Raw genomic sequence first — 72,089 nt, 5'->3', positions numbered from 1 at the left:
CTGGTACCCGGATAGCTAGGGTCCGCCAAATGTATTAGACAGCGCCTAGCCGGGCAGGAAATACTTTTGTAGCGTTTTTACATGTGCCTAAGCCAAGGCTGAAGTTGTGTTCTGTTTTGCAAGTGTGAATAAAACACTTAAGTTGGACTTAAACCTGCGTGTGTCACTGCTTCCTGCACTGCTACCAGTCAACTACCAGAGCCATTCCCCACAACATATATATGTTTAGTCCATCAAGGAAGTCAAGGGAAGTGCCTAAGAAAAAAGAAAAATAAACAAACATAAAAAATGAATCAAATGCTGTTAATATCACTGCCCTAGAAGGTGGTATGGCTAGTGATGAGTGGACCTGACCAGCACTCTTTGTGGTACTGGAGGAATCTAGAATGACAGTGAGGGTCAGCTAGACATGTAAAATAATTGGCTTTTTCAAGGCAGTATGAATTACTGCTTTACTATTCCAAGAATGGAGGGTCCAGATGAAGTTAAGACAATGGTGAATTACATTAAGCCTGTATTCACAATCTTGCAGCTGTACATACGTCCCCCATAAACGGCAATGGGCGCACAGAGCGATAAGGTGCAGAACATGTGTGGCAATGTACCACTCCGTGTACGGGAAAAGATAGGACATTTCCCATCTTTCCCCGTGTTATAGCGCCTTGCGCCATGCATCGCAGTGGTGGGGAGAGTGGTCACCACTCCTACTCTCCATTCATGCAAATGCAGCCTAAGAGTGCCTCAAGCTGTCTTTAACCTCTCTACCTATTTTGTGCAAAGCATTTCACCTTAACCCCATTCGAAACAGCAAGGACATCTCAGCCACAGGCCATGGAGCAGTCACTAAAGCTCTATGATAATTCTCCTAGCTGGAATTTTTTTGGTCATCCACATAACACTGCCCCAGTTGCAGACATTGGGTTTCCAGATGCCCAATAATGTGTGATGGAGGATGAAGATGTAGACAGCAGATCATCTCAGGACATCTACCATGATGATGATGAAACCAAAGTGGAGACTGACAAGTAGGGCTGCAGTGAGGCCTTGGAAAGAGAAGATCTGATGACAAGGTCCTAGACCCAACATGACTCAAAGACAATGATAATTTGAAAGGTAACCAGCAGAAGGGGAACGGCATATTGGGCAGACCTGCATGATGAGCACACAAAGGTTAGAATAGAGGATCTCCCTGGAGGGTCAACTTTGGAGTGGCAAGTAATGTGCAAAAGACAAAACTTGTGATAAACGTGTGATTTCCACCAGTGTGGAACAATGTGCAAATAACAAAACGTGTGATTTCCACGCTGTTCCACCAGTCCCTAAAGGAGCAACATTCTGAGCACAATGTGTATGACAGGGACACATACGTACAGAAGTCCAAGGAAAAGAATGAACCTGCCAAAATCTATTGGTAGGTTTGTACTGCCATAAAGAATCAGTGTAAAATCCTGCAGAGAAGAACCCAGATGAAGAGAACTATGTTGGAACACTTATAGGTAAAGTATTATTTTATTTTATTAAGGGTTCTGGGATGTAGAAAAGGTAAGCACTGTATATAAATGTATCATATAAGCTGTATATAAATTCATTTGATGGCATTGTTTATAAAATGTATAATTTATTTTTTAATTGTATTACTTGTCAAATGTATAAAAATAATTGGGTAGGTAAGCTTTATGAATTCATCATGGACAGAGTTGTATGTAAATTTATTACAGGGTACTGTATACAAATTTATTAAACCCCACTGTATATAAACTTATCATGAAGGGAGCTGTATATGAAGTCATTAGGGAGGAGCTTTGTACAAATTTATTAGGGGGGAATTAATATGTACAATAATATACAGAGAGTTATCTGGTGTCTGAAATCTATGCCTCATTGATAAGTTTGAAAAGCAGCTCCCTCTACATCTATGCCTGAAATACAATGTCCTTTTATAAATAGGTACAAACTATCAATTGTTAGACAGTGTTGTTGATTTATTTGAGTATCATTAGCACAGTAGCAAGTATCATTGGTTCGACTAGGTAAAGGTAAGGGGGGCACTGATAAATTACATCATGAAATTCTCTGCAGAAGGAACATAATTGTCACTACATATCAAGGTAACCATATTTTCCAAATAAAAAGTGAAAAATGAAGGCCAGATGTCAACACATATAATTATAATGTAATCACTTGTAAGATCTGCAGAAAATATGACTAAAATTGGTGTTTTTTATTTGTATTAACTAGTTGATTGATTATTATTCAGTATTATTCAGTCACTATATAGTGGCAATGGCAGTCTGTATATAGTGGTAATGATTGTGGTCATGGTATAGTAGTCATTTTCAGTTTTATTATGGTAGACATAACAAGACATTTTGTTAATGTGATGTTGATCCACTGAATTTATTCTCACTGCCATATTTGGGGTGTTGAAGGAATATTCCCCTGGCATAAGCTAATTGTCGTCTGCCATATATGATTTTTACCCTTCTTCTGGGTCAGCACAGTATTATTATATATTGGATAGAATTAATGGGGTTTGCCCTTGAAAGAAAACTCTAGAATTGCAATCCCCTAGTGATGTTTACACAACAGGGATCATTTTTAACCCCTTACTTTACAATTTTACTGTCACTGGTGCTCCTGCGACCCATCTCCCGGGTCGCAGGCGCACCCATGTGCCTCTCTGTGCACCCTCTCCCCAGCAGAAGCCCTGCTTACCTCTCCTTGTTCCGACTCCTAGGGCATGTGTGTGCTGGTGTTCTGAGATTTAAAGGGCAAGGGGGCCGATAATTGGAGCTGACCAGCCAGCTTTCCTGTAAAATTCCCAGCCCTTTCCTGTGTCCTCTGTCGGATATTTGAACCTTGTGCCTGAGAAAAAACTTGTTCCCTATGTCCTTTGCTTTTATTGTGATTTCCCTTTGTGACCTCGATTCCGTTCCTGACTTTGCTCCTGTGCCTTCTGTCCTGACCTTCCACTACATCCTCGACTCTGATCCTGTGCTGCCTGTTATGACCTCCTGCCTGTCTCCGACTATGTCTCTGCCTCATGAATCTGCACCTCGCCTTGGCCCCCACTGCATACAAAGTCGTGCCTGTGGAGCAACCTGTTGGTACCATGCCGCAGCAAGTCAAACCCGCTTTATGGGGGGCTCTGGTGAAAACCGGGTACCACTGAGACTGTGCTCCCAGGTGTCGGCTTATGTCATTGTCCGCGGTGGTTCAGTGGGTCCCCTGAATCCTGACCTTTACTTAATTACTGTTTTGGCTCTTATCCCTCCTTAGGCTGGTCAGTTTAAAATTCCAGAATCTGAGTGGGGACTCTCTAAGGCTAAGCAGACACATTTATATACACTTTCATTTAGCTTCTGAGCATTAACTAGTATCTGACACACAGAAAAAGAGAGGAGAGAGATGATGAGATCCATGATATGCATACAACACATGACATTCTAAGCTCTGCTATCACAGCCATAACATACACTGTCAGCTCTGCTGTGCCTCCCTCCTACTGCAGAGAGAAGCTCAGTGCAGCGTCAGACAGGATGCACTGAAAGTACATTGTCCGTCTATAGTGCTGCGTGCGCCTGAAATCTTGAATGTGTCGCTACCCCACTCAGGTCTAACAGAGTTCACCATCTTTTTTGTTCTGCATCTTTAACATAGGGCGTGCAACACAATTTGAAAGTTAAATACGGCGGAATCAGTCAGACCGACCGATAGTACACCCCTAATTTATGTTGCATGGAAGCCAGCACAGCTGGGCCACAAAAGGGTCAAGTGCACCACAATCGCAGCACAAACACTTCTTAAATACCTGTGCAAGCCGTTTAATCCATGAAGAACAGTCTGACTAAAGTGTGTCGCAAAGACATTAGTAAATGTGCCCCAATGTGTCCTGCCCAACCCTAGACTTCTTATGTATGGTTGAATCCAGGGCAAACGAAATTGTGTACACCAGGACTGATAGAGACAGGTTGGAATTATATCTGTGAAATACTGTATTTTTGTTAATAAAAGTGAATTTGAGAATGTGTTCTTAATTTATCATGAGTATATTTAAGAATCTTGTCTTTGTGGAAATACCCCTTTACCAGAGTTGTACTTTTTCTACAATATAGGAAATTAAAAAAAAATACAAATTATATAAAAATTTATAATAGGCAAGTTTATATGCAATTGCATAGCCGCAAATAACAATTCAACCTTGAGTTAGCTTGTAATATAATATACCATATTTTTCAGACTTATATATGAACTGTACTTACAGACAACAGCTGCCTTGAACTGTGCACATGTCTGCCACCTGCTGGTCATTCATCCTTATAATCTGGTGCGCCTTATATATGAACCTGGACATTTTAGCAGGCATTTATGATGGTGCGCCATGATTAAGGACAGGGATTCTGTCTGAAACGCGTAGGCGATTATCGTCTTTCTGAGTGGATTTGTCATTGCCATATATGCTTCAATAAAGAAAAACTTTTAAGACCGTGGACCTTGGCTGGACCGTCAATTGTTTGCCATACATTCTCTTACCCCAGCAGAGGGTGGCCCGTGCCGGGTCCGGTCGATTTGTGGAGGTGAGCTGGCATTTTTCTCCTTTCTACACGATGGTGCGCCTTATAGTCTGAAAAATACTGTACAACTGAAGAGAGGGGATTTGCCTCATTACATTACTGTTAACATTTGCGTTTACAAAACGCAATATAAACACAACATTAATGTATATGTAAACATATGTGAAAAGTCACAAAAAAGTCGCAGATATGACAAAAGTCGCAAAAATGACACAATTTGACAAGCATTTCTGAGAAAATCAAAGGATTTTTTGTGTGCCTTATAGTCTGAAAAATACGGTAATAGGTTTCAAAATGCAATTAAAGTGCAATTAAAACACTACGGGTCACCTCACCCTTAGAAGTAACCAATACATTTAAAAAAAAAATGTAAATGCAAAAAATTTCTGAATTTTCAAAAACAGGTTACTGTGAAAAATTTGAAACATTTAAAGCATGTGAAATATTTCCAATTAACATGTTAAAATACGGTCCATGAAAAAAATCCTTCCTTTGCACCTGCAGATTTGTGCCTAAAATGTCACAACAATAAGCAAAAAAAGTGATACATAACTGAAAAGTTGCATGGAACATCTGGGAAACAAAGATACATAAGGCACACTATACAAGGTGCAGACCAAGGCGTACTTGAAAAACGAGTGGTAAAAAGTCACAAAAAAGTCGCAGATATGACAAAAAATGAGACAATTTGACAAGCAGAAATAATAATACATGTCCCCCATTGAGGGCTAGAGAGAATTCTAAAAACACTAAAATAATGTATGTTAAAAGTGCAAGGAGTTGAGGTTGGTCAAGCTAGTGAGAGGTTCTCTTTAAACCAAAGTCATCTTATTATGCTCTAAACTGTTAAAATTTAACAAGTGATAGATGTAAATATGTGAGCCATTTATGCGTTCCACATACACATCCAGTTGAATATTTACCTTATAACAATAAAGTTTCTTGATCTTAGGTCCACTAAAAGACCAACTATGATAATAAAATGTATAAATTATGTGAGAACCAACCTTGCTACACACAAAGGGGGATATTTATCAGGACCTCTGCGCACCGCCAGTGGCGCAGAGGCCCTGAAATAATCGCAAATGCTAGCTTATTGCTAGCTTTTGCGATTATTTTTCACAATCCGCCACCTTCACGCCAGTGGGGCGTGAAGGGGCGTGAAGGGGGGGCGCGGCCGGCCGAGCGGGGGGCGCGGCCGGACTGGAGTGGGCCGGCGCGGGGCGTTACTGCTGCCGGCGACTTTTCATACGTGAAAAGTCGCCGGTTGCACTTTTTTCTACGCCAGGCCCTGCCTGGCGTAGGAAAAACGCTGCGCAACTGGCAGCCCGATACATCAAGAGGCAGAAGCCTCTTCATGTATCGGGCTGCGAATTTGCAGCGGCGGGGCTATCATACGCTGACGCCCCCCAAACTTATTATGGGACACATTTACTAAGCCTTTGCAACAAACACTTTTTTCAGACTGTGTCCTATCTTTAATGGGAAAATGGCTTGCATGGGTATTTAAGTAGCAGGTGCGTTGCGATTGTGTCACATGCAACCCCTTTTTTGGTTCAGTTGGCTTCCATGCGACACAAATTAGGGGGCGTGCCGTTGGACAATCTGACTGATTCGGACGGAGTGCAGGATTTAACTTTCAAATTCAGTCTCAAGCCCAAGCACTTAGATGTACCACTAAGAAGATAAACTCTGTCAAACACATTCATGATATCGGGCGCAAAATCTCAGTGAATCGCGGCACAGTGCATTCAAGTCGTACAATGTACTTTCTTTGAACTCCGGTGACAGGGTGACTAAATGTGCCCCAATGTATATCCATGTCAAGCCCACTGCTTTTGTGCAACTGGAGTAGACAACATGTAGAAATGAAAGACATTTACAAGACATCCCCTACAGAGGATTGGTATGTAAGTGGTGACCCCAGACCATTTCTATTTCTCATCCTGTTTGGTTGTTTTATGGTCACTTCTGCATTTTGTCATTATTTTCATGTAAAAGTAGCATGAGGCAGTGTCTACAGCCTTAAAAATATAGAATGGCACATAAATGCAAGCTGTACCAAAAAGGATAGCTTCATCTGTCAGCATGATGTCCAGAGCATGTAGCAGATACCAGGAGACAGGCCAGTAAACCAGGAGATGTAGAGGGTGCCAACAACCCAGCAGAAGGACCACTGAATCTTGCTTTTAGCAAGGAGGAGGAGCAGTTTCAGAGCACTGCATGGCCTCCAGCAGGCCACTGGTATCCATGTGTCTACTCAAACTGTCAGAAACTTGATGAGGATGGTATGAGGGCCCAACAACCGCAATTCAGTGTTGGGAAGTAAGCAGGGAAATTGACATTAGCCAGAGATCACCAAGATGGTAGAATCAACATTGGCACCCTTTGCTCTTCAACGTATGCAGGTGCAGTGTGTCCTGGGTACCTTTTAATGCATGACAATGTTAGGCCTCATGTTGCTGTAGTATGTTATTGAATGATGAGAATATTGATGCTGTAGACTGCTATGCCTGCCCATTCACCAGACCTCAATCCAATTAAGTACATCTGGAACATTACGTCTCGTTCCATCGACCAACTATTCCATGCACTAGAGACTATACAGCAGTTCATAGTGTCATAGTATGATAGTATATAAGGCCGGAAAAAGATGCAAGTTCATCAAGTCCAACCTTTAAGAATTATATAAATGTTTTTTCCCCCATAACCCATGATATTTTTTCTCTCCAGAAAGGCATCCAGGCCCTCTTGAACATAGAGTCTGACATAACAACCTCCTGCAGCAGAGAGTTCAGTCGTTTCACTGCTCTTACAGTAAAGAACCTTTGTCTATGTTCTCAAGGCATAGAGGATGCCCCAGATATAAAAAGATCTTTGGAGAGATCCTTGTACTGCCCATTCAGGAATGTGTACATTGTAATGAGGTCTCCCCTTAGTTGTCTTTTTTTCTAAACTGAATAATCCCAAATTTTGTAATCTGTCACTGTGTTCTAGTCCCCCCCCTTCCCCGTTCCCCTAATAATCTTGGTTGCTCTCCTCTGCACCCATTCCAGTTCTAATATGTCCTTTTTAAACACTGGTGCCCAAAACTGTAAACAATATTCCATGTGTGGTCTGACCAGGGATTTGTATGTCTTTATCATGAGAATCTATTTCTCTCTTGATAAATCCCATAATTGTCCACAAACAAGAGATTATTCACTCTAGCCAGAGCTCCCAATTCTTATGCTGTTGCGATTTCTCCAGTATATGAAATGAAATAAGCAGATCCTTCTGATAAAAATATGTCTCTGTTCAGACCACACTATCTTGCTTTGAAAGTCCAGCTATACAACACCCACAGTGTCCCCCAGATCTAGTCTGGAACTTACTTCCACGTGGAAACCAATCAGATTAGTCTGACAGGACCAATCTCTCATAAACCCATGCTGATACTGGGTTATAAGATTATGTACAGTGAGATACTCCAGGATAGCATCTCTAACAAACCCCTTAAATATTTTCTCCACCACGGAAGATAGACTCACAGGTCTGTAGTTTCAAGGATCACTTTTTGATCCTTTTTTATATATTGGAACCACATTTGCTATGCGCCAGTTCCGTGGAACATAACCAGTCCCCAAGGAATCTTCAAATATTAAAAATAACGGTTTGTTATCATGGTACATAGCTCATGTAGAACCCGGGGGTGTATCCAGCTGACCCTGGTGATTTATCTATCTTAGTGGTTGTGAGGCAGCAACGTACCTCTTTCTGGGTTAAATTGTTGACATTCCAAGGAGAATTTACATCCTTCTTCATCGTTTTTCCACCAGGGTATTTTCCTGGGTAAAGACAGTTGAGAAGGCGACATTCAGTAGATGGGCCCTTTCCTTGTCTCCTTCCACCATGACCCCCATGTTACTCCTCAGAGGGCCCACACTCTCCGTTTATAGTTTCTTAATATTTATAAACTTGAAAAATAATTTGGGATTATTTTTCTCTCCCTGGCAATATTAATCTCAGTCTCTATTTTTGCGGCCTTTATCTGCTTTTTACTGGATTTATTTTTCTCTCTATAATTCTGTAATATCTCATCACTACCTTCATGTTTTAGCACCTTAAAGCCTTATCTTTATATCTTATTGCTCTCCTTACAAGACGAGTTAGCCACATTGGCTTTTTCTTGTTCCTTTTATGCTTTTTTCGATATGGTATGTGTTTCTCACAAGTCTTTTTTAGACCACATTTTCATTTGCGTAATCCAATGTCACCTCGCAGGACAGGCTTGAGGAAAGATTTGACATATAAACAAACCCCCCTCCCTTCTTGATTTATAGAATAATTTCTAAAAACGATCTATAGTAACAGCCCAGTCATAGCTACCGTCCAGCTATGTCTGGCTGATATTCACTATATCCTACTTACGCTCCAACATTAACAGTTCCTCCATTTTGTTTATCAGGCTTCTGGCATTTGTGCACATGCACTTCATATAATTTTCCCTATCACTATTCCCTTTGTTCTTATTCCCCAATCTCATTCCAGCCCCCCTTCCTCCCCCATGGACTATGACTCTTCCCAGCTCTCTATCTAAACTGTCTTTTTGACCTGCACAAGTGTAGTTGCCCTCCACCTAAGTCTCTAGCTTAAACACTCCTCCAACCTTCTAGCCATTTTTTCCCCCAAAACAGCTGCACCCTCCCCATTGAGGTGCAGCCCATCCCTACTGTAGAGCCTGTAGCCGAGAGCAAAGTCAGCCCAGTTCTCCATGAACCCAAAGCCCTACTTCCTATACAAACTTTTGAGCCACTTATTTACCTCCCTGATCTCCCACTGCCTTTCTGGTGTGGCACATAGTATAGGTAGTATTTCAGAGAACACTACCTTTGAGGTCCATGCCCTGAGCTTTTGGCAAAAATCCCAGAAATAATTTTTAAGGACCTTCCACCTACCTCTTACTTTGTCATTAGTGCCAATGGGAACCATAACCGCTGTTTCCTCACCAGCCCCTCCCAGTAATCTGTCAATCCGATCCACAACATGTCGAACCCAAGCACCCGGCAAACAACACACTGTTCGGTATGCACGGTCTTTGTGGCAGATTGCCCTGTCTGTTCCCCTAAGAATCTCCCACTACCAGCACCTGTCTGACCTTGCCTGTGTTCCCATTACCCTTCTTACTGGAGCAGACAGTCCCCTGGTTGCTAGAGGCCATATCTTGCTTCAGCATTGCTACCCCAGAACTGATATCCCCCTCATCCGCCAGCCTGGCAAACTTATTGGGGTGCAGCTGATCAGGACTAGACTCCCTGCAACTCTTCCCTCTACCCTGCCTTCTACATGTTACCCAACTAGTGCCCCCTCACTCTGCACCTCCATAATTCCATCCCCACACCCATCTTCCCCAGAAAGTTTGTGGTCCAGGAGCAGCAAACTTCGCTCCATATTGTCAATTTTCCACAGCTTTGAAACTTGCTAATTCAGATCCGGAATCTGGGCTTCAAGATGAGCAATTTTCACACATCCCACACAGCAGTATTCCCCCTCAAATGGTTGTTCAAGGAAAGAATACATGGCACAGGATGTACACTGTGTAGCATTGACACTTATGAAGTACATGGGGATTACAAGAGAAATGCATAACAAAAGAAGATTCTCAGTAAAAGTAACACAAAATACAGAAGTTACCTGCTAAAGTCCCTAAATCTCACTTTGGACACCGCACACACTTATGATCAATGCACACTCGTCACAAAGCTCACACACTCGCTTTTCTGAATGGCCTTAAAAAGGTTATTTGCCGCACTACGCAGCTGTGTGCACTGCAATATCTGGCTGCAAACCACCAAACACACTGACCACAGAAGTATATAAAGGCTGCTAATTAGATAGCCACACCCCACTATTAATTAGGAAGCACCTGTGACTATACTGTCTAGATAAGCAAGGTGAACCTTAACCAGCGCTATACTCTCCACACAATAGACAGATTATGCAAATGAAATACCTTCAGATCTACTTGGTTGCAATAAAAACCACAGAAAAGAATATCAGAAAAAATACAAATGCACTTGGATCCAAAATAAGTACTCCTTCCCTTAATCCTAAATCCCACTTTGCACACTGCACACAAATAGGATCAACGTACACACGCTTTTCTGAATGCTCTTAAAAAGGTTATTTGCCATTATAACGCTGCTGTTTTCACTGCAACAAGATCTGGCTGCAAACCAAGTTGGCAGATGCTTTAATCCAAGTCTTGAACGAGATCTCTCAGAAAAAAATCTGCATGGTGCATGGTACATAGCCAGATGTCGTAGGGAGGTCATACAGGCGAATGGAGGCCGCACACAAGTGAGCCTCATTTCCTTGTCTACAGAAATTTCCACTGATTTAGTTGTCATGGGGCATATTTACTAAAAACAGTGTGGCTGTGTAGTACCAGATTCCTGAATGTAGTCACTCATTCTGGCGCTCCCTGCACTGCCCCGACAGAGTGCACCAACTTTTTTTAGGTGCATCTTTAACCCCATAGCGCAATAAGACATACCCTAACGTCTTGTTGCGCATGGGGGAGTATGAAGAGGGCAAAGTTTTTTCATCATTTTCACTGCATTCAGAATGTTTTTCCTGCTTCCTAGTACATGGCATAGAATATTAGATATCATCAATAGGAAATGTAATTTATTATGCAGAAAACAAGCCCATACACAGCTTTGTACATGGAAAAATAAAAAAGTTATAGATTTTTAAAGGTGGAGAGTGAAAAATAAAGATGCAAAAACGAAAAAGGGCCTGCGGCTGCGCGGCCGCTGCTCCGGGGCCGGAACTACTGCGCATGCGCAGTAGACGGGGGACTCGGACGAGGGCTTATCTGGTAGGCGGAGTAACGTGGCTACTGGGGCGTGGAGTAGCCGCGACTAGTAGCCTCATGTCCGGCTACTCCACGCCCCAGTAGCCGCATAAAAAAATTAGCATATAGTTACAATAAAGTTTTCTAAAAGACACCCGGGATGTGAGGATTAGCCCAAAAAAGGGCTACCCTCACGTCCCATCCATCCACCTCCCACCCCTTCTACCTTTATAGGTAGAATCGGGGTGGTAGGTTCCCTTTAAGGTGTGAGTAGTGCCTGGACTAGCAGGGGAATTATTGAACATATTTTGTATATATTATACATAATAGGGTAGGAATTATGTTTTCTATGTTATGTTTTATGATTATTGTTATGTTTTCTACTTTACATTTTAATAAAAGATCTACAGTCTAGTGGTCTAGTAGGATTATTTGCTAGTTTTCACTACTGTAATCTAACAAAGATCCACTTGCTTATAAAAAGGACTGCTAGGTATTCCTTGAAGAGTGATGTTTGGAGAGTGAAAAATAAAGATGCAAAAACGAAAAAGGGCCTGGTCCTTAAGGGGTCAACATAGGGTGTGCTCTAGCCCCGGCACCCCTGAGGACGCCACTAATGTGGCGAAACATGTCGGGGGGGCGTTAGTGTGGATAATTTTTAATTAGCAGATAAAGTGTGTGTGTGGATTCCTAATGTATGAATATTAGTGAGGAAGCATCTAGCAATGAGCGCAGAAATGAGATTAGTCTGGGATCTCTAATACCTTTATAGAGGAGTAGTTTAACTGGTAGTGAACACTAACTGCCAGCGATACGCTCACTAGCTCCAAACGACACAGTGAATTTAGTATGCAGAGGCGCCTGTAGAAAGCAATTTGAGAGTCACTGTATGTGTGTGATGGCTCCATCCAATTGATAATTGATGTGTGTCCAAGACTATATATGAGAGTAAAACGACACTGTATCCATTATAGAACTAGGAACTTGCAACATTGTAGCTCTCATCAATTATACACACAATAATAAAAGTCTATTGAGCCAACAACACGATAGTGACATCTAGTGGTGTCTCTGGGTATACAGTGAGATCCCAAAGAATCTCCAAGACGAACCTCCTCCTTCCATAGAATACCACACATCAAAGTCTCTACGATGATCTGCGAAATTTTATAATTTAGTTAGGATTTGTTCATATAAAACTCATCAAGTATATAAATATTTTTAAACAGTATTTCAATAAAAGTAAAGTTTTATGACTAATGAGTCCTAGTGAGGCCTATTGGCCTTTTTTGTATATAACATAGGGTGTGCAACACAATTCTGTCGGACTTTGCATGATAAATGTGGCGAACAGTCCAATTGTGTACTGGTTTGGCCATTTTATTGACAAAATTTGTGCCCCATGAAGAATAGTGCAGCCGCGACACAAAAGGATTGTGTGGGACACATATGTTGCACAGACACTTCTCAAATACATATACAAGCAATTTGCACAATTTGCCCCAGTAGCCACGTTACTCTGCCTACCAGATAATCTTCGGCGCAGAACGCAGACCTTCGTCTGCGTGGCCGCGGCTCCGGGGCCGGAACTACTGCGCATGCGCAGTAGACGGGGGACTCGGACGAGGGCTCCTGGTAGCTGCGCGCCGAAGATTATCTGGTAGGCGGAGTAACGTGGCTACTGGGGCGTGGAGTAGTAACGTGGAGTTTTTTATGTTATGTTTTATGATTATTGTTATGTTTTCTACTTTACATTTTAATAAAAGATCTACAGTCTAGTGGTCTAGTACAGTGTTGGCGAACCTATGGCACGGGTGCCAGAGTTGGCACTTGGAGCCCTCTATGTGGGCACTTCCCTCCTGCAGGATGTGCGCCATTTTAAAGCAGGCGGAGTTTGGAGGTGTGGATAGAGCTGGATTATCATTAGAGCTCCCGCTCCAGACCCCATTATTCTTCATGTTCAGGGGACCATGGATGGATACTACAATAACAATCCCTCTTTCTACTGTATACTGTAACAGAGCAATAAGTTACTACTTAAATTGCCATGTTGGCACTTTGTGATGTATAAGTTGGTTTTGGTTGTTGTTTGGGCACTCAGTCTCTAAAAGGTTGTCCATCACTGGTCTAGTAGGATTATTTGCTAGTTTTAACTACTGTAATCTAACAAAGATCCACTTACTTATAAAAAGGACTGCTAGGTATTCCTTGAAGAGTGATGTTTGGGTATGATTCTTTCAAATCTTATTAAAACTATTATGAAATTGACATATTTGAGTCTATGTTTTACAGTTCCTTTGATTAATTATGTAATACTCATGCATCCATAAATATGTATAAGTGGTGTCATTTTCAAACTGAAGTTACTTCAGGGGTATAACAATGTTCTGCCAGCCCAAATTTGCATCTCTGAAAAGGCATCTATGAATAAATGAATCAAGTTTATGTTGTTATGTCTATAAATTGGTGAACATTGTTCACTGTAAATGCCCCCTAAAAGTGTCATTAGTAAACAGTAGAAATCACACCTATTTGCCATCATGTTATTATTAGTTTGCCTTTACAATGGCTTAATGGCTTAACCTAGTCTTCATAACCTAGAGTTCAAAGCCATTAACCCTACATAAAACATATCATTGCAAGATAAAATACATTCCTGTCACAGAACTTATTTTACCTCATTACCCCTCCTCCCTAAGTAATAAATTCATTATTATCTACATTACAAAGTTCATCAGGCACTCTGTTATTTTACACATTCTTAGTAATAAATACTATTTCACTAAACTAGTAAGTAACACTTGTAAAGAATGAAGTCTGTTGCCTGCATCATCTGTTTACTTGGATCCCTTTTACATGAAGGGTTCGGGCTGAAGGTGCAATATAATGGGTGAGTAAAGACAGAGATTTTATCTTAGTACAAGGGATATGTTATTGCTATTATTGAAATTTTATCTGTAGGATTTAAAATAAAACAATTTTGGAGTAAAATGTTCTGTATGGCTGGATTTTTACAGTCTATACACCACCAAGCTAATTCAACGCAAAAACAATGGCCCAGACAAAAGTAGCGCAGTCTGCCTCACGAAGGTGCATGGTGCGCCAGATTATTGAATACTGGTGCATGGTCTTCAATTCAATCGCACTCTGCACTGCTCGGGAAGTGTGCACCATTTTTTGTTGCTCCTTTAATATTCAGTGCGCCACACAATTCCGTTGAGTCGCTGTATTAAATGTGTTGCAAATGTTCTTTTTAGCACAAACTAAGTCAGAAAACTGGCACAGCCACACTAATAGGTCTGGCCCATTATGTTTACTGTTGACCTAGTAAAATAATACTTGTATGAGTAAAAATAGGCAGCATGTGATCGTTTTCAGAATTGTATAAAAAATAAGCATGTTAAAATCTCTAAGGATTGACCACCCAAAACAGACCACTATGGGAACTGCAGTAACCTAGCCTGGATCCTACAATGCAAATGCTACTGCCTCCATTCTATGTTTTTGATATTGTACCAAATTCAGCTGCTAACAGATCATTAACAGAGCAACAGGTGTCAGGCCTCCCAAAGATTTGAAATAAATGACCAAACAGGTGATTAAAATAAATACCCAAAAAGTCTAGCCCTTTAAGGACACTTTTATGTTTATAAATTGCTGTGTAATAGCCATATCTTTAATACAAAATTATGTCGGTTTTATTTGTATATGTCCCCTATGATTTGTAAAGTGCTACAGAATATGATGGCGCTCTATAAATATCAAAAAGGTAATAAAAATAAATATGCTGGGAAATAATAGCTTGTTCATTATTCAGATCAAGACCAAAAGAAAATTGAGAACATTTATTTATTTTTATTAAAGGGGTATTCCAGATATCAGCATAATTCATATACAAATGGGTTCTTAAAATATAAGCTAATATGTAATTAGTTGTTATTTAAAATTGTACTCCCCTTAGCAGAAAATGCTGGTGACATAGACTGTAATGAAGAATTAAAAAACTAATGGCCCTATAATCAGTCCGTTAATTTCCTCTGCATGGTCCGTTGCCAAACAGACACAGGAAAGAAGATGGCTGCTGGTCACATGTCCACATCACATGTCCTGTACCTGCCTCGGCAAGTCATGTGATCACCACTATGTTTGGCCGTAGTCGGTTGCTTGTGGTGCATCCAGTATGGCCAGTGTTGTGGTGATGGCAGTTACACATCATTACTATGGTAACAGAGCAAGAAAACCTGTTACATCATCACTGGGAGCAGAGCATAAGAGGGAGGAGGAATTACTGAAAACTAAAGGATCTTGGGACTAGTAGTTTCCAGTGGCAGCCATCTTGGTGATAACTCCACCTACTTTAGAGAGGCCATACAATTTTGTCAATCATAAAATCAAACTATTTAAGCTCCATTTTGTGACTAATGACATTGAGTTTTGTTGCATTCATTTATTTATATCATCATGCGTTTTTGTATCAGACATTCATATTCCCGGAATATCCCTTTCAATATTTTATTAATCCCAGGAGGCGTTTAGAGGACACAATACCCTGATTGTATGTTTTATACAATGTATTGCAGTGTTTATGTTTGTTAGCACAGTGCTGACAGCCAGTCGATTAGGGTTAACCGAAAACCATGAAAATGCTTCAATATCCCCCAAATGGACAATGCCAGCAGTATTGTCGTAATCTATGTCAACACTAAACAAGGCCATTACAGCAAGTACCCGGAACTAAGCTTCCAGCTTGTGCAGAATTACATATCATGACATACAATAGCTGGATGTAGTGCATTCAGTACCAAATGGATTTGTTTTTCCTGTGGAAATCCTCTGTATTCCCATTTCAGTATTTGCATTGCAGAGGTTAAATTTACTAACTAACTAAACTAACTAAATTGTTATCAATAGTAAAAATGAATAATACAAGAAACAATAATATATGATAGAGCATATTGTGTATATGTCTACTTTCATTGGTTCTTGTCATCATCCCTCCCTCTTAATCATCTTTTCACTTTTTTTGTAATTCTTGCTACCAACAATATAAAAGCTGAGGTATAAGATTTTATTTTGCCTCTATGGAAGTCTCCATCCAACAGCTGAAAGTGTGCAGAAATTTAAAGGCTGAACTGAAACACTGTTATTCCCCATGTACACACACTGGACTATTTTAAGTTTACTTTGTTCCATTTTTTAGTTTAAAAAAATGCTTTCAAATTCATGTATTTTTGCAAGGTTTAGGTAAGTGGAAGAAATAAACTATTACAAATGTACAGCATTTCCCTATTAACTAATATTTAAAGGGGTATTACCATCTGGGCATTTACATTTAATTGAATTCATTTGCCATATATAAACATTTCTTCAATTAGATGTTATTAAAAAAATTTCTTGTGCGAAGAGAATTTTCTCTAAATGTAGCCATGTTGTCCCTTCGAAACGAGATGGCTTTCTCGGATACGACCACCTCCCATTTTGACAGCTATGGCCAGACATGCGCTATCGAGTCCTGCCTGACCCCCTGGATTCAGCGTTTATTACCACAGGACATCTGTAGGACCTGCAGTAACTCCCGGACATTTAATATTCAGAAACCTTTTGTTTCTTTGTGTAATCCCTCCAGCAGAGGTGGCAATAACCAAGGAGTCAGTCTTGTTTCTAAGCCATATGACTACATTTATGAGAAATTATCTTCACACAGGAACATTTTTTAATAACTTCTAATTGAAGATATGTATATAGATCACATATTAAAAAAATTGAATGTGAATGCCGAGGTGAGAATACCCCTTTAACATCTGCATGCAGCATTTTTGCAGCAAAATGGCACACCATGCAGCAAAAAGATAAGATTTGAGCCTGCATCAAATATGGATGTACCCTACAGTAGGTACAAACAGACTAGAACTCACCTTTCCATGTGTATCTTATATGCATGTCTAGTAAATATATGCACAAAGCATTTCTAATACTAAATTGTCTTTACTATAGAGATGAAGTCCTGAAAATTGTGCCACAGAATGCCCAACATGCTCAATACCTACAAGACATAACTACTGAGTTGCTGGTAAGGAAAATGTTTTATGGAATATTTAAAACTAAGTGTTTATGGTCAAATGATGACCCTTTTCTATAGAAAGAATGTAAAAAAGTTTAAAAAAAGAGTTTAAAAAGATGCAATCTACAACAAAATATGCCTAGAACAAATTTCTTTTTGAAAACATTTAGGTGATGTATCTTTTTTGGTCTATTAGTGCCGCTGTTTTGAAGGAGTTGTGGTGCAAATGCTGTTTTGTGACTTTCCATTGTGCCAAATAAACACAAGACACAAAGTCACTTTGATATAAACCCTGTTTGAATCAAATACATTATTTGCTTGCATAATGTTGTGATGATTGATACAAGTTCAAAACAGATCGGAATGCCTTCCTCTAAAGAAAGAAATAGTATGTTATACTGGAATATTACAATGGGACACTGGATAACTGATTTAATCTGACTATTTTGAATCAGAAAGGACTATAACATGAAGGATAGTGGACATATAGAAAATAGCGGTTAATATCATTTTTCATTTTAACTTTTATATTAAACAAAATAAGATTAAGTATAAAAAAGAATGCAACAGAAAGACAATTCTGGATGTTTAATATTATCTTTCTTTGCATTTTTTCTGTTCAGTGAACATTTTTAGACCGATGTTTGTGTTTTCGCTATATAATTTTTCAGAAATGTAAGCAATTGATCTAACAGGGTTTGAATGTGATTGATCTTCACTGAGCAATCGCTTGATAAGTTTCAGAGCTGCAACCTCATTTGAGTCATCAGTAAATCAACATTAAACTGCAGATAACCAAGAAGTATATGTAACATTAAATTAAATGATGTTATTATCCTTATTAAAGAGGATCTGTTGCTACTACAATTCCATTTCTCTCACCAAGTCCATGCTCAGGGACCGCCATGAAAAGACCCAAAGGTTGTGAAAACCCTATCCAAAATCCTGAAACCTTTCTTTGAGCCTTACCTGGTGCCTCATCATGGTTGCTGCCACTGCCTTCCCTTGATTGAATCTAATAATAATGTATGCTCTCCCCTGCTCCAACCAGCACCTCCTCTATGACCTATTAGAATGGTCAGATACTGGTAATGATATCCATGGGGACTATAAAGAAAATAACAAATCCTCAAAAATCTGTGAAGCAGCACCTACAGGACAAAATTATGATAATGAGGAATGTTACTAAATGCTTTTTGCTTTCAGCTGGAAAAAAAAGATTGTTTAGGAAAGAAAATTCTTGACAAGCAGTTCACACGTGGATTTGGTGGTCGGAGACCTCCAAATAGTGCTTACTCTAGTTCAACTGGCTAAAAGCTACCAGCTACCATAGATGTACCAGGTTATAGTCAGACATAAGTATATAAATGAGATACTGTTTGAACAGCTTGGCTGTAGCTTTCATTTGTTAAGTTTTTACTTCTGTGTTTGTGTTGCTGCATGTGCACACAAATGATGAACATCTATCTTTTTCAGCTTGACCTGTGGAAGCCACCTACCCCTGAAGCTATCCATGCTGGTGGAGAAGTCCATTTGAGAATTCCTTCTTCCCATGTAAACCAAATTAAGGATTCCCTTCTTCAGTACAACATTCCACACAAGTATGTCATTGTAGTTTATATTTTAGGGGAGTAGGAATAATAAATCTATACAATTACAGGAGTATCAATGTTATTTTGCTGTTAGAAGATATTTATGTTGCTTTAAAGGATCTACTCTTACTGCTTCCAACTCTTGCTGCTAAAGATATAAAAACCATTTCGCCTCTGAAAATGAAACCTTTTCAGAAGCTTTAGGGATCTTTTATCTTTTTATCCCTTCCTTCTGCTCATTTTGCTCTTCTAGTACATATTTTTTGCCCTTCATTTGTTCATTGTATGAGCTAGCAAAGGGCAGGGCTGACATGTCTCTTGCTCCAGTACAGTCTGTGATGACTGCAGCCATGTAATAGAGTGCAAAAAGGAGATGACGCTTTGCCCTCCTCCAACCCACCTAGCTTCTCTATGTCATTTTGGATGTACCCATCTGTTCTTAGTAAGGACTCTGGTTATCATTCTGACATCACAGGAAGTTCCAAAATCAGAATTAGAAAAGGTCACACAATTAAAACGAGCAAATTGCAGGACATGCCTCCTGAAGAAGCACAGACAAAACATGCTTAAGTGGGGGGGTGTCTGGAAACTTGTATCAGTATGTTATTTAGTTTATGTGGTCAACTCTGTTAATTATTTATGTTTACAGATCTTTTTTCTCCATAACAAATTGTACTTCCTATTGTCAGCATTTAATATTCCAGGCAATGTAATGCGAAGCTGGAAAAAAATCCAATTTTGCTGAAATTGATGAAAGTGAAAGCTATGTTTTTTAGCTTTCATTTCAAAATATACATTCGCCTTATTCTTCGTGTCAGTATTGTCAGGGAAATATCCCCATATATGTGATGTTGGTCCAAATTAATGTATAGTACGAGCTGCTCGGTGAATCACTCAGACCTTCACAAGTGTTTGAGAGGATTCCAATTTATTTAGGTTGCAGACAGTTTTTATAGGTTCTTGAGACAAAGGAGCCTATTGACCATACCCACATTCCATTAGCCTCTGAAAGATGATCAGTGTCCTTGGGGGGATGGTGCTATTCATAGAGATCTTTTCTATCAATAGAGCCAAAAATCTTTGTATAGATACATGATAGAAGAACAGATTCAAAAATGGATTAGATTCCCTCACAATTCCTCCCTTTTTGAGAATAATTTCAGGTACTGCTCAGGTGGTACATTGACATGTGCTAGTCACACATCCAGGACTTATCTAACCTCTTCACCTGCTTCCCTCCTGAGCATCCTGAACATTATATCACAACACAATTAATTCGGTCCTAATATTAATGGTAGGTTCTCTACACTCTCTTGGCCAAATTGTACATAGGTATAACCACTCCCTCTGTAGAATTAGGTGTATACCTAGGTTGATATCGCACAATCCTTGGTTTCCTTCGCCACAGTTTTACAACAAGCCAGATTACTACTCTTATGCAGATATAAACAAATACACATAACAAAATGATTTGAAATATTGCTTGCAAAACTCCCATGAGCCACCAAAAAATACCCTTAAACCAATTGGCGGGGTTTAAGGATGCGAATGTGTCAGACCACCAGCTGTCCTTATTACTATCATGCTCCTTGAGCCATCTATCTCTAAGATCAGCAATTTTTGCTAAATTTGTCTTAATTTGCATGTTGCCTTGAGGATCGATGTAATGACAACATGTTGGCCCTATGACTTGACACATGCCACCCTGGGACGCAGTGATGTAATCTAAAACTAATGTATGTTGGTTGGTTACCACAATTAACTGTCTCTGGATGACATTTGTCTTATTCACAGCCCCCAAAATCTGAAAAAATTTGTTGATCTAGATAATCTGTGGCTTCTACCAATTTATCCCACATCTGCATTATCATAGGATAAATAAAAAGTGTGCTGAAGATTGTGTTAGCTGTTCCCATCTCCACCACATGTGGGCGTCCGTCTGGTCTAGGAAGATTATCTGCTTTTCTCTTGTGTAATGTGTGCTTGGGAATAAGATTTACATTTACATTGGTATGGGGGACAATAAAAGTGGCAGGAGTAAGGCGAGCCAGTGTACAAACTCCTGTAAAATTGCTAGGAAGCCATTTATAAGCCTGATGGCCACATACAACATATATGTTTTTCGGTACTCCAACGACAGTGCCATTAAAAAGCTCTGCTACCCATCTGACTAGCATGTTCACCTTCAGGATTTCACTCACTTCCTGTTGGAAAAAGGTGTCATTTGAAAGGAAACCTGCAACAAGGTTTTGCAAGGACATGCTAACACAGGGGAGTGTAGAATTAATAGTGGCATCGACTCCTACACATTGAGTGATGTCAGATTTGTTACCATCACACTCTGTATAGTTGGAGTTAGAGAAAAACATTCCTTTTGATCTAATTTGTATACAACTGCAAGGTGTAAAATTGGGATAACAGGCAAGATTAACATTATTTAGAGCCCAAGGAATGACAGTCTGCTCTAACGGTGGACCGCTCCTATTAAATATCATCCACGGCTCTTCCACCCACGCAGCTACAGGTAATGGTACAGTCATCTCCTTATGTTCACTTTCCAGCACAGCTATTACTGTATTGTTACAGATAGAAAATATTTCCTCTAAAGCCACTGGGATAGCTAGATAAGGCATACTGCTAGAGCTGACAGGACTGTGGGTACAAATCCAACAATCTTTGGGTAATACATCATGTCTCATATCTTTTAAAAGGACTTGGTGATGCTTAATGAGCAAATTATCCCAATCCCCTCTCAACATCTCGTTGAAAGTTCTTCCAAGGGGTAATATCAATAGTATCTTAAGTAATATTAACATTTGGAGATACAGATTCATCTTCATGAGCAGCTGGATTCAATACTCTTTTGCAATGGCTGGCGTGAATCCAATTAGGCTTCCCTTGTAACTTCACGGAAGTAGATGTGGTCAGAAGGACTTGAAATGGTCCTTCAAAACGTGGCTCAAGGCTTTTTCTCACGTGTCGCTTCAAGACCACCCAATCTCCAGGTTGTAGATTATGTGATCCTCCTACTGCATCATGGTCTGGAATAGAAGCAAAAACTTGTTTATGCACCATAGCTAGATGTTTTTGCAGGGCTTGGACGTATCCTGTCAATTCTCCATGGTACATATGTAAAACTTGTGGAAAATATAAGACCATTCTAGGAGCAGATCCAAAGAGAATCTCAAAAGGTGAGAGGCCTGTTTTCCTGTTGGGAGTGTACCTTATAGAAAATAAGGCCAAAGGAAGACAATCAACCCAGTTCTTCCCTGTCTCTTCCATGGCTTTCTGAATTTTTAACTTAAGAGTCCCATTTAACCTCTCCACCTTCCCACTACTCTGTGGATGATAGGGGGTATGGAAGGCCTGTTCAATCCCAAGTGCTCCCATTACCTCCCTCATCACCTCCCCTGTAAAGTGGGAACCTCTATCACTCTCTATTGTCTCTGGAATCCCAAATCTTCAGACTAGCTCCCTCATTAACTTCTGTGCTGTGTTTTTTTTTTTTGCTGTGGCTTTTGTCACAGGATAGGCTTCAGGCCACCCAGAAAAGAGGTCCACACACACAAGTACATGTTCATAGCTACTTACCTTTGGTAGCTGTACTTAGCCAATCTGCAACCTCTGGAAGGGGTAAAGTGGCTTCGGAGTGTATATATGAGGGTTTTCACTACTCTCCCTACATTGTACTAAGCATATATAAACATACTTGTGTAAATGGACAGTAGCAAAAGTGAATCTAAGTGATACTCCATACTTATCCACCACGGAGCATATAGAGTCTTAGCCTGGTGAACCATCATAGGGTAAAGGGCCCTTGGCAGACATTGCTTGTCACCTTTTTGCCATAGTCCACCCTCCGCCTCTTGGGCCCTTATTTTGCTCCAATCTTGTTTCTCACCTTCTGGAGCCTGTTTTTGTAAAGTCTGAAGTATAGACAAATCTACTGGGCCAGCGAGGGTCACGGACTGTACTGATCCAGGCTCCTTTCCCCTAGGCTTTCCTAGTAACCAGTATGGTCACTTCATGTGTTAGAGCTTTATAGGTTTTACCTTCTAGGATGGACCTTTATGTAACACTAAGGCCTCTATCAGCTATTTCAAAGTCTCATAGTTGTTGATATACTTACTATATGAAGTTAGGAACCATAAGGAATCCCAAAAGACTCACATTCTTCCCCTCTGCCACTTTGCACCCCTCCATCAGTGCCTTCACCTCCGCCTCCTGTACAGACAGGTAGGTCAGGAGTGGTTCTGCTGCTGTTACCTCATGTTGTGTGACCGCTGCACATCTGATGTAGAATTAACCTCATTCCTGGTTTCTAAAGCCATCTACAAAAAAACTCAAAATGCAGATTAATGATATATTAAAAGGTAACTGGTTCATTAATCATTAAGTTAATAGAAAATTTTAAATACAACCCGTCTACCTCATGTCTCCCCCCTTTGAATCTAGCGAAAATAGTGGAGCTGGATTCAATGTAATACATCATAAAGAGGGCACATTATAACCAAGGTTTCTAGTCATGAAGAGGTGAGATACTATCAGGATAGTCCAAAACTACTACAGAAGCTTTTTATACGTAGGCAGCAGTAGGATACAAAACCAAGAAGGATCCAGGTTGTCATGTGACACACGATCCGCAGCTTCCGGCCTGTGTCCTCTCCTCTGAGGTGCTTGGCTTAAACTTAAATGAGAACAATAGAAAATGAGCAATATACTCCAGAAAAACACAGTATTGGGACCAATGGCGATGTATCAATGCTGTATAATAGGAGACACACAGCATACAAATTCCTTAGATCTTATTATAACCTATACAGTCATACTGGGGGCACATACTTGGGACATATACTGGTGGCACATACTGGGGACACATACTGGGGGACAGTGTTACTGAGTAGAAGCAGCATCACTAGAGACAGTGACGTAGGAGGCTTCTAGGGATGTTATAACTTCTGCCTAAAAAGCTCCTAATAATAATCACCGTCATAGCTGCTAAATAGGACTAATATTGTAGGGATCATAGGGAGCTTTTACTCCTGGTTAAAACAATAAAATTACAGATGTTGCACCGAATCAAACCCAAATCTGCTAAGGACCATGAGGGTTATCAGTAATGAACACACATTCTCATTGTTCCTTTCTTCTCTTAACATTCCAACATGTGCTCCCCCTCCCCCCCCTCCTGTGTTCACTGAGACAAGGGGGGAGGCAGCCCCCTCCTTCTCCCTGTGGTGTCTGTAGTACTACGTGTCCCAGCATACCAAGAGAACAAAGAAAGAATCCAACACACCATTGTAACATCTAAGATCACTCCATCATCCTACACAAATTGCAAAAACTTTTGACCACACCCTTCAGACTTTAGGTGTATTATAAAGTTTTACCCTACATGTCTGATGTTTTTAAACATAAATCACAGGATTTCTCAGGTCCAAGCCTGCAATGAACAATGTCCATAATTGTGTGCTGTGCTTTCCTCACATCTGGTAACTGATGAAATACCACTAGCACTACACGTCATATAGGCAAAACACATAATGCCATAATCTGCAGGACTGTATAAAGGAATAAACTCATAGAATATCTACAGTATCTGGCAAGGGTCAGCTCAGGGAATCCAATTGGGACTGCACAACCGTCCAGGAGCTCTCCCCACAGAAGACCAAAATCCGTAACAAATATGTTACTACCCGGGTTTTTGGACCTTGTAGTTCTGAGAGGTGACTCTTAGATAAGCAGGCACAGTCTCCTACATTTATTCCCTGGGTACTATATCTTAGTTGTCTTCTAAAGTTACAACAATACAGCTAAATACAGCTGAGCGGACTGTGAGATGCAAATCCAAAGATCTTTAGGCAATGCATCATTACCCATACCACTGGTCTACTAAAATATATCAAAGTGAAAAACATCTGCCCCCTACAGGAGAAACATCTGAACGCTACTTCTTTGTCCTGTTGGAGCCCGCACTTTTTCAAATCTAGTCTTGACCGGATATATTCCAGTGTGGGGGTTGGGTCTAGGTGCCACATTGCATGCACATGTCTCCGCCAGTCTGTTTCTTTGTTTCCATACATAAATTCATCCACCATTTTAGGGTGGAGGCAGAAATTTTGTCTTTTGTCTGTCCAACGTTTTTGTCCGTCATCGTCATAACACTCATACAACACACAATTTCTTATGGCTGTTTCTTTATAACCTCCTCTGGTCACTTCCTCTGTAACTTTCTTCTATCCACTTGCAATTTCCATCATATCATTATCATTTAAGAACCTTTCCATTTACCAACATACAAACAACCATCTTTTGATATCCTTGTCCTTTTCCAACATTTTCAGACATCGTTTTACAGCTTCTTTTTTTATCATTCAAGATCCGTACGTCTGGTTTTCCCTCTGAATTGCCTCTCATCCTACCTAGCAATTTTTTCCATCATTTTCCTATATAATATCTCTAGTGCCGGCACACACTCGCAGTCCCCCACTCTTCCTTAGGGCAGTTTTAACCACTAATTCTAAAAAAATTTTTTTTCTTTTTTTTTTTTAACCATTTGCCCGTCAAGAGATGACTGCAGTCCCCTTCCATGAAGCAGCTCTGGAACCTACCACACAAAATAAATTTATAAAGTCCGACTGTCCAAACTCAGTCTACTTTGTCTCAAGCGAATTACGTTCCAAAAAGCAGCTAGTCTAGGGAACTCTTTAGGTAGGGGCGATTCCTGGATGTAACGTTCTTAAAACCAGTACAGTACAGTATCACAATAGCGCTATCAAACACACATGTACAAACTCACACAATACCCATATACACTACCACACATCACATGGAGTTTTCAAATAAACTAACAAGATTCTTTGGACTGGGCAATATAGGCATGCAACTCACCGGATGTGGGAAATCCAAACAAGGAGCGACAGAGCAATTTGTAAGAAAAAAGCTTCTTACCTTTTTGTGCAGCTGCATGATCTGTCTGTCCTGAAAGGATGATCCCTAAATTCTCCGGTAGGCGTCATGCAAACCCAGGTCGCTGTTCGAGCGCCATGTTTTGTCAGGGAAATATCTAGTATATATAGTACGAGCTACTCGGTGAATCACTCAGACCTTCACAAGTGTTTGAGAGGATTCCAATTTATTTAGGTTGCAGACAGTTTTTATAGGTTCTTGAGACAAAGGAGCCTATTGACCATACCCACATTCCATTAGCCTCTGAAAGATGATCAGTGTCCTTGGGGGGATGGTGCTATTCATAGAGATCTTTTCTATCAATAGAGCCAAAAATCTTTGTATAGATACATGATAGAAGAACAGATTCAAAAATGGATTAGATTCCCTCACAGTATGACCACAGAGATATCAATTTTCTATAGGTTTTATTATGTTTTAATACATTTAAATATTTTCATCTTTTGAAGAAAAAATTACTTCATTTCGCCATATTCTGAGGCCAATAACTTTTAATACTTTGATCTATGGAGCCTTTAGACTACTGGCTGTCATAGCAATAAATCAACACCAATGGACTGATGATCCAAGCCAATTTGGTGGCTTTGTACTTGGTTGTTATCCTGAATTCAATCACATGTGTTAGTGGTGGATGCTTTCTGCATTATGCAGCTCAGCCCAAGCGCCCCCTTCATAAATCCTTAACAGCATTGAGACATATAGATCCGTCATGTATAATTTAGTGGTATAACATGTATGTTATATTTTAATATAGATGGTTTCTAGCCAGCTATATATAAGGTATTCATTGTGAGATGACTGAATGTCTGATTAGGTTTCAAGTGACATATACTCTGCAAATATAGATAACTTGTTTCATAAACATACTTTATGAGCTTCAGATATTGTCATAATGAGGGCTGTTACAAATGCAAATCTAGGATAGTAGGCAATAAAGCAATAAATCTACTTTTAAGTAAATCATTAAGGAGTCATAAAAAATGGTAAGCTAAGTGCAAACTATATAAACTTCTTAATGCAACAGCTTTTTTTACTCCTCTCCTCACAAAAGCCAAAACATTTTTTTTATCCATTTAGGGTAGTTTTACATTGGTGTTGTACATCCGTTGTGTTTTGTCTACATTGTGTCTCTATGATGCTTTGGTGTTGTCTCTGTATCCGCAATAAAAATGTAGGTTTAACATTGCTTTGAAAACATAACATCTGGTTTATCAGCCTCATCAATGCCTCATCAGATTTTTGTGGACCATTAGACTTCTATTGGCATCCAAGATCTTCATCTGTGAATAAAATAGGACGTGTTTCATCATTTCAAACATGGATCAGTGAAAAAATAAGCTAATATGAAAACATCAATTGAAAACAATGGCTTTGTGAGGCATCCATGGAAATCACAGACCCACGGATGTGAAAAACAATGCCAATGTGAAACCTCTGGAGTACAAATTCTAAGTGGTGCCATTGAACATTCCATGCAATGTACTGGGAAGTGAAAAAGAATCTAAATTGTGTAAAATTGATAAAAATGCAGTTTCACCATTTACTGGCTATGTTTATTGGCTTTAAGGCTTTTAACCCCTTAGCGCTCTGCGCCGTAGCTGTACTGCACTGAGTCCCACGAATAGCGCTCAGCACAGTATAGCTACTGCGCAGAGACAATGCCGGTTCAGCGCTGCATAGCAGCCGAACCGGCATCGTTAGCCGCGGGATTTCAACGGGCTCCGATCGCGGGTGTTTAACCCGTTAAATGCGGTTTAACATGCCTTCTGGGGGTCTTTACCCCACTATCGCCCCCCCCCCCCCCGCACCGTTTTCGGGGGGGCAATCGCTGTTTTGGCACCTCTGGCGTCCGATCGGGACCCCAGAGAAGCCTGGAGGGATTACCTTTAAGATGGCGTCTGTGACATAGGCTGGCACTGCTAATACCCTGCAATACATTAGTATTGCAGAGTATTATCAAGAACAAGCAATCAGATGATTGCTTGTTCATATCCCATGGTGGATCATGTAAAAAAATGTAAAAAAAAATGTTTTTCAATATAAATCACTAAAAATGCCCATAAGCCCCAAAACATATAAAGAGACATATAACGCTCAAAAAAGTCTAAATCATAACACAAACCCCACATATATAGTATCACCGCGTCCATAACATTCCATAGAATAAAACTAAATAACTATTGAACCCATATGATGAACGCCGTAAAAAAAAAACGTTAAAAACCCACAAAAAATTATGATTTTTACCTATTATATCCCACTAAAAATGCAATAAAAAGTGATCAACAAAACATATGTACTCCAGAATAATACCGTTGCAAAGAACAACATGTCCCGCAAAAAACAAGCCATCAACCAGCTCTGTAGCCAAAAACGTAACAATGTTATGCCACTTGGAAGACGGCGATGCAAAAATTATACATTTTTCCCCACATTAGGGTTTTATTTGGCAAATTTAGTAAAACATAAGAAAAAATATTCATGTCTGGTATCCCCGTAATCGTATCGACCCATAGAATAAAGATAACATGATTATTAGGCTATAAAAAAAAGTAAAAAAAAAGTAAAAAAATCCAGTACAGAATTGATGCTGTAGAATAGGTGATACCAACCCCAAAATGGCAACACTGGAAAAAGCATCTCGTCCCGCAAAAAAAATGCAGTCACATGGCCCAAATAACGGAAAAGCGGAAATTTTATAGCCTTCAAAAGGGGACAACGAGAAAACTAAAATCCTGGCAGCTGCAGGGTGCTCCTTCCCTTCTGCGCCTCGCTGTGCCCCCATAACACAAGTAACGGCCACGTGTTCTCTTTTTATCTTTTGGAAATGTGTAAATTTTAGGGCTAAATGAACGTATAACCGACAAAATTTGACCATTCTAAATTTCACCGCCATTTTGATTCAATTACTATGAAGATCTCAAGGGGTTAACAATCTTTGTAAATGCTGTTTCTGATAGTTTGAGGGGTGCAGATTTGAAAATGGGTTGGTTATATAGGGGGTTTTTGTTGCTAAATAAGTCAAATTTGATTTCAAACAGTATTTATCCCCATAATAGTCAATTCTGAAAATACGGAAAATCGCTATTCGATTTGTAGGCCGCGTGACGTCAAAATAAATTATCCAAACATTTCAAAAATTATGAAAATGTAAAGTAGACAAATGGGAAATGTTATTCTGCAAGTTATTTAGGTGGTAAATCGATCTGCCTGAAAACGCGGTGATTTTGAATTTCGCAAATTTTTCTAAAAATTCATCATTTTTTTCTTTTTTTTGTAAATAAACGCAAAACTTATCAGCCAAAATTTACCACTAAAATGAAGTATAACATGTGGGGAAAAAACAATCTCAGAATCACTTTGATAAGTAAAAGTGTTCAAAAGTTATAACCATATAAAGAGACGCAGGTCAGAATCTAAAAAATGGGACTGAGCCTTAAGCTGTAAAATGGCTGCGTCCTTAAGGGGCTAATGTTTAGGGGCTTTGTGAGTATAAGCAAAGGCCAATAATACATCCTTAACACACTCTGTATAGAGGGGGCTCAGCTAAGTTCCAGATAATCCTCATTAGAGAATCGATTCTAATGAAGTGGAATTTGTTTTGAATTTGACTAATCTGAAGTTTACGGTGATTCATGGGAACAAACCCCCCCCCTTTATTAGAAAAATGGCCACAAGCACAACGTGTTAAATCATGCCATTTCACACTGCATGTGATGTCTCTAGCTTTAGCTGCCTGTAGTCAGTAGCTGATGGAGTGATTTTTGCTCAAAGTCCAGGGTGTCCATTTTGGGGGATCTGTATACCCTAAATTTAAATTCTTTTTTGTTGATAAAGTAGATATCAAGAAATCCGTGTCAAATCAACATAGTTGCTGAAGTGATTTTTTCTCAAAGTCCAGGGTGTCAGTTTTTGGGGTTCTGTTTTTCCCAAATTCAACATTGATCAACCAATATGTCAGACAGAGAGGTGGCAGGTGAAGAAGGACCAGGTCGCGGCACAGGTCGTAGCACAGTAAGGGTACGTCGCAGCAGGGGTGACTATGTGAGGCTAGAACTGCCGGTGTCATCTAACGACAGTGTATTGATAAACTACCCAAAGGTTCTCGATTGGTTGACTAGGTCATCCACTTCCTCCTAAATGACATCTGACAACCCCAGCTAAGAGTTTGAGGGTTCATCAGATAAAACCCTTAGTTTGCATGGCACAGGAGTAGGTCAGTGGCCCTCACCTGACCTCAACCAGCCTCTGTCCTGTTCATTTCTAGCCGCCTGATGCCACACATCTGCTGCCAGTTGCTCCATCTGCCTCCCACCATGTTTACCAGGGACTGGAATTGTCACCCACCTCCACACTCTGTCATTGTGCCACTTTCTGACCTCCTGCTGCTGCTGCTACCACCTCCACACTCATTGTGCCACACCGTGGCCTACTATGTTGCTGCCACCACCAAAATTTGTCAATGTGCCACTCTCTGACCTCATGCTGCTGCTACTGCTGCTGGCCACCTACACACATGTTGATTGTGCCACTCTCTGACCTCCTGCTGCTGCTGACACCTCCACAATCTGTCACTGTGCAACACTGTGGCCTACCATGTTGCTGCCACCACCACAATTTGTCATTGTGCCACTCTCTGGCCTTATGCTGCTGCTACTACTGTCAGACACCTACAAACACTGTGACTGTGCCACTTTCTGACCTCCTCCTGCTGCTGCTGTTGCCACCTGCACGCTTTGTCATTGTGCCATTCTGTGGCCTACCCTCTTGCCGCCACCTCCAGATTTTGTCATTGTGCCACTCTCTGACCTCATGCTGCTGCTACTGCTGCCGCCCACCTACACACATGGTGATTGTGCCACTTTCTGACCTCCTGCTGCTGCCACCTCCACAATCTGTCATTGTGCCACACTGTGGCCTACCTTGTTGCTGCCACCACCAGAATTTGTCATTGTGCCACTCTCTGGCCTCATGCCTCTGCTACTACTGCCAGCCACCTACAAACACTGTGACTGTGCCACTTTCTGACCTTCTGCTGCTGCTGCTGCCACCTGCACACTTTGTCATTGTGCCATTCTGTGGACTACCATCTTGCTGCCACCTCCAGAATTTGTCACTGTGCCACTCTCTGACTTCATGCTGCTGCCGCCACCTCCACACTCTGTCACTCCGTCACTCTGTGGCCTACAATGTTGCTGCCAAATCCAGAATTTGAAGAAATAAAGAAAGGACACGGGTGGCGTCCCTAGTGCAATAGGAAAAATAAGAAGGTAGCGTCGTAACTGAGATATCTGCTCACCTTGAGAAACCTTGTGTCTTATGCGTGACAACAGATATCGTAGGTCCAATGTGGATGGGGTATGCTGCGGGGATCCGGGACTAGGTTGTGCCAGATAGGGAAATTACACGGAAAGTATACTGGCAAAAACTAGGTTGCTTTAAGACGTGCTGCCTGTAGTTAAGTCGATGCAACACAAATTTCTTTTAGGGAGATATTTATTCATATAGAAAGTGGACTACGCGTTTCAGGGGTGGTCTACCCCATTCATCAGGTCCGTAAAAGCACTAGGTAAAAAATGATAGAATATATATACATACAAATATTTTTACAAACAATCAGATACAAAACATTAAGGTTTGTTCACAATTTGATTAAAACAGAGGGTTCATTGAATAAAAATGCATGGGTAGATAAATAAATGCATTAGTAAATAAATAAATGCATGAGTAAATAAATAAATAAATAAGTAGACAGTCATTTCTCTGTATGTGTTGTGGAAGGAGTTAATAAATAAATGGAGATTTTGGATAGGAAGTTAATAGCTGTATTATTGCTTTTAATGGGTGAGGCAGTGGATGGATGTGGAAATAAGGAACGATCGGGACAAGGAGTGTGAAGGTGGGAGTGGGAAAATATGGAAGATTACCTCTGAGTCTGGTGGTCGGGGACCAGCGAGGAGTCGTGTTGTTATTAGGCTGGTTCAGTGGACAGACCGCTGTTGGGAATAAGGGCCTAATGACTTTATGATGATTGGCAAAGGTATAACTGCTGTAATAGCAGTGTTGCGCGGTGGTAGCTTACTTGGTTTAGTACTGCTTTCCTGGTGTACTGCGCGTGGTCCTGAAGGTATCCGGTGGGTGGTAATTAGATTTGGCACTCGGAGAGGGGATATTTAGATGCAGTGATCTGGAACCTCAAAATTATGGGTAGAGGTGGGTAAAAGATGTTTAGGTAGATGTTTGGGAATAATATGATCATGTGGATACAGTGATCTGGAAATTATGGGTTGAGGTGGAGACCTGACATGTGGGCTGTTGTATCCCCTAGTGCAGTGGTGGCGAACCTATGTCACGGGTGCCAGAGGTGGCACTCAGAGCCCTCTAAATGGGCACCCTTGCCATCACCTCAGGGTAGAGTTTCCCAAACAGGACTCAAGGCCTCTTGCAGTCCCAGGCAGACCAGGACCCCAGAAGGAAGCTACAATGATTATCCAAACTTCTTCTCCTTCTTTCTACTGTATTCGTGTCCTCAGGTGCCTACACAATTTAAACCCGTGAAAGAGCAGGGAGTAATAAGTTACTGCTTAAATTGTGAAAGATACATGGGATTTGGTTATAGTTTGGGCACTCAGTGTTTAAAAGGTTTGCCATCACTGCCCTAGTGGGTAAAGGGGCAAGGGATGGATCTGATGGGGACGAGGGGGTAGGGCAAATGGATGAAGGGTGTGTCATCAGATTCTTTCAATCAGTTCATTCAACCTGCTGAAAGTCAGAGTATTAAGTTTGAAAATCCAGGAATTTTCCCTGCAGACTAATTGGTTGAACCTGTCAGGGTGTGGTGTTGGGATTTGTTCGATCAGAGTGAGTTTCAGTAGGGTGGCATCTTTGTTTAATAGGATGCAAAATGGCGAGAAACGCTATGTTGCGTGAGGCCAGAGTTGATCTTGCTCCTGTGGGTGTTCATACGTTCCCTTATACTTTGGGTGGTACGTCCTGAATATTGTAAGAAGCATGGGCATTCCAGAACGTACACAACATACTCCGAACTGCAGTCCATGAAAGAGTGGATGTTGAAAATTTGTAGATCTTGCTTTGAATTCTTTTGTTTTGTTGGACATGATGGCTCAAGTCTTGCACCTGTCTTTGTTGCATTTGTAGCAACCTTTAAGTCCTGGGAAGAAAGTGGGTGTTTTTTTGTTCTTCTCTGTGCATAGTCTGGTGGGGGCTAGAATGTTTTTAAGAGTGGGGGCCCGCCTAAAGGTAAGGTGTGGTTTGGATGGGAGTCCAAAGGGTACGCTGCATAGCCATTTTTTATAGAGTGAGCTTGAGAAGTCCAGAAAACTGTTTACATCAACGCTCTTGAAGAACGTTCTAGTAAACAAATACTCTGTTCGTCTGTGTGGATCAAGAGGTCCAAAAATTCGATCTGTGTTGGGGAAATGTTTACTGTAAGTTCAATTCCCCAGGTGTTCTGGTTGCTCTCGTTTACGAAGTCTCTGGCCTGTTGTTCTGTCCCTCCCTATATAATGAAGAGGTTGTCAATATACCTTTTAAAAAATAGGATAAATATATTTGCATAACTGGAGGCAAATCTGATTCCCATCGCCGTCCCCTTGATCTGTGAGTAGGTGTCTTTCTGGAATCAAAATGTATTATGCTCCAGTAAAAACTGAATACTTTCTAGTATGAATTCTATTTGGGCATGAGGTATAGAAGGATCGGTTGGGAGGATCTGAGCAAACTTCTGCAGTTGGATGTCGATATATTCAGAAAGCTTGGATGTAACAGAATTGATGACAGAAATAATTGGGCAGGAGGGTGGTTTTGTTGGATTTTTGTGAATTTTGGGGAATTAAAAAGGGCTGTGCATGGATTTTTCAGGATTATATAGTACTTTTCCTTTTTTGCCTTTTTCCAACGGTCGGTTGATTAGTGCAGATTAAGGTTTCAGATGTTCTGCTTTAGGGTCATGGGTTAGTTTCTTGTAATTATTTGAGTCTGACAGTATATTCTGGCTTTCCAAAATGTAGTGCCTTTGGTTTATAATGAGTGTGCCGCCCCCTTTATCTGCTGGTTTGATTACTATGGTGGGGTTTTTTGAGAGTTCTTTCATGGCTTTCCTCTCTCTTGGTTGTGGTGTGCAATGTTTTGTTTGGACCGGTCTAGGGATCTGAGGATGGTGGAGACTAAGGTGTAAAATGTCTCAATATGTGGGCCACGGTTGTGAGTAGGGTTAAAGTTGGATTGTGGTTTGAGGTCGGTGTGAATATTTTTTAAAAGGTACATTGACGACCTCTTTATTATATGGGGAGGGATGGAAGAACAGGCCAGAGACTTCGTAAACGAGATAAGAAAACCTGGGGAATTGAACTTACAGTCAACATTTCTCCAAACAGATCACATTTTTGGACCTCTTGATCCACACAGACGAACAGAGTACACAATTGATTACTAGAACGTTCTTCAAGAGTGTTGATGTAAACAGTTTTCTGGACTTCTAAAGCTCACACTATAAAAAATGGTTATGCAAAGTACCCTTTGGACAATACAAAAGAAAACGCCAAAACTGCACGAACCACAGCACCTTTCAGACGCAATCCAAGATTCTCAGGGATTGCTTTATCCAGAAGGGCTATCCATCACAACTTTTAAAAAATGCATATCAGAAAGCGTCAGAAAGGTTTTGTCCCCCCTCAAAAAATGACACACTGTCGGCACACTGTCTTAACCCTGACAACAACCCCCCTCCCCCCCGTGCAGTGACATCTTTCTGCTTTTGTTTAGCGCTATGGCGTCCACCTCCTCATGTCGCCAGTCGTCGGGGGGCTTTGGGGTGACTGCGGCGGCTTGGTGGCTGTGTGCCTGCTGTTGTAGGCCCCCGTTGGGATAAGTTTGCGGTTGTTCTGTCGGCTTTGCAAGCTGCTGCCTCACATCACCGTGCCGGAACCCCGAAGTAACAGCTCTTTCTTAATTCAGCAATGATCTCCTCACTGCAAAATCCAAAGGTGATTACTACTAACTTTTCTGGATTTAGCTGCAGTATTTGATACTGTGGACCACCAGCTCTTCCTCAGAATGCTTCACTCCATTGGCCTGAAGTACACTGTTCTCCATTGGCTTTCTTCCTATCTCACTTTCACGGTCTCCTTTAGTTTATCTATATTTTCTCATCTTCTTCTTACTGTCAGGTTTTTTCAGGCATTAATTCCACGTCCTATTCTCCTCTTTCCCTCTATACTGCCCCCATTAGACTAACTATTAGCAAATTTGGTTTTCAGTACCACTGATTTACACTCAACTATATACTTCTGCAAGAAACATCACCCATGCCTCACTGACGAATAAACAGTGATTGTCTCTCTGCTGTCTTTAACATCATGTCTTCTCTCTACCTGAAACTTAATCTTTCTAAGACTTTCTAAGACTTGTATTTCCACCATCTACTGACTGACCAAACAATGACATCTCCATGTCCATTAGGATATCACCACAACTCCAAGGCAGCAAGTCCTCGGTCTCAGGGTTGTGGTGGACCCATGGGAGGACTGGCCATTAAGTCCATGGGGGGAAATCCCGGTGGGTTGACTGCTCCGGGGCTGCTGCTGGGCCAGTCTCAGGTCGGCGAGGTCGGTCTGAAAATAATAAGCACTGAAACCACCTTTCTGACGCTCTCCCAAAGCTCCGATGCTTTATCCAGTCTGAATGTCAGTGACAGCTCCGAATATGACAGTCACAGAATATGACGTCTGCAAACGGCTGACATTACAGTCTGAGCGTCCGGTCGACAGCAGGAAGCTGTCAATGCCGGCCGGACTGGATAAAGCATCGGAGCTTCAGAAAGTTGAGTACAGTGTTTATTATTTTTATGTGTCGGGCAAGGGACTGGCTGCATAAAGGGGGGCTGGCTGTATACGGAGGGGGGCTGGCTGTATACTGAAGGGGGGCTGGATGGCTGTATACTGAGGTAGGGGCTGGCTGTATACTGAGGGGGAGGCTGGCTGTATACAGAGGGGAGGGCTGGCTGGCTGTATACTGAGGGGGGCTGGCTGTATATGGAGGGAGACAGGCTGGCTGGCTGTTTACTAAGGGGGGGTGGCTATATACTGAGAGGGCAGGTGGCCTATATACCGAGGGGCGGGCTGGCTGTATACCGAGGTAGCAGGTGAGCTGTATACTGATGGGGGGCAGGTGGGCTGTATACTGATGGGGGTAGGTGGGCTGTACACTGGGAGGACTGGCTGGCTGTATACTTGGGGGGAACTGGCTATATACTGGGGGACTAACTAGCTATATATAGGAGGCTATGGGTGTTATATGGCATAGTAGTGGTAGTGGTAATAGTAGTTATATTCTTGTACATAGGGGGCAGTATCATAGTAGTTATATTCTTGTACATAGGGGGCAGTATTATAGTTATATTGTTCTATATTATATTGTATTAAGATTGTACTGGCTTGTTTACTATCACTGACAGTGGTGTCCTGTTGGGACTTAGGCCCCTTCCACAGCACAATTACTGATGTGGCATGGGGGCTGCTACCCGTCTGTGGCCTAATCCAAGATTGTACAGAATTGAAGAATAATGTTCTTTCTTTTTTTCTAAAGTGTAGTTGTTGTTTATCCATCTCTTACATTGTTTTGTGTAGTTGCACTTATTTTGTTTATCGCTGACAGAGACTGTGCACTAACTTTTTTTTGTTCTTTGTAGTGTACTAATTGACAATGTGCAACAACTCGTAGATTCACACAAAGTCAATGAGAAAACCACCACAAAAGTATCCTTGGAAACATATAACTATACTAAATATCACCCAATGGATGAGGTAAGAAAGAAGTTGTGATAATGGAGGAAATCTACCATCAAAATCAAGAATGCTTAACCATGGGCAATTCCTCATAAATCCATGGTCTCCTTCCTTCTAAAATCAACTTTTCATATTATATTGAGCCAGAAGGGCACTGGGGGGGCATTACCAGAGCACCTTGGTGCTGTAGCTTCACAGGCTATTACAGTGTGCAGACTAAGGGTGGTGGGGGGCTCAGGTAAAAAAAAACTGATTGGAGTTCAAATTCATTCATTTTTAAAAAAAAGTAAAGTAAATACTTAATAAAGTAAAAATATTAGTTCTACAGACTTTTATCAGAGAAGAATCCTGCCACAGAACCTCTTCATACACATATCAGCTGCTTCAGAACCTCTTCATACACACCTCAGCTGCTCAGAACCCCTTTCTTTAGACCTTGATTGCTGCAGAGCATTATAATATTTACTCCAGCAGCTGCACCACTTAAAGTGCTACACACATCAGCTTTAACAGAGTCCCATAATACACATCTTAGCAGCTAGACTTGAGGAACCTGTTGAACACCAGATTGAACACGTGCGCCATGCAGGGCGCATGGGCCTTCCCTCCTCGGTGCAGCAAGGACACCATGTTCATCCCCTTGTGACCTTGTTCGCCCAGGCAAATCAGGTGTAGAACTGTGTGATACCGCTGTGCCCTGCACATGCGGTATGATGGAACAGCACTTAGACTTGTGGAGGCTGAGGTGGTGGAGGAGAAGGAAAGGAAGCAGTCACTGGCACAGGAGCAGCAGTTTGACAACATGGAGGAGCAAGTGGCGTCTCTTGTTCAAGTTGTTGGTGTGGCTGGGAGGAAAGCACATTCACCCAGTTTGCCGTAAAGGACATGTACTGGCCCTGCCTGTAGTTACATCTCCACATGTCCGCTCTTCTGTGCACCTTGGAAGAAACCGATAAGCTCAAGGACTGGCCCACCTTCTGTTCTACTTATTTGTGAAGGGCTGGTACTGCCTTTTTGGAAAAGAAATCATGGCTTGGAACTCTCCACCTCAGTTTGGCATAAGCCATTAGTTCTCTGAAGGGTGCAGAGTCCACGACTTGGAAAGGGAGGGACTGCAGTACCAAAAATTGCATAGCAGCATGGTCAGCTTCTGCACCTTAGGATGGCTGGACGCATACAGTTGTCTCTTTGTAAACAACCCCTTCAACGACTGCTGCCGCCATGCATAGTGAGGAGCAGGAGCATCTGGACCGGGAGTTGATGTCAAAGACAAACAGCTCCCTTCGGTAGAGGTGCTGGAGCCTTGACTGGCTGAAATCGCATGTGTGCCACTAGGGGTCGGCACTGCTGCTGCGGCAGCAGGATGGACCACCACATCGGAGCCACATTCTCACAGGCCATTGGATGGTGACACCACCTGTGTAGCCGGAGGGCTGTGGTGTCAACGTTAGCTACCTGGCCACGCTTTACCTTCAGCTCGCCGATTCTACATATACACACGCTCGGCTCCTCTTGTCTCTTAACAAAAAACTGCCACACTGCCAAGGCGGTGATTTTATTACCAAAACTCTGCACTGAGTGATTACTAACGCCGCTGCCTCGCAGAGTCCCTCTGGCCCTTCTCACTTGGACCTATGAAGCGGGGTTTGTACCCTGCGGCCATTTGGCTCCAGTCCTCGAACTGCTGCCACCCTGCTGACTCACGGCCACAGTAGAGACTTGCTGCCTGTTTCACTGCCTAACACGCAAGCTGACACCCTCTTCTCCCAATGATGATGATGAATAAATGGCTTCACCTGGCTCCCAAGTGCGATCGTCTACATCATCCTCGATTTGTGTTTCCCCTGGCACTGCTATTCCCCTCAGCGGTCTCAGTATGACAGCCTGACTACTTGCAAGTGCAACATAACCTCCCATGCCATTCACCACATCTCTACTTTCCCGCCTACTACACAAAGCAGCGGATGTCTGCCCCACCTCTTCACTGCCAAGCAGCTGCTGACTGTCCTCAAGGAATTCATCCTCGCTGTATAGTGGCGCTGAGCCCAGACCTCCTAGTAGATCTCTGGTTGAGTGAAATGAACAGGACAGAGGCTGGAATTTGGGAGGAAGTGGATGACCTAGGAAACCAATTGATGACCTTTCGGTTGTTTATAAAGACACTGCCGTTAGATGACACCGGCAGTTCTGGCCTAACAGAGTCACGATTTCCCCTTACTGTGCTGCGACCTATGTCTGCTCCACCTGCCACCTCTCTGTCTGACATATTGGTTAATCAATGACACGGATCTACTTTACCAAAAAAAATTGGGGCACCCTGAAACTGGAGCAAAAATCACTGCAGCAACTACGTGGAATTTATGCAGATTTCTTGCTGTTAACTTCAGCAACAAAAAGGACCAGCAATTTGGGGTATACAGATCCCCCAAAATAAACACCCTGGAATTGGAGAAAAAATCACTGCTGCAACTTCGTGGAATTTATTCAGATTTCTTGCAATTAACTTCAGCAACAAAAAACAACAGCAATTCAGGGTATACAGATCCCCCAAAACAGACACCCTAGGATTGGAGCAAAAATCACTGCTGCAACTACGTGGATTTTACTCTGATTTCTTGCTATTAACGTCAGTAACAAAAAAGACCAGCAATTTGGGGTATACAGATCCCCAAAGCAAAAATCACTAAAGCAGAGTAGAGTACAAACTGCTGGAAGCTACCGACAGCACATGCAGTGTGAAATGCAGAGATTGGAAATGGCTGCCTGTTTTTTTAGGGCTGTGACATCACTTAAGCCTGCCTGAGTTGCACTCCTTCCCAGAGTTCTCTGCCTCATGAAACACTCTGTGCTCACGCCCATTTAGCTAATCAAGTGGAAAAAAAAATAAACTTTGTTCCCACAAATCACCATAAACTGAATTCTAACTGAATTCAGATTCATTAGAATCGATTCGCCCATCTCTACCCATAATACACACCTCAGCTGCTGAAGAACCTCTTAAATCACTCCTTTCCTTAACACCCTATCAGAACATACTCCTGTGTCTTCCATTGCACATATGTAGTTTTTTCGCTTCACACCACTGCTCCCCTCACTTGAGGGCATTGACAGCTCCTATTTAACTGCCACTCCCACTTTGTGCTTAAACTTGTGCGGCGATCCCTCCTAAGCCACACCCATAATAATCATATTCATAATAATAATAATCATCACCTCCATAATAATATTTTTATTATTATTATGAAGAGGATTATTATTATTATTAATAATAATAATCATCTCAATAACAAAAAATATTAACTACATTTTTGCCTAGCCCGGGATTTGAATCCGAACTCCACCTGCATACAATCGAGATAGAGATCTTGTAGGCTATAGTCTTAGTGGTTGTCTATGGGAGGATTTTATGTGAGAGTGAGAGTTTAAGACACAGGCTCCATACACTGGTATATAGAGATACAATAATAATCTCTGAGAAAATGTAATTATTGTTATTTTTATTATTATTATTTTTATTATTATTATTATGGAGACTATCATTATTAGTAGTAGTAGTACAAAAATAATCGTCTCAATAATAATAATAAGTCATCTTAATAATTACAATGATAATCTCTGAGATCCCTCTCCATATACCAGTGCATTAGGCCTATGTCACAGTGTATAAGTGAAGGTCTTGGTCACATAAAATCCTTCCATAGACAATTAAGCCTATAGCTTAGTGGATAGAGGCTCTGTCTCTTTATGGCAGGTGGAGTGTGGAGATTGTAGGTTAAAATCCAAGGCTTGGCAAAAATGTATTTAATTGAATTAAATAAAGGCCTTGTGTCTGGGGAAACCCTGGGAGATGTACAGACCATATATGGACAGAAGGTGATATGAACCTGATGATGTTGTCCCTGCGCTAACCCGACACATATCTCTAAAGGATTCCCTGCCCGATGTCTGTAGAAGTCATTCAGTACTGCAAGTTCTGGCTTTAAAAGTATACTAGGCGCGACATAGTGACGGGACAACCCCAGCCAGTGCAGGACATGGAGGGAATATCCGGGACAATATCCCAGCTGCCCATGACGGCAGGACAGAGGTGAAAAACTGGCACTGTCAAATCCAAGACGGTTTGGAGCTATGGAAATGTGAGCTAGTGAAACAGCCTGTGAAGCTACAGCATGGAGGGGCTCTGGGGTTGTGTTACTGCAGTCCATTAGCATAATTTGGAGCTACTGAGCATGGATTTATGAGTAAGTTTATGACAAGGATGAAATATGAACAAAAAAGATTGTAAACATAGAAACTAGAATATTCTCGACAATGCTGCATTGCAGTTAATTTTCTTTAATCATTTTTATTGATTTTTATAATTATAAATATACACAGAAGCATATTATATTATTTACATACACATCATATCATCACCAGATGTGTTATAGTAGTTTTGGAGTAGTCTTGCTGTTATTTGTTGGAATCTGCTCTGGAGAGATCTGGGTACATTCTATTGATTATGATGCCTAAAATTAGTACAAGGTACATGAACAAAGAACAATCAAATTAAATTATTCTATAGCCACTGTAGGTAATTTTACACATTTTCTCTTACCTGTAGATTTATGAATGGATGGAGCAAATTAAACAGCGACATGGTGATGTGGTGACAAAGCATTATTTGGGACAGACCTATGAACGTCGATCGATATACTATTTCAGAGTAAGTTTACAATATCTACAGAAATATTGTCACTGAACCATAACACTGGAGAACACTCATTTTGGGGACAACTTAAAGGTTGGAACTATTTTTAAGTATGTTTGTGCTCCTGAATCTGTAAATTACACCAGTTTTCCCCTAACAGCTCCACCTTTGGAAATCTTGTATTGCCACCTTATGATGTATACGCTGCTCAAACTAGTCATCACTTAATATATTGTACTAAAGGAATTTTGGAAATAAATGTTAACTAATTAATAAATGTCATATTGCTGCTGAAACCAGTGGTCACTCAATATTGTGGTAAAGAAATTTTGAAAATATATGTCCAAAGGTAATCAGCCATAAGAACCATGAGAGCCATAGTCATAAGAACAAGGTACTCGTTCCATCAACATCTCAAACTAGAGCTGCTAGAGAGAAATGGAAAGTATTTTCAGAATCAGCAGCTCAAAAATACCCCAAAATTGGGTGAAAAACTATTTTTATATGTCCCCCAGTGTTATTATAGAGAAAACAGTAAATTCAACATTTCATGTATGATATTAAGTATAATTAAATATACATTCTAAAGTCTTATGATTGATTTTTCTATATTTACAGATTGGATATCCATCAGATAAAAAGAAGAAAATTATGTTTGTAGACTGTGGATTTCATGCTAGGGAATGGATTTCTGTTGCTTTTTGTCAGTGGTTTGTGAATGAGGTAAAATTATTTTGCTTATATTAAATTAATATATACTACTATATATACAGTAATAGTGTTTATTACTAGAGATGAGCGAACATACTCGTCCGAGCTTGATGCTCGATCGAGCATTAGCGTACTCGTAACTGCTCGTTGCTCGGACGAGTATTTCGCCCGCTCGAGAAAATGGCAGCTCCCGCCGTTTTGCTTTTTGGCGGCCAGAAACAGAGCCAATCACAAGCCAGGAGACTCTGCACTCCACCCAGCATGACGTGGTACCCTTACACGTAGATAGCAGTGGTTGGCTGGCCAGATCAGGTGACCCTGGGATAGACTAGCCGCTGCCCGCGCTGCTCGGATCATTCTCTGTCTGGATGCCGCTAGGGAGAGAGCTGCTGCTGCTCAGGGAAAGCGTTAGGGTGTTCTATTAGCTTACTGTTAGGCAGGAGTGATTCTAAAAGAACCCAACAGCCCTTCTTAGGGCTACAATAACGTTATAATTTTTTTTTTTTTTTATTTGCAGCTAGTACCATATTGTGAGGAATTAGCAGGGGGACTTGCTACAGTTGTGTTTAGCTCTTAGTGACACACATATCCACCTCAAACACCAAAGTGGGAAAATTTATTAGGGGTTTGAGTAGAATTAGGCACAGTCTGCCAGTTTCTTTTTATTTTACGTTTATTTTTTTCATAACTCAGCGTCATCTCATCTGGCATAGTAGTGTGCTGTAATACTTGGATAGAAAATAGCCATAGGAGAATACAAACGTCTTAATTACGCCTACAGTAGCGTTATATATATTTGATTTCTGGTTGATCTGCTGGTGGCTGTACTTGCTGCAGTGCATCTACTATCAAATTGGGAGCAATTTGGAGTCAGACTTGCGACCACTGTGTTTTAGTGACGCACATATCCATCGCAAAGACCGAAGTGGGAAAATTTATTAGGGCCCGGGGTTGTATTTCAATTAGGCACAGTCTGCCAGTTTCTTTTTATTTTACGTTTATTTTTTTCATAACTCAGCGTCATCTCATCTGGCATAGTAGTGTGCTGTAATACTTGGCTAGAAAATAGCCATAGGAGAATACAAACGTCTTAATTACGCCTACAGTTGCGTTATATATATTTGATTTCTGGTTGATCTGCTGGTGGCTGTACTTGCTGCAGTGCATCTACTATCAAATTGGGAGCAATTTGGAGTCAGACTTGCGACCACTGTGTTTTAGTGACGCACATATCCATCGCAAAGACCGAAGTGGGAAAATTTATTAGGGCCCGGGGTTGTATTTCAGTTAGGCACAGTCTGCCAGTTTCTTTTTTTTTTACGTTTATTTTTTTCATAACTCAGCGTCATCTCATCTGGCATAGTAGTGTGCTGTAATACTTGGCTAGAAAATAGCCATAGGAGAATACAAACGTCTTAATTACGCCTACAGTAGCGTTATATATATTTGATTTCTGGTTGATCTGCTGGTGGCTGTACTTGCTGCAGTGCATCTACTATCAAATTGGGAGCAATTTGGAGTCAGACTTGCGACCACTGTGTTTTAGTGACGCACATATCCATCGCAAAGACCGAAGTGGGAAAATTTATTAGGGCCCGGGGTTGTATTTCAATTAGGCACAGTCTGCCAGTTTCTTTTTATTTTACGTTTATTTTTTTCATAACTCAGCGTCATCTCATCTGGCATAGTAGTGTGCCAAAATACTTGGCTAGAAAATAGCCATAGGAGAATACAAACGTCTTAATTACGCCTACAGTAGCGTTATATATATTTGATTTCTGGTTGATCTGCTGGTGGCTGTACTTGCTGCAGTGCATCTACTATCAAATTGGGAGCAATTTGGAGTCAGACTTGCGACCACTGTGTTTTAGTGACGCACATATCCATCGCAAAGACCGAAGTGGGAAAATTTATTAGGGCCCGGGGTTGTATTTCAACTAGGCACAGTCTGCCATTTCCTTTTTTATTTTACGTTTATTTTTTTCATAACTCAGCGTCATCTCATCTGGCATAGTAGTGTGCTGTAATACTTGGCTAGAAAATAGCCATAGCAATAGGATAGCATCGTTTGGTTTTAAAAACTAAAAAACACAAAAAAAAAACAAAAAAAAAACAAAAAAGTTAAAAAAAAAATACAAGTTATAACTCTCATTTTCAAAATGTTTAACCCGAGGGCTAGGGGTAGAGGACGAGGGCGGGGACGTGGGCGTCCAACTACTGCAGGGGTCAGAGTCCGTGGTCCTGGGCGGGGTGAGACACCACCTGCTTATGAGGGAGCAGGGGAACGCCGCAGAGCTACACTCCCTAGGTTCATGTCTGAAGTTACTGGGAATCGTGGTAGAGCACTGTTGAGGCCAGAACAGTGCGAACAGGTGATGTCGTGGATTGCCGACAATGCTTCGAGCAATTTGTCCACCAGTCAGTCTTCCACGCAGTCCACCCATGTCACCGAAATCGGCACTCCTCCAGCTCCTGCACCTCAGCCTCCTCCCCCCCAGTCTGCCCCCTCCCAGCAAAATTTGCCATTTGAACCGGCATACTCTGAGGAACTGTTTTCTGGACCCTTCCCACAGTCACAAACCACTTGTCCGGTTGCTGATGAGCAATTTTCCGATGCCCAGGTTTTCCACCAGTCGCAGTCTGTGGGTGATGATGACCTTGTTGACGTAGTGGAAGAAGTGTGTAAAGAGGTGTCCGACGATGAGGAGACACGGTTGTCAGACAGTGGGGAAGTTGTTGTCAGGGCAGGAAGTCCGAGGGGGGAGCAGACTGAGGGATCGGAGGATGATGAGGTGACAGACCCAAGCTGGGTTGAGAGGCCGGGTGAACACAGTGCTTCTGAGACGGAGGAGAGTCCTCGACCAGAACAGGTTGGAAGAGGCAGTGGTGGGGCCAGACGGAGAGGCAGGTCCAGTGAAGCTCCCGTGGCGAGGGCTCCTGCGGCGAGGGCTAGATTTTCAGAAGTCTGGAGGTTCTTTAAGGAAACACCGGATGACCGACGGACTGTGGTGTGCCACATTTGCCAAACCAGGATCAGCAGGGGTTCCACCACTACTAGCTTAACTACCACCAGTATGCGCAGGCATATGAATGCTAAACACCCCACTCAGTGGCAACAAGCGCGTTCACCTCCGGCCGTGCACACCACTGCTCCTTCCCCTGTGTCAGCTGATAGTCAGCCCCCTGCCCAGGACCCTGCCACAAAAACCCCATCGTCACCTCCACGATCCTCCACAGCATCCACCAGCGTTCAGCTCTCCATACCCCAGACGCTGGAGCGGAAACGCAAATATAGTGCAACCCACCCGCACGCCCAAGCCCTTAATGTGCACATCTCCAGATTGCTAAGCCTGGAGATGCTGCCCTATAGGCTAGTAGAGACCGAGGCCTTTCGCAGCCTCATGGCGGCGGCCGCCCCTCGGTATTCGGTCCCCAGCCGCCACTACTTTTCCCGATGTGCCGTCCCAGCCCTGCACCAGCACGTGTCAGACAACATAATCCGTGCCCTGACCAACGCCGTTTCTGACAAGGTCCACCTGACCACGGACACGTGGACGAGTGCTGCCGGGCAGGGCCACTATATATCTCTGACGGCACATTGGGTTAACTTGGTGGAGGCTGGGACCGAGTGTGACCCTGCGGCTGGTCATATACTGCCGACGCCGAGGATTGCGGGGCCTACCTCGGTCCAGGTGTTTGAGGCCTACTATGCCTCCTCCTCCTCCCACCCCTCCTCCACCTCCTCCTCCGAACGACCATCCGTGGGCATGGCGCCATCAGTCGGTAGCTCTAGGCACAGCAGCAGTGCCGTCGCTAAGCGACAGCAGGCGGTGCTCAAACTGCTGAGCCTAGGCGATAAAAGGCACACCGCCCAAGAACTATTACAGGGCATCACGGCGCAGACTGATCTGTGGCTGGCACCGCTGAACCTGAAGCCAGGCATGGTTGTGTGTGACAACGGCCGTAACCTGGTGGCGGCTCTGCAACTCGGCAGACTGACACATGTGCCATGCCTGGCCCATGTGTTAAATCTGATAGTTCAGCGTTTCCTCAAGACATACCCCAATCTGTCTGATTTGCTCACGAAGGTGCGCCGCATCTGTGCGCATTTCAGGAAGTCCAGCACAGATGCTGCCACTCTCAGGGCAGCGCAGCGCCGCCTCCAACTGCCCGCTCACCGACTGTTGTGCGACGTGCCCACGAGGTGGAATTCAACACTGACCATGTTATCCAGAGTTTACCAGCAGCGCCGAGCGATTGTAGACTGCCAGATGTCAACTTCCACCAGAACTGGTAGTCAGGTCAGTCAGCTTCCTCAAGTCTACAATGAGGAGTGGACGTGGATGTCTGATATCTGTCAGGTGCTGAGTAACTTTGAGGAGTCAACACAGATGGTCAGTGGCGATGCCGCCATCATCAGCCTCACCATCCCGCTGCTTGGCCTGTTGAAAAACTCTCTGGTCAGCATGAAGTCGGAAGCTTTGCGCTCGTCACAAGAGACAGGGGAAGAAGATTCCCTTGTTAATAGCCAAAGCACCCTTAGGTCTGTTTCTCAGCGCATATCGGAGGAGGTGGAGGTGGAGGAGGATGAGGAGGAAGAGGAGGAGAATGTTGGCGAGACACAAGTGGGGACCATTGTTGAGTCCTACACTGTTGAGCGTGTATGGGCAGAAGAAGAGGAGTTGGAGGAGTTGGAGGAGGAGGAAATGGACAGTCAGGCCAGTGAGGGGAGTGAATTCTTACGCGTTGGTACTCTGGCGCATATGGCAGATTTCATGCTAGGCTGCCTATCCCGTGACCCTCGCGTTCAAAGAATTTATTCCAGCACCGATTACTGGGTGTTCACTCTCCTGGACCCACGGTACAAGCAAAATCTTTCCACTCTCATCCCTGGAGAGGAAAGGAGTGTGAGAATGCATGAATACCAGCAGGCCCTGGTGCACAAGCTGAAACAGTATTTCCCTTCTGACAGCGCTAGCGGCAGAGTGCGTAGTTCTGCGGGACAAGTAGCGAGGGAGAGTAGGCGAGCAGGCAGCTTGTCCAGCACTGGCAAGGGTACGCTTTACAAGGCTTTTGCCAGCCTTATGTCACCCCAGCAAGACACTGTCACCTGTCCCCAGTCTCGGCACAGTAGGGCTGATCTTTACAGAAAGATGGTGAGGGAGTACGTAGCTGTCCATACCATCGTCCTAAATGATCACACAGCTCCCTACAACTACTGGGTTTCAAAGCTGGACATGTGGCACGAACTGGCGCTCTACGCCTTGGAGGTTCTTGCCTGCCCTGCCGCTAGCGTCTTGTCAGAGCGGGTTTTCAGTGCAGCTGGTGGCATCATCACCGATAAGCGTACACGCCTGTCGACTGACAGCACTGACAGGCTGACGCTTATCAAGATGAATAAAGAATGGATTTCTCCTAATTTCAAATCTCCAGCAGGTGAAGGAAGCTCAACCTGAATAATTTATCCACTCCTCCTCCTCCTCATTTTCCTCCTTCTCCTCCTCTTTCTACAGTAAAGCAGAGGAAACTGGCTGTTTTTTGACAGGGCCCACTGGCTCTAGGTATAGTACTTTATGCATTTAATTTTTCTGGAGGGCTACCGACACGGTCCTCTGTTTTAAACAATTTTTGGGAGTGCCACATACAGGCACTCAATCTATTCAATTTTTCTGGAGGGCCACCTTTCCGGTTCTCTGTTTTAAACAATTTTTTGGGACTGCCACATACAGGCACTCAATCTATTCCATTTTTCTGGAGGGCCACCTACCTGCTCCTCTGGTTTAAAAACTTTTTTGGACTGCCACATACAGGCACTCAATCTATTCCATTTTTCTGAAGGGCCACCTACCTGCTCCTCTGGTTTAAAAACTTTTTTGGACTGCCACATACAGGCACTCAATCTATTCCATTTTTCTGGAGGGCCACCTACCTGCTCCTCTGGTTTGAAAAATTTTTTGGACTGCCACATACAGGCACTCAATCTATTCCATTTTTCTGGAGGGCCACCTACCTGCTCCTCTGGTTTGAAAAATTTTTTGGACTGCCACATACAGGCACTCAATCTATTCCATTTTTCTGGAGGGCCACCTACCTGCTCCTCTGGTTTGAAAAATTTTTTGGACTGCCACATACAGGCACTATCCAAATTGAATTGTCTCCATAGCAGCCTCCACACGTTGTCTCCATTGCTACCTCCAAAAGTCGTCCATATAGCTGCCTCCATACATCGTCCCTTTATCAAACGAGGTTTGTCAGGCCGAAATTTGGGTTGTTTTCATGGATTCCACATCAAAGTTGTTAACTTTGTCGCCACCCTGCTGTGTTATCCACAAAATACACTGGCAAACTTTTACCATTTACGGATATTATTTCAGCGCTTCTTGCGCATCTGTTTACATTCCCCTCACCCGCCATATCCTAAACTTATAAGAACGCTACTACACTTGATCTTATACAAAAGGTTCTTAGAAGTGCTGTTTGGGGAGTAGCCTAGAGACAGGGGCTTGGATTGGCGAAAGCTCGCCTAGCAGCGGAGCGCCAGCTCCATGCGCATCATGCGCTTCTTGCGCATCTGTTTACATTCCCCTCACCCGCCATATCCCAAACTTATAAGAACGCTACTACACTTAACTTGGTGCAGGCTGGGACCGAGTCTGACCCTGGGGCTGGTCATATACTGCCGACGCAGAGGATTGCGGGGCCTACCTCGGTCCAGGTCTCAAAGGCCTACTATACCTCCAAATCCTCCCACCCCTCCTCCACCTCCTCCTCCTCCGAATTACCATCCGTGGGCATGGCGCCATCAGTCGGTAGCTCTAGGCACAGCAGCAGTGCCGTTGCTAAGCGACAGCAGGCGGTGCTCAAACTGCTGAGCCTAGGTGATAAAAGGCACACCGCCCAAGAGCTATTGCAGGGCATTCCACATCAAACTTGTTAACTTTGTCGCCACCCTGCTGTGTAAGCCACAAAATATACTGGAAAACTTTTTTCATTTACGGATATTATTTCAGCGCTTCTTGCGCAGATGTTTACATTCCCCTCACCCGCCATATCCCAAACTTATAAGAACGCTACTACACTTGATCTTATCCGAAAGGTTCTTAGAAGTGCTGTTTGGGGAGTAGCCTAGAGACAGGGGCTTGGATTGGCGAAAGCTCGCCTGGCAGCGGAGCGCCAGCTCCATGCCAAGAACCAACTAACATAGTTTTAACTGCAGCACCTTTAATCTACTACTAGTTCACTGCCTCCATACATCGTCCCCTTATCAAACGAGCTGTGTCAGGCAGAATTTTGGATTGTTTTCATGGCTTCCATGTTAACTTTGTCGCCACCCTGCTGTGTAATCCACAAAATATACTGGCAAACTTTTATCATGTACCAATATTATTTGAGCGCTTCTTGCTCACCTCCTTTGGTTCCTCTCTGCTACCCATTGGTTTGAAGCCTGAGTCCATTTAGGGTATGTCGCCATGCCACTCTCTAGCCTTCCGCTGCTGCCGCTGCCTCTGCATGCCGTCCCCTATAGTGTCAGGGTCAATTATTGGATGTTTTAGATGCTATCTAGCTTCATTCTGTCACTCTGTCATGGCCATGCTGTTGCCCATAATTTTGGCATAATGGTGCATTTAAGCAGCCTCAGAGGCATCCATGCATGCTGCCCCTGCTGTTTCCTGTCCATTTCCGTGGTGTTTCCATCCTTTTCTGAGGTTCCCAGGTGTTTGGCCAAGCTTCCCTGTGCAGAGCCTTGGTCCCCTTGAAAAATGCTCGAGTCTCCCATTGACTTCAATGGGGCTCGTTACTCGAAACGAGCACTCGAGCATCGGGAAAAGTTCGTCTCGAATAACGAGTACCCGAGCATTTTAGTGCTCGCTCATCTCTATTTATTACATGTCACCATTATTTTGGACTGTATATAATCTGGCATGTTTCTGTTGCTATTTTATCCTCTTAGCACACCATGCTGATCACTATAAGACCCCGGCCAGATTTGGCAATGTTTAACAATTTATGTGTTGCAATTCTTACCTCATAATCCCCCCATAACCCCAGATTTGAGTGTGTCCTTCATCGCTATGGCATCCGGGGCTGCCAGCAGTAGCTGCATGTAGGATAATGCCATAGCCATAACCTATCAGTGTCAGCCTATGCCTATTATGATCTTTGCATATCCAACCTAAAATTTAAAAGTGGCTAAAAAGTGATCAAAAAGTCATGTTTACTCCAACATGAAACAAATGAAATCTATCTCTGATTGGTGGCCATGGACAACTTGAGCCCTGCTACATACACAAAGAGAGCTCTGTCACATGACCTCCTCCTCTGTGAGCAGAGAGCAACAGCCCCTCCCTTCCCATGAAACTGTCAGAAATCATCAAATAAACAAACTATGGACTCATAGGGCTTATCAGTAGAGGCAGGGGTAGGAGCCACTGCAGCACTGATATAATCTGAGGGCTATAGCAAAGAAAATGCTGGATATAGGTGACACAGATAATAGACAAAGTTGTTTTTCATCCCGAGAGCTATTGTTTTGTGGAAAAAAAAACCTTCACAGTTACTCTTTAACCCCTTCACCCATACGGGTATGGCATAGAGGTGCGGGGGTGTACGAAGAGGGCTCACAGGCCAAGCCCTCTTCATATACAGGTGGGGTTTATTGCATATTACAGCAAACCCCCTACTCTAATACCGCCGGTCAGTGCTTGCACCCATCGCGCATATTCACTTTTCCGATGCCGCAAGCAAAGCTGAAGGTGGCATTTAAAAGACATTGGCACGTGTGCCGTCATTGGGGGGGTGGCAACTGGTTGCCATGACAGCTTCAGGTCTTCATCAGACCCGAGGTTGTCTGATATTTGCAGTTTCATTACAATGAGCCAGTGGAGAAAGTGGAGAGCGAGAAATGAGCTAAAAAACCCTGCGTCCTTAAGGGGTTAAAATTAAATTTTTTAATGGGGGTGGGGTAGAGGGTGTATTTAGTTGTGAAACTTCTGGTTACAGGTTCCCTTTATATGTTAAAAAAAATCCAAATCTAGGGAGAGTCTTTTTGATTAGTATACACAGTAAGTAATTTTTTTTTACAATTCCAAATGTGTGCTTTCTTTCCTCATAGTTAACATGTCTAGATCAAGACAATAGTGTATGGTATTATTTTACTACAAAATGATGAGTGCAGCTTTACAAGGGTTTTACTAGTATGTTATGATAGCTTTTATATTGGTTGCATGAGAGTGTTGGTCCTTAACTCGTTCACAACTGGGCGAGGTATGCCTGCAAAAAGGGGTGTATGGAGAGGGCTGGCACCTGCTGTTAACGGCTGTGGGGGTGCTGCATATGGTGCTTCCATCTTGAATGGCCATTTGATGCCAATGTGATGGCATTGGAGGGTACTGATTGGCTGTCATGACAAACAGTGCCGCCATCTTAGATTGCTGACTAATCAGAGGGTGCCGATTGGTGGCAATGGCAGCTGGGAGCTATAAATTTGCTATCTCTGCGTTATACTGAGCCAAAGAATAAAGGAAAGGTGTCATTTTCACTGTGCACTGAAATTTTTTTCGAGCTTCCCAGTACATGGCACAGAATATACATTTTTTAAAGATTACAAAGCTATATGAGGGCTTGTTAACTGCAAAATCAAAAAGATACAGCTTTTGGTAGGAGTTAAAAACTAAAAAGAATACCTAAAAAAAACCTTGGTTTTGAATGGGGTTAACCAAATTAATGCAAAGATAAAGTGTACAGCAATATGGACTTATTCTGTAGTGCGTGATTTCCTCCCAGCTTTAGATCTCACCACGATCACTGATTCACTGATTCAAGATTACTAGATTTTCTCCTACTTTTTTACATTCCACAGATTGTTTCCACTCACCGAAGCAACACAGTGCTAAACAATGTCCTCAAAGAAGTGGACCTCTATATTGTACCAATATTTAATGTTGATGGCTATATATACACATGGACAACGGTAAGAGAATTACATGGTATTCATTGCAAAAGAAGTGTCAGTTTTCCATAATATTAGATATATTTATTAGAGTGAAATGCCTCAATAGTTCAATGCCTGCTAAACTGCTTAATTCACTTCTCAGATTTGTCTTTAGTGAACACTAAAAAAAGTACACACCTGATTCCATTTTGCTGACAAACACAACTCTTTCAAAAAATTTAAAACTTTTACCTAATGTGTACCACATATAACACAATAAAAAGTTATTAAAAACATATCAATACAAAAATGGTACTTTTCTAAAGGCCACTTTTTTGTAAATACGCAACGCTTATCAGCAAAAATTAACGACTAACATAATTTACAAAAAAAAAAGTCTCAAAATCACTTTAGTTAAAATATTCAAAGGTTATTATAACCATATAAAACAATGCATATCAGATTACAAAAAATGGGGCTGAGCCTTAACCCCTTATCACCGACACTAGTTTTCAGCTCAAAGACCAGACTCGATTTTTCGAAATCTGACATGTCTCACGATAATTGGTTATAACTTCAGAACTCTTTAATATATCCCGGTGATTTTGAGAATGTTTTCTCATGACACATTGTACTTCATGTTAGTTATAAAATTTAAGTAATAAGTTTTGCGATTCGTTCTGAAAAAAAGTGAAAATTTGGCAAACGTTTGTAAAAATTCTTCATTTTCCAAGTTTGAAATGTTCTGCTTTCCAGACAGGAAGTAAAACTACCCAAAAAGCTTGATAATTAACATTTACGGAATGTCTGCTTTATGTTGGGATGATATTTTTTTGCATCCTCTCACTTTTCTGGGATGTTATAAGGTGCAGAACTTTAGGTGTGATTATTCTCATTTTCATGAAAATTGCCAAAACTCACATTTTGAGGGAAAACTCAGCTTCCAAGTGATTTGAAAGGCCTAAATAAAAGTAACACCCCATAAATGACCCCACTATAGAAACTTCACCCGTCAATGTATGTAAAACAACTTCTATAAAGTCCATTAACCCTTTAAGTGTTTCACATGGGTTAAAACAATATGGACCTGCGATTTAGAAACTATGGAATTTTTTTGGTAAAAACATTCATTTAGGCCAAACTGATAGTTTCAGAATAGATTAAATGATGAAACGCACTGCAACGTTTGATGCCCAATTCCTCCCGAGTGTACTGATATCCATATGTGGGGGTAAACTTCTGTACGGGGCGCACGGACAAGTATAGAATGAATGGAGGCGCCATTCACTGCAGATTTGTATTGTTACATTGTACTACCTATACATTTTAATTTTTTTTGGTAATGCAAACATATGAGGGCTTATTTTTTATGGGATGAGATACAATGTATAGATAATTCATTTTGGGGGTCTACAGCTTATTCATGAGATTTTATTAACTATTTCAAGGGGGACACAAACAAAATCATCAATTTTTATTTTGGATTTTTAACATTTTTTCCCCCCGCTCACCGTAACATAAAAATAATATTTTATCTTTATTCTCTGGTTCACTACGATTGCGGTGATACCTCATTTATATAGTTTTTCTTATCTTTGCTCAATTTTCCTGAGCAAAACCAATATTGGAGAATATCGCATTGTTTTTACTATTGACAAATTTTTAGGGCCATAACTTCTGTATTTTTCTGTTGTCAGATCTGGTTGAGAGCTTATTTTTTACGAAAAGAGTTTTTCGTATCATATTAGGGAACATAGCTTTTTCTGATCACTTTTTAGAACATTTTTTGTGATGGTGTTTGATGAAAAATTGTATATTACGGGAAGTTTTTCGTAGTTTTTTTTTCGTCGTTCACCGAGCGGGTTCAATATTGATTTAGATTTATTGTACAGATTAATATGGACGCGGTGATACCAAATATGTATGTTTTTGTGTTTTATTTACTGTATATGCATTTTATGTGTTACTGGGGAGATTATGGGACTTTTATTTTATTTATTTATTTAATTATATTATAAAAAGTTTTAATTTTTTTTTTTTTTTAACTTTTTTACATTTTCTACTTCTTGGCTTGAATAAGCGATCATCCGATCGCTTATTCAAGCCTTTACACTGCAATACACTTGTATTGCAGTGTATAGTGTAAGTAAGTAACTGAGCATTTATTGTACAGATTAATATGGACGCGGTGATACCTAATATGTACATTTTTAGTGTGTTCTTGTGTTTATATGCTGTATTTGCATTGTATGTGTAACTGGGGAGATTATGGGACTTTATTTTATTTATTTATTTAATTATTATTATAAAATGATTTAATCTTTTTTTTTTTACTTTCACATATTTTCCACCTTTTGGCTTGAACAAGCGATCATCCGATCACTTATTCAAGCCTCTACACTGCAATACACTTGTATTGCAGTGTATAGTGTAAGTAACTGAGCATGCTGCGCATGCTCCGTTACATACAGCCGGGTCCTGCCAGGAAGGCAGAACCCGGCGAGAAGAGGAGCCGGAAGCCTCGGGTCACTCGCCGGACGCGGGGGCAGCGGCAGGAGGGATCGGATCCCCCGGTAAGCTCACCGGGGGGGTCCGATCTACGTGGGACACACTTGCACGCCGCGGTCAAGTATGAGGGGTTAAACACCCGGGATCTGAGTTTTTCCGATCCCCGGTGTTAGTGCCGGGTCTGGGCTGTGATATCACAGCCCGACACCGGCACTATACTGAACCGATGTCCCAAAATCTTCTTCTGACGCGGCGCCGTAGAAAGGACCTTAATGACCGACGTAGATTCCCGATAGGGCGGTCATTAAGGGGTTAAGCTATAAGCTGGCTACGAATTTTTTTGCCCTAACCCCTTAGCGCTCTGCGCCATAGCTGTACTGCGCTGAGTCCCACGAATAGCGCTCAGTGCAGTACAGCTACTGCGCAGAGATGATGCCGGTTCAGCACTGCATAGCAACCGAACCGGCATCGTTAGCCGCGGGATTTCAACGGTAATCTACCGTTGACATCCCCGGCTTACACCTGTAACAAGGGGCTGCAGTGTGGATCTTTGTCCAGTAGGTGGCACCAGGCTACAGAAGAGGAGATTCTGCAAGGAGCAGGAAAAGGAAGTGATTCAGTGTGAGAGGTCAGAGGAGCTGATAAGAGGCAGAAGTGTTGCTGTGCCTGTGTGCTCCTGGCTAAGATATAAGCCCCTATTTGGTACTAAGGAGAGAAAGTACTGTGCCCAGAACTCTGCTGGTGAGCACCAGAAAAGGACAGTCTGCAGGTGAGGTCTTAGGACAGCGTGGACGGAGAGGGAGTCTCCCGTCACCCGCAGGCGTGCGGCTGAAGAAAGACCCACATTCCTGCAGTGAGGCTAAAGGAAATCCATCTGCATTATTATCTGCATTATATGGACTTTTTCTGTATTTATTACTAGTTCAGTAAAGTTTATTGTTATATTCAGCACGTTGTCTGTCGTCTCCCCTGCAACATTACACACCAGCGGTCGAAGTGGGCTCCGATCGCGGGCGTTTAACCCGTTAAATGCCGCGGTTAACGCGACCGCGGCATTTAACATGCCTTCCGGGGGTCTTTACCCCATGATCGCCCCCCACCATTTTGGGGGGGGTTGATCACTGCTATGGCACCTCTGGGGTCCGATTGGGACCCCAGAGAAGCCTGAAGGCAGTGCCTTTAAGATGGCGTCTGTGACAGCCTCTGCATAGGCTGGCACTGCTAATACCCTGCAATACATCAGTATTGCAGAGTATTATCATGAACAAGCAATCAAATGATTGCGTGTTCATATCCCATGGTGGATCAAGTAAAAAATGTAAAAAAAAAATGTTTTTCAATAAAAAATAACTTTATAAATCACTAAAAACATATAAAGAGACATATAACGCTCAAAAAAGTCTAAATCATAACACAAACCCCACATATATAGTATCACCGCGTCAGTAACAATGCATAGAATAAAACTAAATAACTATTGAACCCATATGATGAACGCCGTATAAAAAAAAAACGTTAAAAACCCGCAAGAAATTATGATTTTTACCTATTATATCCCACTATAAATGCAATAAAAAGTGATCAACAAAACATATGTACTCCAGAATGATACCGTTGCAAAGAACAACATGCCCCGCAAAAAACAAGCCATCAACCAGCTCTGTAGCCAAAAACGTAACAATGTTATGCCACTTGGAAGACGGCAATGCAAAAATGATAGATTTTTCCCCACATTAGGGTTTTATTTGGCAAATTTAGTAAAACATAAGAAAAAAAATGTTCATGTCTGGTATCCCCGTAATAGTATCGACCCATAGAATAAAGATAACAGGATTATTAGGATATACAGTGAACACGAAAAAAAAAAAAGTGAAAAATCCAGTACAGAATTGATGCTTTTCTACTCATGACCTCAAAAAAGTTCCTAAATTTTCAACAATAGGTGATACCAACCCCAAAATGGTAACACTGGAAAAAGCATCTCATCGCGCAAAAAAAATAACGGAAAAGCCGAATGACCCAAATAACGGAAAAGCGAAAATTTTATAGCCTTCAAAAGGGGACAACGAGAAAACTAAAATCCTGGCAGCTGCAGGGTGCTCCTTCCCTTCTGCGCCTCGCTGTGCCCCCATAACACAAGTAATGTCCACATGTGGGGGGTCGTTGCACTCAGGAGAAATTGTATAACAAATTTTATGGTGGGTTTTCTCTTTTTATCTTTTGGAAATGTGTAAATTTTAGGGCTAAATGAACGTATAACCGACAAAATTTGACCATTCTAAATTTCACCGCCATTTTGATTCAATTACTATGAAGATCTCAAGGGGCTAACAATCTTTGTAAATGCTGTTTCTGATAGATTGTGGGGTGCAGATTTGAAAATGGGTTGGTTATATAGGGGGTTTTTGATGCTAAATATGTAAAATTTAATTTCAAACAGTATTTATCCCCAAAATAGTCAATTCTGAAAATACGGAAAATCGCTATTCGATTTGTAGGCCGCGTGACGTCAAAATAAATTATCCAAACATTTCAAAAATTATGAAAATGTAAATTAGACAAATGGGAAATGTTATTTAGGTGGTAAATCGATCTGCCTGAAAACGCAGTGATTTTGAATTACGAAAATGGCAAATTTTTCTAAAAATTTTTTTGTAAATAAACGCAAAACTTATCAGCCAAAATTTACCACTAAAATGAAGTACAACATGTGAGGAAAAAACATTCTCAGAATCGTTTTGATAAGTAAAAGTGTTCAAAAGTTATAACCATATAAAGAGACGCAGGTCAGAATCCAAAAAATGGGACTGAGCCTTAAGCTGTAAAATGGCTGCGTCCTTAAGGGGTTAATATAGAATAAAGGCAGCTCTATTGTAGTATTTGTATTGATATATGAGTTATTGATAGAGAATAATATTCTTGCCCACAGGTGGGTGCTTATTAATTCTAATTATGTTTAAATGAAACCAGTCTAAGCATACATTTACCGTATATACTAGAGTATAAGCCGACCCGAGTATAAGCCGAGACCCCTAATTTTACCACCAAAAACTGGGAAAACCTATTGACTCGAGTATAAGCCGAGGGTGGGAAATGCATTGGTCACAGACCCAGCCAAGTATATAGCCAGCCAGCCCCCTATAATATACAGCCTGCCCCCAGTAGTATACAGCCTGCCCCCAGTAGTATACAGCCTGCCCCAGCCTTCCCCCAGTAGTATACAGCCTGCCCCCAGTAGTATACAGCCTGCCCCCAGTAGTATACAGCCACCCCAGCCTGCCCCCAGTAGTATACAGCCACCCCAGCCTGCTCCCAGTAGTATACAGCCACCCCAGCCTGCCCCCAGTAGTATACAGCCACCCCAGCCTGCCCCCAGTAGCATACAGCCACCCCAGCCTGCCCCCAGTAGTATACAGCCACCCCAGCCTGCCCCCAGTAGTATACAGCCTCCCCAGCCTGCCCCCAGTAGTATACAGCCACCCAGCCTGCCCCCAGTAGTATACAGCCACCCCAGCCTGCCCCCAGTAGTATACAGCCACCCCAACCTGCCCCCAGTAGTATACAGCATGCCCCCAGTAGTATACAGCCACCCAGCCTGCCCCCAGTAGTATACAGCATGCCCCCAGTAGTATACAGCCACCCAGCCTGCCCCCCAGTAATATACAGCATGCCCCCAGTAGTATACAGTCAGCCCAATTAAAAAAAAAATAAACTATTTACCCCTCCGCGCCGTCTTCTGCCTTCTTTAACATTGCTTTGGGCGCCGCAACTGTTCTCTCCCGTGCGGCGCCTAGTATGACGTGCCACTGCTGACGTCATACTAGGCGCCGCCATTGCGATGTTAAAGAAGACAGAAGACGGCGCGGAAGCAAGAAGAGGAGCCGGGAAGCCAGAAGAGGAGCCGCAATGACATCGGGGGAGCAGCGCTGCGCATCGGGACCACCGGAGGGTGAGTAAATAGTTTATTTTTTTTTTTAGTCCATTTTTAATCATAAGTATTGACTCGTGTATAAGCCGAGGGGACGTTTTTCAGCACATTTTTTGTGCTGAAAAACTCGGCTTATACACGAGTATATACGGTATGTATTGACATGATGAAGCGCCCATAGTTGAGGCACAAAACACATTGCAAATTTACATAACAACTCGTACAATGTTTTTCAATGGATTCTTTGTAGTTATCTTAGAAATCCAGCTGTTTAGACTAAAGTTAAATATATTCTCCAACTGGGACTTTTTAAAAAGTCACAAAAAAGTTGTAAGTGCTAGACTTCACCAGGCCACTTTAATGGATCTGATGGGCAGTGGAGTAGTAGATACATAGACATACATGTTGCATCAGGGAATAGTGGAGCACATGTACCAAACTTTTTGCTTGCCTTGTTTTTAATAGTTTGCGACTTTTCATGGTACGTGCTCGTGTGACTTTATTTAGTTTGCTATAGTCTAGTTTTCTGCAGTGTTCCCTGAATTGTCACCAGAATCCAGATGTGAAAGTAGACAGAAAATTGTACGCATTTTTTAAGCTTTCTGATTGAATAATTTTACAGTTCAGCTATGTGTTTGCTCATTCTTTTTTCCACCAACCACTAGAATGATACCACTTTATAACCATTAATCATTTGAAATAATAATAATCAATTTCTTTTTAGTTTTAGATTTTACAGTTACAAAGACATATTTATAGCAATATTTCCTTTGTATATTAATTGATAATATTGATATAATATTGATAATGATTAATCTGATATTATAAACAATTCTTAAAAAACAGGAACGCCTATGGAGAAAGAATCGTGCACCATTCAATAATGGATCGTGTTATGGAGTGGATCTGAATAGAAATTTTGATGTCCAATGGTGTAGTAGGTGTTAAATATTTTAATATAATATTACATATATACAGTATATATATTTTATAGCAATGTATAATCAATGGGGGTTGAAAGCAATGAACTGAATTCATGTTACTGGAATTTTTTACATATTTTATAGCATTCATTTTCCATTCTTTTGCAGCTATTGGTGCATCTAAAGATTGTAACAGCAATACCTTTTGTGGACCATCAGCAACTTCAGAACCTGAAACAAAAGCACTATCAGGTCTAATAGAAGCAATTAAACAAGATATCATTTTCTACCTCACCATACATTCCTATGGAAAGATGATTCTCCTTCCATATGGTTACACATTAAACCTTTCTAAAGATCATGATTTAATGGTAATTATCATCTTATCTCAAAATCAAAACTTATAAAAAATACAAATATACAAAAATTGTTTATAGGATCTTCAAGGGAAGGAAACCAAAATTCAACAAGAGTGGTTCATGCCATATTTCATGCCAAAAAACACAAAATTCCTTTAGTCCTTCTCGGTACAGATGCCGAGAAGGCGTTTGATAGAATAAATTGGGATTTCATGACTTCCACTCTAAGTAAATTTGGCTTCCCCCCTGAATTTGTAAAATCAATAATGACCTTATATTCTAGGCCTAATGCTAGAGTAAGAGTTAATAACTACCTCTCCAACCCCTTCCTAATTAGAAACGGCACAAGACAAGGATGTCCCCTATCCCCATCTCTATTTGTTCTCATCATGGAAACATTGTTGCAATCTTTTAGAGAACATTCCCATATAAAAGGTCTCCAAGTGGGTAACACAACTCATCTGAATGCCGCATTTGCGGACGATCTTTTGCTTCTTATCACTAACCCAAAGGAGGCCTTCCCTAACATAATGACACTTATAGAGGAATTTGGCTCCTTGTCTAATTTTAAAATTAATTTCACAAAGTCAGAAGCTTTGAATATATCAGCTGACAGTGCATTAGTAGAGGAACTACAGAAAAACTTCCCATTCGCCTGGCAACCTAACCAAATAAAATACCTAGGTATATTCATAACCAGAGATCCGCTTAAACTGTACGACGCCAACTATAAGTCATTATTAAAAAGTATTGACAACTACTTAAACTCACTAAAAATCCCGTTTGTGTCTTGGATAGGAAGAAAAAACATACTAAAAGCATATATAATGCCCAAATTACTTTATTTAATGCAAATGCTACCCTTGCATGTTCCAAAAAGCTTCTTTCAACAAGTGCAAAATACATTTCGTAGATTTCTGTGGCAAAACAGAAGAGCCAGAATAAATTATGCTCGCCTTACCCAACATAGAAACAAAGGGGGAATGGGCCTCCCAGATCCATTAATGTATTACAGAGCAATCCACCTGAAAAGATGGATTCATCTTAACTCCCCTATGGGAAAGCAGATGGGTGTAGATATTGAATCGGCAAACATAACAGACGAACAACTAGCTTGGACTTGGGGGCTGATAAAGGGCAAGTGTAATAAACCTGATAATTTACTAACTAAAGGCACCCTGGAAGTAGTCCAACGCTACAGTTCACTCTTCCCTACCCCATCCCCAGTTATGCCAGCTCGGTTGCTTCCGTACTTTGTAAAGCCCACAAACAGACAAAAATTAGGACTATGGTCCAGGCTAGAATCCATACCGGCCTCAGAAATACTTAATAAACTAGCCCAACCAGACACCTTGTCTAATTACTTAGAAGTTCTATTCCCTAGTATGCATTTTCTGCACAAAATTGAAATACAAAGCTTCACAAAACAAATAGTTGCTAGTAACCCAAGAACCAGACCTAACACATGGTTAGAGGATTTAATGTGTAAGAGACAGAGACCTAAAGGCCTGATTTCAAAAATTTACAATAATTTAATGGAGGACACCTTAGGAGTACAAAAACCTGATTACATAGGTAATTGGGAGAAAGAATTAGGAGTCACCTTCAACGATATTGAGATCTCCAAAATTCATAGAAACTCACATGGTTTCTCTGGATGCGTAAGAGTTCAAGAAAACTCTTATAAATTGTTAACCAGGTGGTACAGAACACCTAAGACCCTCAACCAGATGGGATTAACCACGCACGACAGATGTTGGAGATGTAATGCAGCAAGTGGCACGCACTCACATATATTCTGGACATGTCCTGGCATTCAAAAATTCTGGAAGGATATTGCCAGAGTAATAAATCAGATTACTTCCCAGTCAATTCAACTCACCCCAGCAAGTGTGCTTTTATGGCTTCCTAACAAAACCTGGACTCCCTCGAGGAAAAATCTAACTACATCCTTAGTACAAGCAGCTAAATTGCTCATCCCACTACATTGGCTGAGTAAGACCCCTCCTTCGATCCCAGAATGGATTAATAAAGTGGATCAAATGTGTAGATTGGAAGAGCTCACCAGCTGGTCTGATAGAAAACACGATACGTTCATAAAGATATGGTCCCCATGGTCCCTGTTTAGGAGCCAAGTTACCCAAAGCTATTAGAGCCTGCTCAAGTATACCAAATGTCTTTGCCGGTGATCTCCTAACTCTATATAGAATGATAATATATAAATATAATAGAATGTGTTCATACTGTGTTCATAGATGACAATGGCTTATACTGTCTAACATACAAGTATATTATATAATTCTTAGACGAGAGAACAAAATGTGCAATAGTCAATCAGATGCCTGTAACCTCTTCCCTTTACTCACCTACTACCCCAAACCTCCCCCCCCCCTATCCCCTCCCCCCCTTTCTCCCCACCCCTTTCAACCCTGTTTATGGTAATAAGACAATTGTTAATTTAGCAGATTCGGTGCCTGCGCGCCCCGACTCTCTAATTATATGTTTATATGATATGTATTGTCGAATTTTCAATAAAAAATTTTAAAATTAAAAAAAAAAAAAAAAAAAAAATTGTTTATAGGAAAGGATTATAGGAAGTTAATACAATTGTGAAATATTTATTTTAAATGCTTGTTTCTAAGCCAGTTTCTAGCCAAAAAGTCACTTTGTAGACTTAAAGGATTCGACCAGATTATAAAACTAATCAGTTTTGTTTTCGTGTTCTATCCGCTTTGTATTTATAACTATATTTTTACGTCCATTTGGCATCTGTTTATTTAGTTCCTTTCATGACCGCAAATAAATTAACCCATTCACCCATGCGGCTATATATATCCTATTTGCACACGCCCGGTGCAGAAAGGACATCTATAAACATCTTGACAGTGACCAACCTGAACACTGGCACATATAAACATAATATATATGTCATTTTAAATTTCTCCCCTTTAATATGATGTATGGATTGTGTATGGATGCTTAATAGAACTGAAGATATTCACCCTTAAAGTTGTACTAAAAAAAATTATTTTTATGTACGGCTTAGTATTCCCGATTGCAAAGTTGTTTCTCTCAAGCACCCGTGCACAATCCATATATCATATTAAAGAGGAGACTCTGCTGTTTAATAAGACACTGTGTATCTAAGTGCAAGGGTTCAAAAATGTGCCCCCCTCCAGCCTGTCAGCTGAAGGGAGAATATAGAAGAAGCTGCAGGAGACTTTCACTTCTCCTTGACAAGTCAGCACTATCACATGTAACATTTGATGCTTTCTATGTCTGAAAGATAACACACTGCAAGCTGCAAACCTTTGTAAAAAGGCACACGTGTACAAATACAGAGAGGGCACATACATTTAACTTACATGACATTGCAAAAAGTGATCATAAAATATTTTCAGTGTTTTGAGTACAGTATAGAAAGACAACTGCCAAGATACATTTGTGTTTTTTAACAGATCTTTATTTAAAAATTACCTGGAATCAGACAGCAAAAGTTATCATGTTAGTTTGTGGATGCATTACATGAAACCAAATGGTCCACAGTGGATCAGTAGAGAAATCAGAAATAGAAATTAATAACCTGTCACCAAAATTTTACCCCCAAACTAACCATGCCTGCTGGTAAAGGGTTTCAAGTACTCCCTATATCTAAAATTAGCTGCCAGTGAGGCACTGTACCTTAATCACAACCATTTTTCTGATATGAAAATTAGCATACTTTACTCTTTTATTCAAGATATAACTCTTGATTTCTCTGAGGCAGCCAGTGAAGCACAACCCTTATTTTGACTGACAGCTCTGTGTATCTTTAAATCTCGAACACTGGCCTATCTCCTTGTTCCTGATTGACAGGTCTCACTGCTAGGACATACTGCTTTCTGCCAAATATTTAACTACAAACATATAAATCTCTGTTTACTTATAGAAAAATTATGTCAAATTGTTTACACAGTGTTATATTCATGTCACTTGACCAGGGTGATATCATCTAAGGTCCTTTTCACCCTAAAATTTGCCATATCTACCTCATGTATGTATCTGATCACAAGCTGTGATTTTGTGTAATCAGACACATACATGGGGTAGATATAGAAAATTTTAGGGAGAAAAGGACCTTAGAAAACATCACTCTGGTAACATGACATGAAGTGCTAAATAGTGAGGAAGCATAATGCATGTTGAGGAGTAGATGGGGCGAAGGGGGGTTGGCCAAACTGGACATGCCCCTCTGATGCCAGGTAATTTAACATAAAGTTGATTTTATGGGTATGTAATGGAAACAATTTTTAGCAGAAAGAAGATTGGCATTTAGTTACTATGGGTACCTGTCTCTAGTTACCTAGCATAATTTTTTTCAATTGCATGTTTGTAAAAGGGATCTACATGTATTAAGATAATTTCCTATGAATGTAGCCATGGGAAACGAGATAGCTGTCCTTGGATACAACCACCCCTGCACTCTAGCAGTGGTGGCCACAGATCGCCGCTTCCTGATCGAGCTTTGCCAGTGGCGATGTGCGGGTCAACACCCGCGATCGATGCTAGCACCAATCACAGTTGTTACTGGTAAGTCTTTGCTGTGATATGCAGCAAAGATTTACCGGCTATGGAGAGGGCATAGCCCGTGAGATCTCTACATGCACCCACAGCCGACCCATGACGTGCTATTATGTCACGGGTCGTTAAAGGGCTAAAAGAACATATAATGAAGATACTAATGTAGCACCTATAACAATATAAAAGAAAAAATTTACTGTACATGGTCATGAGTCATGCTTACACTTAGTGAACACATGCTGTATATTTTCTTTTCTTCCCAGATGGAGGTTGGAAAAAGAGCTAATGCCAAAATGAAGGAAAAACATAATAATGAATATGATGTGGGAGCATCGTCCCATGTCATAGGTGAGTTGAAAGACAATAGATTCTTATGGATGTGAAAGAAAAACAATTGCAAATCAATGCCATGGACAAAATTAGAAAATATTGCCTGCTTTACATGTTACCACCTTTTACCTCACTAAACTACCTGCACCCTCAGGAAGGGGATGACATAGCCTTTGTAGAATTCAATCTCTTATGTTAAATCTTACTCCTTTACCTAGTGTCGGGAAGTAAGAGTTCACTTTTCCAAATAACGCCGCCTTGTAGGCAAGTAGAGACTTATTCCCTCATTAGGGGATTCTGAGAAATATGCAAATACATTTTCCAGGAATGAGGAAAACAATGCCTCTTTTGATACCTTGTAAGGCAACACCATTAACATCAAGCTTGACTTTCAGGAAGTCTAATAAAATGATGCAGGATTAGAGATAAACCAGTAGATCCATTCCAGAAGGAGCACCTCACCTGTAGACATTGCATTTGACATAGTTGTATCTTTACTGTACAGTGTAAGGAACTGGTTTGGCTGAGTGAGAGGCTTGACTATTGTCGGGAAGTAAGAGTTCTCCTTATGGAAACTTTGCCAATTAAGGCCACCTTGTTGGTGTGCGGAGACTTATAGCCATTGATTCTCCACTAGAGGATAATGGAAAATATGCAAATACTGTAAGTTTCCAGGATGGAAAACTCCCACATCATGTTGTTAGGCTTCCTGAAAGTTATGCTTGAAGTTAACAGTGCTGCATTACATGGTAGCAAAAGAAGCATTGTTTGCCTTGTTCCATCCTGGAAAATGATATCAACATCTTATGGGAAAGATATGAAATTTGTCATTTTTTGAGTTAAGCGAGGCTGGTGAGAAATGATCATTTTCTATGCCTACATATTCAGTCCTACAGCAACAAGCACCACTGTTATCATTCAGGTTCAGTCAGGAGGCTAGAAGACTTTTGATGATGTCACCCGGGTCACATGATATTACCGTTTGGTGCTGAGAAAGCATGGGGAGGAGCTGCTGGATTCAGCCGAGGAGGCCACGCCCTGTCTGACTTGTTCTAGTATTGTCCATATGCAATACAAAGTTTTAAAGTTGCTTTTATGGGGATCTGAGAGAAACAGTTTTTAGCTAAAAGAAGGGTGTCAGTTAATAGGGCTCTATGGGAACCTGCCACTAGCTGTTTTTGTGAAAACTATAGTGAAAGGTTCCCTTTAAATCACCTAGAACAGTGATGGCAAACCTTTTAGAGACAGAGTGCCCAAACTGCAACCCAAAACCTAATTACTTATCGCAAAGTGCCAGTACGGCAATTTAACCAGAAAACTGACGGTTTAGTTTAGAATCAATTTACACAGGACTGTCTGAGCTCGGATTACAGCAGTCCTATACACACTAAAACAACACTTTTACACCATTTTACATCACATAAAAGAGTAATAAAAAGTTAACAAAAGGTCACACAGTCCTCAAAATGGTAGCAATGAAAACAACGGCTCATTAAGCAAAAAAAATCACACCTCCCCAGCTCCGTGCACTAAAGTTATTAGGGTCACAAGACGGCGTAACTATTTTCTTTTTCGTACACTGTTTTAATTATTGAAAAAGTATTTAAAACACAACAAAACCTACAAATCTGGTATCACTGTGATTTTACCGAACCAAAGAATAAAGGAGACAAATGATTTGAAGCGCACAGCATAAGTATTAAAATCCAGCTTCCCAGTACACGACATGGAATAATAAATGAGAAGTAAAATATGTTACGCAAAAAATAAGCCTTCACACAGGTATATATAAATGCACATATAAATATACAATATAATATGCATATACATAAATACATACATGGAAATACATATGTTAATTACTCTTTGGTTGTCCAAGGTGGCAGCCATGCTGGCGGGCAGAAGTTCAGGTATCTGTTTTCCGGGGGGGGGGGGTCAGAAGGGTAGATGGGCAGAGGGTGGGCGGCCAGAGTTAGGGCTGGGGGGGGTAATGCAGCATCTTGAGTACGGGGCAGTGGGGTTATAAGGCATGAGTTCCAGTGGAGGGGATGATGGGGGGGGGCAGGGGGGCAGTGACTGGAGTTGAGGGGGGTGGGGTAGTGAGAGCGGCAAGAGTTCGGGCGGGCGAATTGCAGTAGTGGGCGGGGGGGGGTTGTTGCGATAGCGAGCAGAACGGGCTTGGGTCCGGGGCCGGGGGGGCTTGTGGTAGCGGGCACAGTTTGTGCTGCGAGTTTCGGGCCGGTTGCAGGCAGAGTTTTATGGGAGGAGCGGGAGCGGACAGGAAATCAGCCTTCCTGCTGATATATTATGCACTGTGGATGCCCTGAATAAAAAAAATAAATAAATAAACTCACCTCAGACTCCGCGTTCCTCCGGATGATCACTGCAGCGCACATGGAGTAAGGTGCCCAGCGCTGGCAGCGTAATGACATCATTACGCTGCCAGTGCTGGGAACGCTTACCGTCCTGTGCGCTGCAGTGATCAGTGTGACAGAGCAAGCAGTGTCAGCGCCCTGCTCTGTCATGGCTGTTAGCAGTATCGGAGCACAGCTCCGATACTACTAACAGCCATGACAACCAGGTGTGGACAGTGGTTGTCCTCACCTGGCAGTGGTTGAGAGGATGGGGCGCGTGCCAGCAGTGAGGGCTCTGCGTGCCCTCTCTGGCACGCGTGCCATAGGTTCGCCACCGCTGACCTAGAACTTTGCTTTTGATGTTGCAATACAAATAATAATCCCATCTTTCAAATAGCATTAAGTCTTTGAGCTGCAGAACCTAAGATACATGGAGTTAAAGATTTTATTTGCAGCATGCATTCTCTACTACCCTGTTTCCCTGAAAATAAGAAAGTGTCTTATATTAATTTTTGCTCCTAAACTAGCGCTATGTCTTATTTTCAGGGGATGTCTTATATTTCCATGAAAAATAATTCACATTTATTGTTGGAATCAACTTCTATAACATCCTTATACTGTAACTCTCCAAACTCTGAATTTCATGCAGACTTTCTTGTGATTCCATTACAATTATTGGTGACAATAGCAATAGAACTTTCTTCAATGATCCCCTTCTTGTCAGCACTTCTTGTCCAGGTAGCTGCTTGTATCACATTTGTGACATGGGGGTAGCTGCTGCAATGACTGCCGCTAGGTCTTATTTTCAAGGGAGGCCTTATATTACTAAGCTTGAACAAAATTCTACTAGGTCTTATTTTCAGGGGATGTCCTATTTTAAGGGAAACAGGGTAGTTTTAACTCCCAGTGGGGCACATTTAATAAGGGCTTTGCGCCAGTTTTCTGTCGAACTTTGCATGTTCTATCTAGCGTAAACTGCTTGCACAAATGTGTCACTCGCAACTGTTTTGTGACACGGCTGCACTTGGCACCATGAGGTAAAAATTAGGGGACATTCCAGTGCTCAGTCGGACCATGTGCCAAAATTAACATGCAAAGTCTGTCACAAGCCCTATATTAAAGGTGCACCACACAATAAGTTGTTGAACTCTGTTGGCCAGTGCAGGTCCAAGATTCAAGATTTCTGTTGCACTTTTTTAATGAATCTGGCGCATTATACACAGGTAGAGCACTTTTAGTGCAGTTTCCTACATTCTTAGTAAATGTGCCCCAGTATCTCTGGTTCTATAGCTCATAGACTCACAGAGGAGAGATTCTTGTCTTTAATATGATACCAGAATTAGGGTTCTAGCTCCAGTAGAAAAAAAGATAAAGGCATCTAAAGGAATGTCCCTCCCTCCAATTACAATTACAATTCAGCTCATTTGCTCAAGACATTACATTTTTATGTTATAGGTCAATAAGTGAAATTTCACATCAAAGAGAGAATTGTAGACAGCTACTTCATATCCTTCCTTAAGGTGCTGGTAGTTTAGTGAGATATAAGCTGATGACAGATTCATTATAAGAGACATTCAATTAACTCCAAATTTTGAAGGTTGGGCGTTGATATGGCATTGTAAAGCATTTGTGATGCAAAGACTAATCAATTTTCACCCAACAGGGTTTGGGCATTAAACAAACTCCTTGGGTTTACTGAGATTATTGCACTTTATAGAATGCATATTATGTTCTGCAATCCCATTTTTAATCTTTAAAATGTATCTGTTTGCAATGTAGGTTATTTTGACTCTGGCTCATCTGGTGACTGGGCAACTGACATTGGAATAAAATTTTCTTATACCTTCGAGCTAAGAGACAATGGTACCTATGGATTTGTTCTTCCTGAAGATCAGATAAAGCCCACTTGTGAGGAGACTACAACTGCTATAATGTCAATGGTAGAATATGTCAATGAGAAATACCTTGAAAACAATGCTGTGGTCATCCGTTCGCTTTCTATCAATGTGCTCTTGGCCATTGCTATGTGTCTACATTCTACACTAAGTTCTTAATTATATTCATAAATATTTCCACTTCTCCAGGAACCTAATGGTTTCAAGAAAGAAGAATACAGATGTGAAATTTTTGAGGGTGGAATAAAAAATATTCCTGCAATAAAATATTGGAATGTGTGCAAGTTGTAAGGACTGACATTATAGGCAAAAGGGCATTAGTTCTCGCTAAATCGTATGCTTATTTTGCCCTATCTTTATAGAGATAAGGGCTCCAGACAGTATTTCTATTACAGAACCCTAAATCCCCTACTTCTTATTATATAGCCATGAAGTAACATCAAAAATCTCAGAGCTCAAAGCCTACAGATTTATTATTAAAGTGATTTGCTATACTAATGATTTCCAACCCATAGGATAGGTCACTTGTTACTTGTTGAGGTGTGACACTCTGGCCACACTCCAGGTGCAGCTTTCACTGAAGTGAAAAATAGCTACATCCACAGTATGGCTGGAGTACACTATGGGATGTCCTATCCTGTAAGGCCATTAGTTATATATATTAAGCCTTTGTCAAGCATTAATATAGCGAACTGGAAAATCTCTTTAAATTCAAGGCAAGTTGTTTATCTCTCATGAAGTAAACTCTAACATTGTAGTAACCCTTGCTCACCCAGTACCAATTCTATTCACAAACCAGTTGCTGGTCATCTTAGATGATTCTTGGAACCGAGTGCAATGCATTGCGAAGAACACTGACACCTGTTCAAAATCCCACTCTTAGCGCCAACTGCGGGTGATCCATCCTGACATTTCTAGGGCTCTTTCATATTGCCATTGTTTTTCACATCCGTGGTTCAGTGATTTTCACAGATGCCTCTCAAAGACATTGTTTTCAACGAGCGTTTTCACTGATCCATTGTCAGTTCACTGATCAGTATTTTTTGCGGACAAAACGGAAGAAAAGCTGAGACACAATGGAGACAAAATGCAACGGATACGCAATGGAAGCTGAGCAACAACGCCAATGTGAAAGGGCCCGCATACTGAAGTATTGTCTATTACAGCTAAACTTCATCCGTCCATGTTCTTGACCTGAACCTTGTAATTGTATTCTTTTCTTATATTACATGCCTTGTAGGTGTGTCTCATTGGTTAATTAAATGATTGATTGAGCATTCTTATCAATAATTTGATGGTGAAACTGGTCTTTGTCTGTGCTTCAACTAAATCTGCAAAATAATAACAGACAATTAGACATGATATATCAGAATTTTAAAAGTCACAACTGTTTAGGGTCATGGAATGTGAATAAAAAGGTAAAAAAACAACAGCAGAGTTAATTGCTGTAAAACCCTCTCACTATTGTTATGCAGTAGTGTAAAGATACAATCGGGACTCTGACTTAATTTCTGCTGAGCAATGCTGATAGTGCTGCTGTATGGAATGCCTGACTAATGCATTGTGCCTGCTCTGGAAGCGCTGATTTTCTACGGATAGTGCCAGCTGAACTTTCTTCTATGTTTTGGATCTCTGTATTGTTACATTTAGGAGGTGACTACCATGACCGCTTTGTCATTTCTTTTGTACTGCAGTGATTTGTAGCATAGTGGAGAAAAAAGGAGACATAGTGCATGTGAGGTACAGAAAGTAAATGTTGCTTCCTTTATTTTTATATTCAATACGGTTTATTTAGTTGAAGAATGTATGCATACAGTTCAAGATGCGGTGGTGAACATTTTTGGTAACAATGACAGTATACATCACAACAGCAGTGGGACACGCAGGACCCAAAAACAATGAATGTGGATGGGAGACCCCCGCATGCAGCAGGCGCACTGCAGCGTGGTGGCAACATGCTAAACCCATACATAAAGACCAACTCTATAAACAATCTGAAACAATATAATGAATAAGGATGATAATGTAACCAAATATAGAGTCTTAGATGTTACATATTAAGTGCGTTTCAAGACACATAATGCAGGACCAGCTAACCAGTCCTCATGAAGCAGTTGCACTGGAAAGAAGCAAAGAACTGCGAGGAGAAAAGTAAAAAAGAGAGGGGGGTAGAAGTAAAGAGAAGAAAGTTAAGAGGGGAAAAGAGAGGAGAAAAAAGGGGGGGGGGAATACAGGGAAAAGACAACATGATGGTCCTAAGACACAAAAACAGCTCCCACTCCCGAAGGCTCAGACAAACAGCGCCACGTAGTCAGGTGTACCCTTAAACAGAAACCACGGTTGCCAGATCCTAGTGAATTTTTCCGTGGTTTGGTTGACCTCTGCCGAAAGTTCCTCCCTGCGACAGATATTAGAGAATTCCTGGATCCACTCAAGAAAGGGGGGAGGATTGAGGGATCTCCAATGGCGGGGAATGACCGCACGAGCGGCCGTGAGAAAAAATCTTAATAGGCCCTTCTTCTGTGACCCTATTGTGCCTGGGAGGATAGACAGGAGGCCTATCTGTGCTGAAATCTCCACTGAGCGGCCTGTAACCTTTTCATATGTAGCGAACACTCTGTCCCAGAAAGGTTTGAGAGCAGTACACTCCCACCAGATGTGTAACATTGTTCCTCTAGAGTTTTGACAGCGCCAACACGTGTCAGGTACTGCAGGGTAGAATGTATGTAGGGCTGATGGCACCCGGTACCACCTTGTTATAATTTTATAATTTTTCTCTTGTGCAGAGCACGCAGAAGATAATTTATGGGTAAAGACAAACATTTTCGTTTTTTCCTGTGGCCCAAACTCTACACCCAGTTCCTGCTCCCATCTCCCCAGATATGCAGGATCCTCCGGGTGTAGTTCATCTTTCAAGATAGAATAAATTTGAGAAATAACGTGCACAGGTGGGGTGGGAGAATTGAGCATTCCTTCAAACGCTGTTAGGTCGGCTCTAAAGGTTGCCCTGTCTCCCTGCGAGCGTATGAAGGATTGTAGCTGAGAGTATTCCAGCCAGGAT

The 72,089-nt window shown here is 41.6% G+C and overlaps 1 protein-coding gene across 1 annotated transcript; it reads left to right on the top strand.

Annotated features, from left to right (window-relative positions):
- Window positions 1-14,199: 14,199 nt before the first annotated feature.
- LOC140074521 (carboxypeptidase O-like) lies at window positions 14,200-70,256 on the top strand. Its single transcript, XM_072119489.1, has 11 exons — window positions 14,200-14,302; window positions 17,407-17,482; window positions 18,950-19,074; window positions 36,743-36,857; window positions 41,443-41,544; window positions 42,148-42,252; window positions 52,100-52,210; window positions 59,454-59,544; window positions 59,699-59,901; window positions 64,713-64,797; window positions 68,913-70,256. The coding sequence occupies exons 1-11, from the start codon at window positions 14,223-14,225 to the stop codon at window positions 69,185-69,187; spliced, it is 1,368 nt and encodes a 455-aa protein (XP_071975590.1). The 5' UTR covers window positions 14,200-14,222; the 3' UTR covers window positions 69,188-70,256.
- The last annotated feature ends 1,833 nt before the right edge of the window (window positions 70,257-72,089 follow it).

This window comes from Engystomops pustulosus, chromosome 8 (assembly GCF_040894005.1).
Source record: "Engystomops pustulosus chromosome 8, aEngPut4.maternal, whole genome shotgun sequence".
NCBI classification, from domain to species: Eukaryota; Metazoa; Chordata; class Amphibia; order Anura; family Leptodactylidae; genus Engystomops; species Engystomops pustulosus.
Note: the sequence above shows the minus strand (reverse complement) of the source record. Positions and strands in the feature narration are given on the sequence as shown.

Excerpts from the sequence above, each read along its gene's own strand:
- LOC140074521 (XM_072119489.1), top strand. The coding sequence starts at position 14,223 with ATGAAGTCTGTTGCCTGCATCATCTGTTTACTTGGATCCCTTTTACAT. Across the intron at positions 19,075-36,742 it reads CAGTACAACATTCCACACAA|TGTACTAATTGACAATGTGC; the intron begins GTATGTCATTGT and ends TGTTCTTTGTAG. Across the intron at positions 36,858-41,442 it reads AATATCACCCAATGGATGAG|ATTTATGAATGGATGGAGCA; the intron begins GTAAGAAAGAAG and ends TCTTACCTGTAG.